The 72,089-nt window shown below is 41.0% G+C and overlaps 1 protein-coding gene and 1 pseudogene across 1 annotated transcript; both read right to left on the reverse strand.

Moving 5' to 3' along the window:
• Positions 1–13,210: 13,210 nt before the first annotated feature.
• On the reverse strand, positions 13,211–22,661 carry cahz (carbonic anhydrase). The gene is made up of 7 exons (XM_085389265.1): positions 22,374–22,661; positions 20,961–21,158; positions 18,890–19,008; positions 18,647–18,739; positions 18,491–18,553; positions 18,167–18,322; positions 13,211–14,621 (listed from the first exon to the last, which is right to left on the reverse strand). The coding sequence occupies exons 1-7, from the start codon at positions 22,405–22,407 to the stop codon at positions 14,502–14,504; spliced, it is 783 nt and encodes a 260-aa protein (XP_085245391.1). The 5' UTR covers positions 22,408–22,661; the 3' UTR covers positions 13,211–14,501.
• An 11,110-nt stretch (positions 22,662–33,771) lies between these two features.
• Positions 33,772–39,623, reverse strand: LOC146648752 (uncharacterized; annotated as a pseudogene).
• Positions 39,624–72,089: the final 32,466 nt, after the last annotated feature.

Here is a 72,089-nt window from a genome sequence, read left to right on the forward strand (position 1 = left end):
CATCAGGGGGTCCTTTTGTCCCTCTGTGGGGGGAAACTCCCACTAGGTTTATATCTGGGACTCTCCACCATTTGACCTTAGAACTGAAGAAGCTTCTCGGATGAGAGGTGAAACGTCTTCAAGCAACTTAATGCAGTCCAGATGCTTTTCTTTGCAAGCTCCTTTGACAGCAATAGGGATAATTATTAGGTTATTTACATCAGCGGTCTCCAACCTTTTTTGCGCCACTGACCGGTTTATGCCCGACAATATTTTCATGGACCGGCCTTTAACGTGTCGCGGATAAATACAACAAAATAAAACTAGTACCGGTACCGAAAAAAAGAAAATTTATTCATAACACACGTGAAAAGACCCAGGAAAACGATAAAAACGATAACAAAATAACGCTGAAAACCGATAGAAACCCTGAAAACTATACATTTCACACCTGAGCCTCAACTCTCGCGGCCCGGTACCAAACGACTCATGGACCGGTACCGGTCCGAGGCCCGGGGGTTGGGGACCGCTGATTTACATTATTATGTAAATAACAAAATAACTTCAAGCAAAAATTGGGAAACGTAAAGTCCGAAGTCTTTACATTAAGGGCCATCAGTCAAACAATATTGTTTGCTCTGGGTCTAAACAGAGCGCGTTGTGTGTGACGTCTTCTTTTGCGCATGCGGCCGCTTTGAGCGTTCACACTAGAGCGCGTTTGCTGTCACATTTTATTTGTAGTGTGAACAAGCAGACAAAAAATCAGATTTGATCAAAAAATTGGAATTGAGCATTATGACCTGCAGTGTGAACGTAGCCTTAGAGCCTCAGTAGCATCAGGTGTCCATTTCCTGACTGTAACTTTAGTATCACAATGTCTCTGTCACGATCTGGTACAGGGATTCAAACGCAGAGCGGTAAGGTATCTCCAAGGTGTAGTTTATTTACAGTGCCAGTGCAATATATGTACAGTGAAGGGATCCAAAACTCCGGGGGAATCACAGGGTAACTCGCTCACGTCTTCTTCGCTCACACTCACACACGTTCCCGCAGCAGGGAGGTCGCAGGTCCCGGGGGGGGGGGAGATCTGAGGCAGACGAGAAGGCAGGTCACCAACTAATCACAAATCACGAATATGAAGCACAAGAGCTGTGAGAACACTAACGTTAGGGGTACAATCATCCAGCGACGAGAGGATCTGTGTTCCAGCCTCAAATAGTGCTCCCGGTGATGATGGGTGAGTGTTGTCAGGTGTGTGTGTGGGCCAAGGGCAGGAGCCCACAGTGAGCTCCGCCCAGGCAGAGAGGGAGAGAACAGAAACAGCAATTGTAGCCTTGTGGGGCCGACCGGGCAGGCACGGAGACCATGACAGTCTCAGCAGACAGGATTTGTAATAAGAGGGAAACATAATTGAAGTCTGCTGATATTGTGAATATGGATGTTTAGTCTTTATCCAGTTTCAGTGGGTGGTGCTTGTGTGTACTGTAACTGTTTTCAGTAAAAGGCAGCAAGGAAGGCTGTTTATTTGATGCTGGCTAGGAGGCGGGTGAGGAGCGTTCATCTCCAAGAGCCTGGTTCCGACCAGCCTCCCTTGCTAGCAAGTAAAAACTGGTTAAAGCTGTTCGTTGTTTGTTCTTGAATGTAAAAATTGGAAATTGTGCACTGCTACCACAGAGGATTGTTGATCAGTAAAATCTAGAGCTGTAACCACTTCAAAATATTGACCTCAAGTCATACTTCATAGATCAGGAAATAGATGTACACTACCAGTGAAAGGTTTGGACACACTGTTCATTTAATATTTTTTCTTTATTTTTATTGCTTTCTACATTGTAGAAACATACTGAAGACATCAAATATATGAAGCAGGATATATGGAATTATGTAGCAAAGAGAAAAACAAAAGAAATTCCTTCACAGGCAACCTACATTCAGGTGACCACCGGTCTGCCTTGTCTGGGTTCATTTGTGGAATTTCTTGCCTTGTAAATGGGGTTGTATGGGCTCAAATTGTGGTCATAAATATTTTGTACTTGTAAATCAGGATTTGTATGCGTAAAAAGAATTTGTGTGTGCGTAAAAAAGATTTGTATGTGGACTTAGCCAAAAAATACATGTGAAACTCTGCGCTCAAGTTTCAAGTTACAAGTATGAATTTTGACCCTATTTTTCTTCCTTTCATCTGATTGGTCAATGTCATGTCAATCACAAATTTAACAGTCCAGTCAGAGAACAGATGGGTTTGGCTATTATGTCCACACACAATAGCCAAACCCATCTGCTTGCGGCACAGGGAGGAGAGGGCAGGGCGGCGGGAAGCAGCATCTAATAACCAACTCGCAAAATAAAACAAAATGAAAACAAACCAACAAACACGAAAACACCAGACATCATGATACAGACTTATAATTTGCACCGATGTTTTTTCGAAATTCTATACGCGAAAAGTGAGCGCGAGAGCCCTCGGTGCGCCTGTGTAACATAGTTAAATAGAGTCGAAGTTAAATCCCGCTAAATGGGACATTGGCACCACCTACTGTTGAAAAAGTCACCCTGCAACATTCACAAAGGGCAAGGGATTCTGGGTAATCCTCAGAATAATGGAGGATTCCTGCAAGGTAAGGAATGTGCAAATGTCGGGGGGAAGAAAAATCATATCGCAGGTTGTTAAAGTAATACAGTCTGACCCGATTATTTTTGTTGTTTATACATCCTTTGTTGCGGGTCATTTCTCCAGTCTTTATGTAGAATTGAGTGCATGTTTAGGTGAGATTTCTTTATTGGGAAGAGAGGAAACAAAATGGGAGCATAGCTAACTCTGTTGTTGCTTTCCCGTTTAGATTTTGTGCTGATTGCCCACGACATTAAAAAGAGAGCATTCTAACCATTGCCTTTTTGTTGTGAATTCAGAAGACGGAGGTCACACCTGCTCGCTGCTGAAGTCAAAGTAAACTTTATTGTCATCTCCGCTACATACGGTCCAGTATATAGAGAGACGAGACAACGAGGCTCCAGTTACAGCAGTGCAAGTAAACAAACAATATATATATATATAAGAAGAGTAAGAAAATAAATATACACTTTAGGACTCGTGGTAAAGGGATCAATAACAATTTAAAATGTATAATTTACAGTTTGATGATTTAAAGTCTCACACACAACCCGTCGAAAGGGGAGGGGCTGCTTCCAAGTAGAGCACATTTCATTCATAATGTTGTAAATTATGTATTCATGATTTGAATCCTGGGTTGTGCAAAATCCCAGAAATACACCTTAGACAAAGTGAATCTGTGAACTAAGGTGTAGGTCTGTTAGATCATGTTGTGGTGATCCTCGGGTTGGGGGATTTGTGTTCATACTGGAGTGCAAAATGAAACCCAATGGAAGATGGACAAGAAAAGTTCAAAGCCGTCAGGTGCTCAGCTTAGAAAAAATAGAAAAGAAGAGGAGCAGAAACGAGCAAAAGATGCAGGTAAGCAGATGTGTGATTGGATCATGGCAGGTCATCCTGAACCAATCAGAATCAGAATACTTTATTAATCCCTAAGGAAATTATGTGGGTTACAGTTGCTCCAAGAAGAAATGGTAAAAATAGTAACAGTAACAGACTAAACTCCAAACATTACATTATGTTACAGATTTTAATATTAATTAGTCTTTGTCAGTTGTTGATTTGTCCTGTTCTCATTGTTTGACGAATTATGATGGCTGTTTGGTAGCCGTTTGCATACAATGCATACTCTCTCTCTCTCTTCGTGTGTGTGCTTCTCTGGTGAATTTCAACAGTTTTATGTTAATGTACAATCTTTAATATGTTTTATGTCTGTGTGTGTGTGGGGGGGGGGGGCAGAGGGAGTGTTATCCTGGGGCGCCGAACAGGCTAGGACCGCCACTGCATGTTAGGGTTTGAGTCTGATAACTATGTTTTGAGAAATGTTGCTCATTCTGTACCTAGAGCCTGGAGTCCCTAGATAAAAATGGAGCCTCACCCACGCAGCCAACCCTAAACAAGATTATACACGTGCAGCATGTGGACAGAAAACCAAGACATGATGACACTATGGATTAGCAGACTGAAAGTAGGAGACCTAAGATCTTGCAATAAACATTTGAAAGATCAAAAAAGGCCCACAGAAATAGTCTTCCCTTCAGATTAGGTCATAACGCACACAGTTAATTAGTACTTATCTTAATCAATAGGCATACAAATGTGATTCTAAATACTTTGGTAATTATTTACTTAGACTTTTTAAATCACACTGCTAACCATTACTAGCTCCGAAATAACTGGTTTGTACTTGACATAATAATTTAGAAATAGTTAATCCAACATTTATAAAGTATGAAAGTGTTATTATTAACCATGTTATATATGAGCTTTTTAATGCCCCCTGTTTTAAATGTTACCCAAAAAGTCAAAATGTTTGCATTTATAAATGTTGATAAACTCGTTTCCTGGTGAGCCAACACCTTTAAATTGTATGTTTCTTAATATGTAATGGCAAAACTCGAATCGATAAAGGTGATCACTAATTGGCTCTCTGGACCAAAATGGCTGTTTAATAATAAAATTAAATAATCAAATTTGTTTTGAAAACGCAACAGATCTGCTCTAATGTAAAGTATTTCTGGAGTGGTTGATTTGCGTAATGTGGTCTAAAAAATACGACAATTTTATTCTTTAAGAAGAAAACAAAAAATACAGACCTACAGCAAATATTTACGGTGTTTCAGTTTTTCCACATTTTTTTATGTTACAGCCTGATTCCAAAATGACTTTTCATGTCACAGTTCTACATAAAATACCCCACAATGCTATGTGGAAAAAATGCTTGAAAGTTTTGCAAATCAAAACTGAGCTCAGGGGCATTATGTCAGATGTTCTCCAAGTTGACCGAAAAACCATACAGCCTCTTATTACACTTAACCAGGGTCTTCAACATCTTTAACAAGGATTTCTTTACACAAGTATCATAAACAGAATTTCATTAAAACAAAAACAAGCAAACAGAAAAAATGAAAAAATCTCATTTTAACACTTTTTATTTATTTTCAAATAGAGACTATTTACAGCAGTCCACCCTCACTACCTCTGCTCCTTGCATCACTGTTGCACCTGTCTGCATTGTGTCTTGCTTCTACTGACTTTCATCCCTCTTGTCTCTCCTGAGTTAATCTGTCAGGGTCTCCATCACCACTGGAAGAAAGAAGGGGCTCAGAGCTGATTACCAGTATACACACACCTCTTCTATGTCTTGCTGTCATTTCAGTTCAATTCAGGTTTATTTATGTAGCACAACTTCAGAACCACAGTCATCAAGGCACTGTGTACTGTAAGTACAGTATTGGAGAAATCTCTTGGAAGCACACAAGCAAGCGAGCACTTTGCAATAGTGAGAAGGAAAATCTCCCCTTTAACAAAAAGAAACTTCTGGCAGAACCAGAAGGAGATAATGGGATCTGCCACAAGTGATTGGTAGGTGAAGGGAAAAAAGAGAGCACAGAAAGACCAGACAAACACACGTTATAGGCGAGATAAGACAATCAGCTCTTTTGAAGGTGGGTGGTGCAACTGCTGCGGTGGTCCTCCTTGGGTTCTTGTGCTCTAGGGGGCCTCTGGATGTCTGGAGCCTGGATCTCCTCCATGCCTGCTTCATGTCCTGGGGGGCTATTAGACACTTACATGGAGAAACTTTATGAATACAAGTGCATCACACGAACAGGTGTATGCACAAGTGTTCACACAGGTGAATAAAACAAGTACTCAAACACACACGGAGTTAACGGACAGCTAAAGATCAGTGAGCAGTGTATGGCTTCATGCTGCTTCATGCTGAGAAAGAGCTCTACAGATGTTTGCTTTGAGAGTGTTGATGGAGAAGTATAGAGAAGGTAAGAAGGAGCCTCACTGTGATGCTGTGCATCTAGATGGAACTGCTACTGCATGAGGAAGTCATGGGTGGCAGTGAAATATACAAGGATGGTGCAGGACATGCACGGGGACAGAAGTACTCATGTAATGCACTCCCCATGTGTTTATATACCACTACAGCACAATGTACGTTTCTGCCATGTTGGATTATAACCTACAAGGATTTGGCTGGTTTCCTTCTGGATTATATCGACACAGAACAGAGATAAGTGCATCGGTGTACCTGCTTTCCTCACTCTCACTCTTCTCCAGATTAGTATTAGAAATCAGCATTAACTACGAGGAGATTAATTGGATAAGTGGCAATCGTGGCTCAAGAGTTGGCAGTTTGTCTTGTAATCGGAAGGTTGCCAGTTCGAGCCCCGGCCCGGACAGTCTCAATCGTTGTGTCCTTGGGCAAGACACTTCACCTACTGCCTACTGGTGTTGGCCAGAGGGGCCGATGGCGCGAAATGGCAGCCTTGCTTCTGTCAGTCTGCCCCAGGGCAGCTGTGCCTACAACTGTAGCTGCCTCCACCAGTGTATGAATGACTAGTGGAATTGTAAAGTGTTTCGAGGGTCTCGAAAAGTGCTATATAAATACAATCCATTATTATTATAAGAACGATTACAGTGATTACTATGTGATTATTATTATTTGATTTAGATTTTGCTTTGGTCCTGCTAATTTGGTTTAATAAAATATCCTGCATTCAAAACGTCTAAATTGTAGACATTCTGTTTTCATGCTTTGTGAAACAAAAAAGTTAAAAGCCTGTCTATTGTTATAATATCACTACAGGGGTCCTTACAGCTTACTCTAGCCTTGAAAATGAACAGATCCTTGGGGCTATTTTCCAGGCCATTAAATTTTAATGTGGCAGAAGGATTGTACTTGACCTGCAAGGACAGCCAGGCAACAGTGCCTTTAGAGGGAGCAGGATGGACATTTGAAGAACTTCAAAAAAGCAGTTAACACTGAGCGAGTCTCCTCTCTGGCTGCATCTAAGCTCTGCATAGCCTTGTGGGTGATAAGACAGGATAAACTTGGACTTTTTAAACTGAGAGCCTATTCCAAACTTTCCTGTATTGGGGGTATCTCAAGTCAAGTCAGGTCAAGTAGCTTTTATTGTTATTTCAACCATGTACAGTGGTACAGTACAGAGTGAAACGAGACAGCGTTCCTCTGAGACCCTGGTGCTGCATATGACATATCACAGACAAACACAGGACTACGTAAAGTGCAATGTTCCAACATTGCAAAAAAACAAGACAAGACAGTGCAGCAATAGACAGAACAGGACGGTACAGACACAAGACAGTGCAATGGAAATGTGCAAAATACTGTGCAAAAAGGACCTTGGTGTCTGAAGGCGTGTGTGCGTGTGCGTGTGTGTGTGTGTGTGTGTGTGTGTGTGTGTCATCCCAGTCACTGAGTGTTTAGGAGTCTGACAGCTTGGGGGAAGAAACTGTTCTGCAGTCTGGCAGTGAGGGCCCGGATGCTCTGGTACCTCTTTCCAGAAGGTAGCAGGGTGAAGAGTGTGTGTGAGGGGTGTGTGGGTCCTCCACAATCCTGGTGGCTTTGCAGATGGAGCGGGTGCTATAAGTGTCAATGATGGAGGGAAGAGAGGCTCCAATTATCTTCTCAACTGCTCTCACTATCCGTTGTAGGGTATTGCGATCCGATACGGTGCAGTTATCATACCAGACAGTGATTCAGCTGTTCAGGGCACTCTCAATAGTCCCTCTGTAGAACGTGGTGAGAATGGATGGAGGGAGATGGGCTTTTCTCAGATTTCGCAGGAAGTAGAGACACTGTTGGAACTTCTTAGTTATGGAGCTGGTGTTGAGAGACCAGGAGAGGTTCTCCGCCAGGTGGGCACCAAGGAATCTGGTGCTCTTGGAGACCTCCACAGAGGATCCATTGATGCTAAGTGGACAGTGATCTCTCTGTGCTCTCCTGAAGTCAAAAATCATCTCTTTTGTTTTGTCCACATTCAGAGACAGGTTGGTGACTCTGTTGCAACCTCCTCTCTGTATGTATCTGGTCTAATCTGGATAAATGGTAAATGATAAATGGCCTGTATTTGTATAGCGCTTTACTTAGTCCCTATGGACCCCAAAGTGCTTTACACTACATTCAGTCATCCACCCATTCACACACACATTCACACACCAGTGTTGGCAAGCTACATGTAGCCACAGCTGCCCTGGGGCACACTGACAGAAGTGAATCTAGATGAGAAAAACTTCAAAGAAAACTAATCTGCTTTGAAGGATACAAGGAATCCTCATTCTTTTATGTAACTACCCAGAGCTCATGACTATAGGGTAAGTAAGTAATATAGGAATGTAGACTGACTGGTAATGGTCAATGGTAACTTTATTTTCCCCAATGGGAAATTGATTTGCAGACACACACCAAACAACACATATACAAAAAAGCAACAAAAAAAATGTAGAACAGGCCCAAGTTTCATTAGTAGCATCAACAAAGTGCAACGTGCAGTAGTGATGGCAACAACGCTTATGGTTTAGTGTTATTAAGCATGATAATAGCAGCAGGTATAAAAGACATTCTTTGTCTCTTGGTCTTCACTGCAAGCACTTTATACCAGCAACGTGAGGGAAGCAGCTGAAAATTATTAAAGAGAGGATTGTCTGAACATAACATGAAAGAGGCTGCCTTCCTCAGCACCTGCCTGTTATAAAAGTCCACAAGCTGGACCTGAGACCTCCCTGAAATCTGACCAGCCATTTTAACCAGGTTACAAAGTCTGATCGTATTGGTCAAAGACAAATTACAATACTCTCTTAGCAAAACCAGTGCGTTACTAAAATTATGATTATCATCAATTCTCAAGTAAAATCTCTTCAGCTCATTAGCCAACTGACATTCTGAGCTAAAACCAGGGAGACTTATTACATGAGAGTGACCAGTCATGTGTTTCATGCCTGCCCAGGCAACCCGGAAGTCATAGCTTCCCCATCTCAACTTCTACCTTATGCTTGCATTTTATTTTGGCTTTTTTATTTGGGATCTGATCGCCTTCCTAATTTTCTTCACCTCAGATTCACTTTAGAGATATTCCCTTCAAAGGGCCTCCTTCAGGTGGCGCTGTCACTTGGTGTTGGTGTTGCTGTTGGTGTTTGCTCTCTCTGCGGTAGAGTATCCCTTCCTTTTCCAACTAGTGATGGGTCGTTCGCGAACGAAATGGCTCTTAGAGCCGGCTCTTTGACGTGAACGACGAGAGCCGGCTCCTTATCGCGAGCCGTGACGGCTCGTGGGTTTTTTTTTTTTTTCTCTCAGCCTCTGTCTCGCACTTTTTTCCGCTTCACTCTGCACGCGAGCCTTGTGCTTTACGCTGGGCAGAGGGGGGAGGGGCGGTAGTTACACTCAGTAGCACAGGAACAGAGCCAGAGAGAGAGAAAGAGAGCCAGGGACAACAACGTCACATTAGAAAGGTATAGTAATCATCCACAACTATTTTCGGTTGCAGATGATAAAGGATTCAGAAAGTGCGGATTCATGCGGGCCCATATGACAGAATGTGCATGTTCTTTTTGTTTTCATATTATAATTTATATTTAATTGTGTTTTGCAGTGTTTTGTGTTGTTTTCACTTTAAATTTGTAAAAGGAAACAGCTGAAAATTTAAATAGTTAAAAGTTGAAATGTGAATAGTTGATTTTTGTATTATATGATTTATTTATTACATTTTATGTGGCGTGAATAAATAAAAGTATATTTACAGTGGTCCCTAGAGACAAAGCACATACAAACTTCAAATCACGTACGAACTCTGAAGCATGTACAAACTCCAAAACACGTAAAAACTCCAAAACACGTAAAAACACGTACAAACTCCGAAGCACGTAAAAACTCAAAACACTTACAAAAGACAACAGAAGTGCTCCAGGATGCTGGGCGCAGTGTTTAGCTTTTGTTATCTTGTGGCTACACAATCCAGCAAGTACCCAACGACCGGATTTGGTGTGTGATAGTAACAGGTAGATGAACTTTTTTTTAAATTATTTGAATATATTTGAGTGCCTGTGTATAAATACACAAACAATACACACATGCTTTCAATTGTGTAATTTAAGTGATCTAGTCGCTCTGCTTTGGAAGTTCAGTTCATGCTAGAAATGTGTTTTGGAGTTTGTACGTGTTTTCAGAATCAATCAGAATCAGAATACTTTATTGATCCCTGGGGGAAATTATTTTTTGTTACAGTGCTCCATTTTAAACCAACATTAAGACAAGACAGACAATACACTAAGAATAGTACAATATATACATATATATACATACATACATAAGTCACTCATAAATAAATAGTCGGAAAAGAAACATGTGTAGTTGTAGCAGTAAACAGTGTGTTAAGTGGATGCGTTGTACAGGGAGATGGCCACAGGCAGGAAAGATTTCCTGTGTCGTTCAGTGGTGCTTTTCGGTAATCTCAGTCTCTCACTGAACGTGCTCCTGTGACTGACCAACATGTCATGGAGAGGGTGGGAGGTGTTATCCAACATTGTCTTTATCTTGGACAGCATCCGCCTCTCCGACACCACCTTGAGGGTGTCCAGCTCCATCCCCACAACATTGCTGGCCTTACGGATTAGTTTATTAAGTCTGTTGGCATCTGCGACCCTCAGCCTGCTCCCCCAGCATGCAACAGCATAGAGGATTTTGTCTCTAGGGGCCACCGCATATATTTATATATAAACATATATAAATAAAACCACTTTTTTACGTTAGTAATTCCTTTTGTGCATAATTTTATATTATTGTGAATAATAAATTAATTAAAGCAACAAAACAACCTGAAGAGCCGGTTCGGAGCCGAAAGAGCCGGCTCTTTTTAGTGAGCCGAGCCGAAAGAGCCGGCTCTCTAAAAAGAGCCGGAAATCCCATCACTATTTCCAACACACAGTGGTGTTTTTGAATAGATTATTTCCATAGCAATTTAATTAAAATTTTTTAGATAACTTCTGTTTTCATAGTATAATCTTCACGCGCTTCATCCGAAGCACACTCTCTGTGTACTCACTCCCTAATTCAGTGCCAAAGTATTCATTCACTGTGTCTTTACTGTTTCGCTAGCTTAGCTTAGCTCATAGCTGACTCGCTAGCAGCATGGCCTCCTCACCTGTCCCTCCTGCACTTTCCTGCTCATTGTGTCAGATGTTTAGTTACTCCTTTAGCAGTAATGATACTTGTAACAAATGTAGCATATTTGCAGCTCTGGAGGCCAGGATTACTGAATTGGAGACTCAGCTTCGCACCCTTGATAGGCCCGTAGCTAGCCAGGCCCCTGTAGCTGGTGCAGCCGAAGATAGCATAGGCCCCGCTAGCTGTCCCCCGGCAGACCCCAAGCAGTTGGGGAAAGAGGGCGGCTGGGTGACGGTGAGGAGGAAGCATAGTCTTAAACAGAAGCCCCCATCGGCAACCATAGTCAATTGTCTTCCAGGGGCCAGAGCAGGCGACACTGAGAGAAATTTAAAACTGCTGGCTAAGGATAAACATCAATTCATTAAAATTTTAATTCACATCAGCAGTAATGACACCCGGTTACGTCAATCGGACGTAACCTCCCTGAGCCTGGTTCTACCGGAGGTTTCTTCCTGTTAAAAGGGAGTTTTTCCTTCCCACTGTCGCCAAAGTGCTTGCTCATAGGGGGTCATATGATTGTTAGGTTTTTCTCTGTATACCTTACAATATAAAGTGACTTGAGGCGACTGTTGTTGTGATTTGGCGCTATATAAATAAAACTGAATTGAATTGAATTAAAAGCTTTCTTCCTTTCATAAATCAGCCTCATAAGAGCTGATTTATTATTAGAGAAAAAAAATGCACAACTTGAAGGAAGGAAGAATCATATCTCTACAAAAGGAGATATAGTTGCAGACAATGTCCGTCAGTTCATTCATGTTTCTGGATGACTCCACAAACACCAACCAGTCAGTACAGTCAAAGCATCCCTGTAGAGGCGTTGTTACTCCAAACCTTTATGTGGTGTTTCCTCACCATCTCGCTCCTCAGCACAAACTGGCGGGAGATGCACCGTGTTGTGGTCAGAGGATCCGAGGGCGGGGCCTGCCACAGATGTTTGCGCACCTTTTATGGAACCATAACATAGATCCAGACTTTTATTGAAGTGTGTTCACATGTTGATAGAAACTGCCCAATGTCTTCTTCAAATTACAGTGATTAAAGTCCCCCAGAATAATATTAGGGGCCTCAGGAGAGAGAGATCGGAGTGAGTACACAACGTTGGAGATGGTGTCAGCCGCAATCTTTGGGTTCGCTTTATGATGGACACAACAGTGACACTGGTCTGCGGGAATTCCCTCGGCAGGTATGGCCTCATAGACATGGAGAGAACCTCAATGTCCGGCAGACACACCTGTTCACGGACAATAAAGTTTTTACACCATTTCTGATTAATGTATAAACACACCCCTCCTCTGTAAGATTTCCGAGTAACTCCGGAAATCAGCAGCTTTGCATTTATGCTCAGCTTTTTCATCGTCACAACAGATTGGAACTGCCCCAATCCATTATTCAATCTCAAGCTCTGCTCTGATGATTGTGGTTACAAGTGGTAGAAATGAGCTCTTCTGAAGGGTGGCTGGTGTTTCTCTTAGACAAAGCGTGACAAGTTCAGTGATTTGGGACAGAATGCTACTCCTGCACATTGAAACGAGCCAGATGAAGTCATACAGGGAGCTGTTAGGATGCTTCATGGGAAATTCCAGGGAGAGATGTTCCAGGCCCTGTTGTAGACCCAGAACATGCTGGAGAGATTGGTGAGATTACGTTTCCTGGCTAGGAAAGGCTTGGTATTGTCCTGAATGAGCTGCAGGAGGTGGCCGGGGAGGGAGAAGCCTGAGCTACTCCACTCAGCCTGCTTCCTAAGCAATCCAGACCCAAATAAGGAGGACAAAATGGACGCATGGATTTTGATATCTTGACAAAATATTTGACAAAAATGATGCAATTATTGCCTGTCTTTTTCAGATATACGGAAGATTAACAAAGTCAGAAGGATTCATTGTCTATTGATTTTGAATGTGATAGAAAATTATGTGCTAATCCTTGATCCTTCACTGATAATTTACTAAAGAAGTAAAAACTAAACCTGCTAAATGATGCAAGTGAGAAGATCACTTTTATTCTTTAACAAGAGATTTTAAGATAAGTCTTCCTCTGGAAACCAAGCATATATAAAATGAACTGTAGTAAATCCAGTTAATTCCCAAAAGAAGAACAAATATTGCTGTGAAATAAGACAATAATACATATGTTTTTGAAATTGTTGCACTTTTCCATTTATTAAGTGAAAGAGTCTCACAGGCATTTACACGTGTAATGTGACTATAAGCAGTTAAACCTGTTTTACTATAGATACACCCTAAAACAATTGATATGAAAAACAAAACTTACATTGCTCTGGTCTCTCATAAATACCTGCTATTTATTTAAGCTTAGTTAAATGGAGAATAAGCTAAAGGCACTGAAAAAAAGAGTAAAAAGGAACAGTGCTCATAGCCATAAAATGATGCCACTTTCTTTCCAATTTGTCTTAAAGACAGCAGTTAAGGCACTGTGGTGACCAGTAAACAAACAAACAAACAAACCAAAAAAAGAAAGAATGGAAAAATAGCCTTCAAGACCGTGGTTAAGGCACTGTGGTGACCGGTACACAAACAAACCAAAAAAAAGGAAGAAAAGAAAATTAAATGACACAAATAAAATGTATTGTAGTGCCACTGAGAAGATAAGCCATATCCACAGGAATGCACATGGCCTTTGGTTGTACTATTGGTTAAAGCTAGATTAGACAGTCCTTAACAACAGACTTACTTCTGTTATTGTACCATAATGGGGGGGTCAAAAGTCAAATCTACTTACGTAAAAGCACTACCTGATAGGTGGTGGCTCCAACTGCTGTATAGTGTGTAAAATGATGAGTACGACTACAGAAGAATGTCATATCCAAGTTCAGTAACTTCCTGTTTTTGCTGACCGGTTTACTGACCAGTGGCAGAATTAGCCATCGGTAAGCCTTTGACAATCTGAGCAGCTGTCTGCAGCACAAATCACAACACAATCAATTCATAGAAAGCTTCAAAATGTTGATAAAGGCAAAGTTTAAGCACGAGGAAAGATTTAGAAGACTTTAAGAAGAACATTAAGCAGACTTTTGCTTCATAAACAGGAAACTGTTCATGAAAAGATCATTTGTGCTTTATATGACAAATTAAAAGCAAACCTAGTCTACAGTGTCTTTTTGATGAAATTGATAACAACAACTATATATTATTGTTTAGATATTAGATATTATTGTTTACTGACACTTACTTATAAATAATAATTCACTTTGGAAAGAGTTTGTTGTTGTTGTTTTAAAAATGCAGATACTGCAAAAAAAATCTATTTAATCTAATCTAACTAGAAGTCCTACATCATTGTTATTGGCTGTTACAATTTTCCATGTGATTTCAACAGAGCAACAATAAAGTAAGTAAAGCCTGCACACAGGGAACAGGAATGTTCACCAAAAGAAGAAGAAAAGAGTAAGAGGATCTGACAAGGAAGAAGGGCTTATTTGAAGGATGCGCGGACCAGGCGGCCCTTGAGAGGCTGTGGAGGGCGGTAGTTGTCCACCATGTAGCATGGAGCTTCTCCATCTCCGGTGAAGAGGAGGCTGCGAAACTTGGCCATCTAATGAGGAAGGAAAGTGACAAAGGGAGAGTAATAAAAGATCATGTTTCCATGGACTTCTGCAGAATTTTGGAGTTGCATTAGTACAATTTCTAGCAATCATCACCAAGCAGATTAGATTAGGAGATTACAAGTGAGAGGTGAATGTATACTCTGTAGTATCACCAAGGGCTGGTTATATTGATAACTTACAAAATTACAAAGTCAGTGTTGCAATGTAACCAGTTACTGTATCTAGTAAGCAAGTACACTACCTTTCAAAAAGTACTACATGATTGTACATTACTTTTTAAATTTTTATAGGTGAACAAAACCATTTCACCGTAATGTTCCCACACAGACATATTTAACAAACAGCTATTTCAAATTGTAATCATCATCTAAACCTTATTTAAAATGAAAGAAAGACGTTTGCAGTTGAGTATCATATAAAACAGCCTATTTTACATGTACGCTCACAGTGCACTTCTACCCAACAGTAATACATGCATAAGCAAATAATAAACCTTTTAATGAAATAATGTTTCATCCACCTCACATCCATTGAAGTGTCATTAATTACTGTTACATGCAAGTGGTTGGTATGTGGGAGAGGCCCATCCAATAAAAGTTTCCTCTTTAGCATTCCCTTATCATGTCAAATGGCTTTTTGGTCCAATTTGATGAAGGCATTGGTTTAACCAAACGGAAGCTAAAAGGACTTTTCTTCATACACTTTTCTGAGAACATTCACACCACTGTTTCACAGGATTCCCAGGACAGGATTAGTTGAACATCAGTGTGCTAGGACTACAATGTGGAATGAAAGATGTTAAACAATTAAATTACTAAGACAACATGGAATAATCTCACTGCAGTGTATGTGTGTGTGAGAGAGAGAGAAAGAAAGAAAGATAAATGCCGAAAGCAGTAAAATTGCTAAAATAACTATTTCACTGGGAGTGAAATAGTTATTTTAGCCTTTAGCTAGCTGGTGATCTTGAATTTACTTTAGCAGGCCAAAGTTTCCCTTTATCTGTCACTAAATACATGTTGCACTGTGTTTCAGTGTTGCTGCACTGATTTCTACTTTGTGGAAAATAACTATATCTATATATACACTCAACAAAAATATAAACGCAACACCTTTGTTACTGCTCCCATTCCCCATGGGATGGACGTAGAGACCTAAAATTCATTCCAGATACACAATATAACCATCCCTCCCAAACAGTGGTCACAAATCAGTCCAAATGTGTGGTAGTGGGCACATCTGCTATATTGAGATAATCCATCCCACCTCACAGGTGTGCCACATCAGGATGCTGATCTGACATCATGAGTAGTGCACAGGTGTACCTCAGACTGCCCACAACAAAAGGCCACCCTGGAATGTGCAGTTTTGTCTCACAGCAAAATGCCACAGATGCCACAAGCAATGAGGGAGCGTGCAATTGGCATGCTGACAGCAGGAATGTCAACCAGATCTGTCGCCCGTGCATTGAATGTTCATTTCTCAAATGGTAAATGGCCTGCATTTGTATAGCGCTTTTCTAGTCCCTAAGGACCCCAAAGCGCTTCACACTACATTCAGTCATTCACCCATTCACACACACATTCACACACTGGCGATGGCAAGCTACATTGTAGCCACAGCTGCCCTGGGGCGCACTGACAGAGGCGAGGCTGCCGGACACTGGCGCCACCGGGCCCTCTGACCACCACCAGTAGGCAAACATGGGGTTAGTATCTTGCCCAAGGATATTTGGCATGCAGCCAGGAGGCAGCCTGGGATCGAACCACCGACCTTCTGATTAGTGGCTGACCTGCTCTCAACCATAAGCCGTCTCCACAGGCGTTTCAGAGAATATGGCAGCACATCCAACCGGCCTCACAACCGCAGACCTCGTGTAACCACACCAGCCCAGGACCTCCACATCCAGCAGGTTCACCTCCAAGATCATCTGAGACCAGCCACCCAGACAGCTGCTGGAACAATTGGTTTGCACAACCAAACAATTTCTGCACAAACTGTCAGAAACCATCTCAGGGACGCTCAACTGCATGCCCGTCGTCCTCATCGGGGTCTTGACCTGACTCCAGCTCGTCGCCGTAACAGACTTGTGTGGGCAAATGCTCACATTCGATGGCGTCTGGCACGTTGGAGAGGTGTGCGCTTCACGGATGAATCATGGTTCACATTGTTCAGGGCAGATGGCAGCTGAGAATGTCCCAGTTCTTGCATGGTCAGCATACTCACCGGACATGTCACCCATTGAGCATGTTCGGGATGTGCTTGACCGGCGTATACGACAGCGTGTACCAGTTCCCACGAATATCCAACAACCTCGCACAGCCATTGAAGTGGAGTGGACCAACATTCCACAGGCCACAATTGACAATCTGATAGACTCCATGCGACGATGTGTTGCACTGCATGAGGCAAATGGTGGTCACACCAGATACTGACCGGTTCTGGGTCCCCAGACCCCCAATAGCGCAAAAAACTGCACATTCCAGGGTGGCCTTTTGTTGTGGGCAGTCTGAGGTACACCTGTGCACTACTCATGATGTCAGATCAGCATCCTGATGTGGCACACCTGTGAGGTGGGATGGATTATCTCAATATAGCATATGTGCCCACTACCACACATTTGGACTGATTTGTGACCACTGTTTGGGAGGGATGGTTATATTGTGTATCTGGAATGAATTTTAGGTCTCTACGTCCATCCCATGGGGAATGGGAGCAAAAACAAAAGTGTTGCGTTTATATTTTTGTTGAGTGTATGTGTGTCTTATAAATGTATGAGCACATTTAATGTTAGTGGAGAACGCTTATTGCCACCTCTGTGTGAGTTTTGTGTCACACGAGGGTTACATTCATGAGTGCAAACTGCGCCCTGGAGATACAGGCAGTCAGTGTAATCTAAGTGAAACACCAGTTACTTAAGGTTTAGACCCACCCTACTAAGTCTGATATGGCTTCTGTAACTACACTCTTGACAGTGATAATGTTTGGATCAACATTCTGGCCCCCCAAACCATGCACAACCACTAAATGAAATGTATAGTCATACAAACGTGTGTACAATTATACTGTAAAAAACAGAGTAACAGGTAAACAGCCTGTTCTCTTTAATCAACAACAATGAAATTGTGTTGATTTCATGAGTCTATGAAGCTTAATACTTTCCTTTCACTTTCCTATTTGATGTGAAAATCTTTCAGCATTCTCAGCTGACAAAATGACTAAAAAGCATGTACACATTTGTGCACATGTACTAAAGTGTATATTTTCTTTGGACTAATACACTCACACTCTGACATTCTACCTAAACCCTTATAACACTGTCGCCAAGGGCTTGCTCGTTGAGGTTATATTATTGTTGGGATTTTCTTGGTATTATTGTAGGGTTATTGTAGGGTCTTACAATATAAAGAACCTTGGGTGACTGTTGTTGTGATATAGTGCTATATAAATAAAATTGAATTGAATCAAATAGTTATAACTACACATTGCCTATGTGTGTGAAAGGGATGGGGTTGGGGGCCAAGATAAGTACTTGTGCAGGGCTGACGCTGATTGGCTCCTTAAGTACAATCCAGGTGACACTCTCCAGGAGGGGAGGAGTCGTCAAAGAGCCCTCATAGGTCCAATAATCCGGGGAACCAGGAAGAAGAGTCCTTGGATCAAAGTTAGCAAAGGTTGTCTGCTTTCCCTGTAGGCATGAGGGAAGAGAAAATGGAAGAAAGGAAATACCAAAAGAAAAACCATGATAGTGGCATCATTAGTTTCCAACGCCTTTAAACTGCTCTGCACAAACAGTACGAGCACATTTGTTTTCAGCAAACCTGTATTTTACCAATTCTGAGACAGCTGATTTTACCTTGTTCTTGATGGCATCCAAAGCATCCAGAACTTTCTGAAGGCGGGGGTTGGCAGCACCAATCTGGAACACAATGTGAAGATAACAAACTTTTATATTTAACATTTTTTGTTTTTACATTATTCATTTTGAACTTTTTAGCCTCTGACGGTTCACCTTTAGAAATACCCCCACTACAGCAAGTCCATCAGGCTTTTCAGCTGCCTCTCCAAAACTGGGGTACTTAGTGTTCCAGTGCACCAAGTGAAGCTAACAGGAAAATCAAACAAAGTTGAAATATTAAAGCACAAAGCTGAAGAAAGTAAAGTAACAACTAAATAGTTGTTTACACAACAGACCCACAAGTTGCATATTGTGTGCAACTGTTTTTAATCCTATGCAGTGTCAAGATCTTTTTACCTCACAGGGGAACTTGATGCCATTGAGAGTGTGCTCAGAGCCTCTGTTGTCACTTCCTCCCCAGTGGAAATGAAACTGCCTCAGGCGGTAGACTCCAGAAATAGGACCCCCAGTCAAGGCTAGTAATAACAGAACATCATAATCATTGGGGCCACAGTCAGGAAAGGACAGATGTTGCATGTGTTGATCTTTGTATTCAGCATTGAAAAAGCAAAAGACCCAGGATTTTCAGAGTCTGACCTGTATGAGGATAACACAGGATTTTAAGTCTTTTCTGGTTCTCAATTTTTTTGAACTTTTTGAACTGAGTAGAATGACTTAATTCTGTGTTTACTTTTACTTTTGTAATGACATGCAGTACACTGGATAAAAGGTGAACAGTAAAAGTACTAGTATAGTATAGTATAACAGGGTGGGGTACTGTAGATGTCTGTTGACCTGCAGATAATGAAATAGAGCTGATTATGATTAACTGCATGCTGACATCATCACGCTTATCTACTACAGTACATACAGCAGGGGTGGCTGCATAAACAAGACAGATAAAGCTAACTAATGCTAGGATCAACTGTAAATGTACACAATGTAGTGATGGGTCGTTCGCGAACGAAATGGCTCTTAGAGCCGGCTCTTTGACGTGAACGACGCGAGCCGGCTCCTTATCGCGAGCCGTCACGTGGGGTTTTTTTTTTTTCTTTCTCTCAGCCTCTCTCTCGCACTTTTTTTCCGCTTCACTCTGCACGCGAGCCTTGTGCTTTACGCTGGGCAGAGGGGGGAGGGGCGGTAGTTACACTCAGTAGCACAGGAACAGAGCAGGAGAGAGAGAGAGAGAGGCAGGGACAACAACATTAGAAAGGTATAGTAATCATCCACAACTATTTTCAGTTGCAGATGATAAAGGATTGAGAAAGTTTATTCATGCAGGTCCATATGACAGAGAATGTGCATGTTCTTTTAGTTTTCATATTATAATTTATATTTAATTGTGTTGTGGTTTGCAGTGTTTTGTGTTCTTTTCACTTTAAATTTGTGAAAGGAAAAAGCTGAAAATTTAAATAGTTAAAACTTGAAATGTGAATAGTTGATTTTTGTATTAGATGATTTATTTATTACATTTTATGTGGAGTGAATAAATAAAAGTATATTTACGGTGGCCCCTAGAGACAAAGCACATACAAACTTCAAATCACGTACGAACTCTGAAGCATGTACAAACTCCAAAACACGTAAAAACACGTACAAACTCCAAAACACGTAAAAACACGTACAAACTCCGAAGCACATAAAAACTCAGAAGCATATAAAAACTCAAAACACGTACAAAAGACAACAGAAGTGCTCCAGGATGCTGGGCACAGTGTTGAGCCTTTGTTATCTTGTGGCTACACAAGCCAGCAAGTACCAACGACCGGATTTGGTGTGTGGTAATAACAGGTAAATGAACTTTTTTTTAAATTATTTGAATATATATATGAGTGCCTGTGTATAAATACACAAACAATACACACATGCTTTCAATTGTGTAATTTAAGTGATCTAGTAGCTCTGCTTTGGAAGTTCAGTTCATGCTAGAAATGTGTTTTGGAGTTTGTACGTGTTTTGTCTCTAGGGGCCACCGCATATATTTATATATAAACATATATAAATAAAACCACTTGTTTTTACGTTAGTAATTCCTTTTGTGCATAATTTTATATTATTGTTAATAATAAATTAATTAAAGCAACAAAACAACCTGAAGAGCCGGTTCGGAGCCGAAAGAGCCGGCTCTTTTTAGTGAGCCGAACCGAAAGAGCCGGATCTCTAAAAAGAGCCGGAAATCCCATCACTAACACAATGACATACACTTTAGAATTTTTTAATCAAAGAGTCACATTTTCTGACCCTCTTCTACACAACTGCAATATAATGAATATTATATACTCATTACACTTTTGTCCATAAGGCTTTATAACTGTACAAAACATTAAGAAGATTGCATTGGACATCTAGACATTTATTTGATGATTTAGCCACACCTTACAAGACATAAATAACTAGATGAATATCTTTTTTGTGGCTCTGTACTTACTGGAGCTGTCTGTGTCATCCACAAAGTCCACCTGGAAGGAGTGCCCATTGTTCAGAATGCCCTTGGTGTTTGAGGGGTCGTAGCTGATTTTCAGAGCCTTCAGAGATGGGTCATAATGAGCTTCTTTAGGGATTATGTTAATGGGAGACTGCCTGTTCCCATCAGCTATGGGGAAATCTGCAGCCCATGTGTCAGGTCCTGCAAATACATGCATGTGTTAACATCACACATACGTTCCACATATGACTCTCCATGCTATACATAAGTATACTGAGAATTTTAAAATGCACCATTTCTATTGGTTTTTCTAACTGAAGTTAAATGTAAATATACGATGTTTACGACTAAGAAATGTAGAACTTATATTTAATTTCTCATTTCTGTTTATCAAGTACAAGGTCTCAAGGTTAAGGTGCTCACATCCTTTATGAGAGAGTTGAAAAATTAACACGTTTAAACGATCATACTGCTACTGACCTAAATGAGAACCTTGATGTTGAAGTTGTTTAGTTAATAAAAGCAGCAGTACCACAATACATACGATACAAATGACTTTCAAAGTATCTGAGTTCTTTCCAAGGTAAATGCTAACAGTATGAACACAGTAAGTACTGGAAATCTATTACACTTGGCACATAAATTGCTAGATAATACCTCACATGTAGGTTAGATACAGAAACTTTCATACAATTTCTAATGAAAGGTTGTAATAGTCAAGTCTATTTATAATCCATAAATTGTAGTTTTAAAAGCCATTCTATCGAAATAAGTCTCTTCCAAAATGTCCTCAGCTCTAAATCTCAACTGTACAAAATATGTATATATACATATATATATATATATATATATATATATATATATATATATACACACACACACACAACATTTTCCCATTTTATTCCTGTCTATAACATCCAGGTATTATAGGCAGTGAAAATATATTCTATAAATATATAATTAAATAAATATATTACTAAATAAAACATAACAGCCCGTTTTTATTTGAACATAAAATTACAGAAAATGTGTCCCAGAGAAACAGTTATCTTAACTAATAAAACTAACAACTAACTTATCAAAACAAACCAAATTACATATTTATTTTTATTTAAAAAACTGTAATAAAATCCATTCATTAAAATACAATTATGGTTTTAATGTTTAATCATAAAGGAATAAATAAATAAATAAGAACGCTTAGCTTCTGTAAACGATCAGGGTCTCTGTAGGTCTGCTCCTACCCCAGGCTTAGCCGCAGTGGTGTATTGTTTAAGCAATGAAATTATTATAGAAAATGGACAAATTGTTGTTTGTAATATATGCCACTGTCTACACAACTATATAGAAAACGGAGTTGAGTGGGGCAACATCCTCTCCTACAGCAAACCCGGTAGGATGCTCTAAGATCCTCACCGTTGGTCGGTTCGTATCCCCATCCATGAGACATGGCTGCTCCAACTGTAAGCTACCCTGGTACTGATTAATCCACGTCAGTCTGCCGGACGACAAAAAGGCGAAGGGTGATCTGTAATTACCACTCGCTGCGTTGCTTTATATACGCCGTGTCAGTCCTCACCCCGGTGGGTTTGGCTTGCCGCTTCTTAAGAGAGAACAGGGCAGCCATTCAGAGATGTGATGGTGGCGTCCTTTACTAGCCCAGTCCTCCTTCTCGCCTCTCCTCCCCCCTGCTTTCCTCACGATATGCGGGGTCTCACTTTTGAAACGACGTGATGGCGATTTTTCAGCCCGCTCTCTCTTCCCCTGGCAGAGAAGGATTAGTACCTGATGCGCGCTCATCCTCCACACATGTATCTCTTCTAGCACCCGGCAGCGTGCCGATGCTGTCTTTCGGTGCTTCCAGCGGATCTGATATTGTGAAGCCTCTTGCCAGCTCTTGTTGGTGTAGCTTTGTGCACGGGATGTTCATGCCTTTGCACGCTCAGAGGAGCTTAGTTGTGGAGTGGAGGCTTCAGCCCCGCAGTTAAACCGTTAAACACAAGCACACTTTCCTACCAAAATAGCCCTAGTTTTCAATATCCTAAGCGAAACAGGTCAAAACGCAAATAAATAATATAATACACTTTAAACCCTAATACTCAAAGTAGTTAAATACATTGTGTAAACGTAATTTCCCCTAAAAATCTATAACTTCAATATTTTGAGTTTCTCTTTTTTCAGTGTGAGTTAATTGAAGCAATTGAAGTTATTTTGCTGAATAAGTACCAGTTAAAAATATTTCTGGTTTAGATATCTGACAGCAAACATAAAATATTTTTTAATTTTTAACATAAAGATCGAGTTCATTTTGATTTTGACATTGGACAATACAACAGAACTGCTTTGATTGGTAACTTGAAGGGTCTTAGATTTTTATTATTCTTTATATATTATAGATAGTGCTTGCCTTGTTTTCTTGTTGCCTGTATGGTGGGTGAAACTGACCCAATTTCAAATGGCAGCACACCTGAGCAGGCAGGGCTCTGGTGTATAAAACGCCCATAAACTAGCTCTGCCCAGAACCTCTTGGGTTTCTTCTCTGCTTATTTTTCATGGACGCTGCTTAGCTGATAAAGCATTTCAGTTTTGTTTTTAGCACATGCTCTCTCAAATACCCTCTGTGAATTCAGACATCATGTGTTGATATGCTGACAGTCGTTCAAGCTAGGTGTCTTTATTTTATTTAACTGAAATATTGTAAAATATCAGGGGTGGCTGGAGCTCAGGTGGTAGAGCAGGTCGCCTACTAACCGGAAGGTTGGTGGTTCGATTCTAGTCTGCTCCAGTGTGCATGCCAAGTATCCTTGGACAAGATACTAATCCCAGGTTGCCCTTTGATGCATCCATTGGAGTGTGAAAGAATGTATGGTTGTTAGTTAGCACTAAATGGGTGTGATTAGGTGAATGAACAAATTGTGTAGAGTGCTCAGGTAGAGTAGAAAAGTGCTATAAGAACCAGTCCAATGGCCTCCAAACTCTATATGTGTTCTTGTTCTTTTTTTATCACATACTTTGAGCCTGGTTGTGACAAATGGAGACTCGTCTGCACAATTATCTTGTTCTCAAGTTTTTTTATGCTTAATTAAAAGCTTGGTGTGCTATTTTGTAAGACTTCAGTGTTACATTTGTGTACACTAAATTGGCTAGTCGTATCTTTGGGTTTGCCTTTAGAGAAAGTCCGAGTTATTAGTCACAGTTTGGTCATTTGTGGTTGACTGATATTCTGGGGACTATATCTGCTGAGTATTAGCTTCAGGAGGCCTTTGGAGAAAAGCAAACTTTGCCACATTAACTTGTTAAAACCAAATCAATGAACTTCAGAATTTTGAGTTGTTTCTTGGGTTATTTGCCTATTGACAAACATATTGAGCTGATCTATAGAAGTTTTCCATCTTGCTTTGGGGACACACCTTCTAAAATGACTTGGATTGAACATATTTTGATGCGAGTAATGCAAAACTGATCCGGCAAAGATTTTAGTCTCTGAGGAAAAGAAAAAAATTAATCTTAAAGTTCAGTATATGGTAGGAAAATAACATTGCAGTGATGTCTTCATCAAGCTGGACTTCCCCTTGTCTATTGATCAAAAAATCAAAGTTGCCACAGTGTTTTACAGATTGGAGAAAGCACAGTGACTATATGGAACTAACTATATGTGGGGTAAAGGATACTAATCCTTTACCCCACATTGGAGACTGTATTGGCCAAGCTGGTGCAGTGTGAGCAAGTTTAAATGAATCTTTCACCTCAAAATATTACACACAATAGCCTACCCTATGGTAACAACAGTTTAAAATGAATCCAATTGAATTAAAAATGAAAAACAAAAGTATAACGTGTATATACATATTCACAGTTTTTGCTTAATACTTTGTTGAAGCACCTTTGACACTAATTACTACGGTGGCCCCTAGAGACAAAGCACGTACAAACTCCAAAACACTTGCAAACTCCAAAACACATGCAAATTCCAAAACACATGCAAACTCCAAAACACTTGCAAACTCCAAAACACATGCAAACTAAAAAACACATGCAAACTCCAAAACACGTACAAACTCCAAAACACATGCAAACTAAAAAACACATGCAAACTCCAAAACATGTACAAACTCCAAAACACATGCAAACTAAAAAACACATGCAAATTCCAAAACACGTACAAACTCAAAAACACTTGCAAACTCAAAAACACATGCAAATTCCAAAACACGTACAAACTCCAAAACACGTACAAACTCCAAAACACATGCAAACTAAAAAACACATGCAAATTCCAAAACACGTACAAACTCCAAAACACGTACAAACTCCAAAACACATGCAAACTAAAAAACACATGCAAATTCCAAAACACGTACAAACTCAAAAACACTTGCAAACTCAAAAACACATGCAAATTCCAAAACACAACGGAAGTGCTCCAGGACGCTAGGGGCAGTGTTGAGCTTTTGTTACCTAGTAACTACACAAGCCAGGAAGTACCAATGACCGGATTAGGGGTTTGCAGCCTTTTTTTTTTTTTTTTTTTTTAACTTCATTTATCACATTTTAGACATACAGTCAAGTAAGGGGGTTTGCAGCCTTAAAGGCCGCATTTTAAGGCCGATTACGTCACAGCGACAAGAGAAGGCTTTCCCAATTCAAAGGCTGCTCTACATGCGGCCCTCAAATACACTCAACAAAAATATAAACGCAACACCTTTGTTACTGCTCCCATTCCCCATGGGATGGACGTAGAGACCTAAAATTCATTCCAGATACACAATATAACCATCCCTCCCAAACAGTGGTCACAAATCAGTCCAAATGTGTGGTAGTGGGCACATCTGCCATATTGAGATAATCCATCCCACCTCACAGGTGTGCCACATCAGGATGCTGATCTGACATCATGAGTAGTGCACAGGTGTAACAAAGGTGTTGCGTTTATATTTTTGTTGAGTGTACGTCCTTAATTTCCCTGAATTTTAAGGATGGGTCGGTGTAGCCTTCATGGCCCAACATATCCCAGACTTCATAGTGCGGTGGTGGTGTGGATAATTTTGCCGAAAAAAAACGGTGGAAGCGGAGCGGAGGAAGAGTAAACTTTCAGAAGTAAGTACTGAATATTATGTCACTTATTTATGCGCAAATATTTTTTAATGAAGAACATTAAACCATTATTGTTGGCCACATGTCAGGAAAGTTATGTGACATTAGCGATGTCTATACTTTCAGAATTAACTTGGTTTTAAAGCCTTTACTTTAAAAAAAATATATATAGTAGGGGTGCAACGATATTCGTATCGATATTGAACCGTTCGATACAGTGCTTTCGGTTCGGTACGCATATGTATCGAACAATACAACATTTGTAATTTATTTTATCAACTTTCCTTCTGACGATGCTGTCTGTGTTGAGCGCTCAGTGAATCTGCGTTCGACTACTCCGCCTAGGCTGCACTGTCGAGCGCAGATCCACTGAGCGCTCAACACAGACAGCATAGTCAGAAGGAAGAGCGCAGGGCAAGCTAGCAAGACAGAAGTTAAGCTCTCCTTGCAACATGGACCTCCCCCACTCTCATTCAGATCTGGCGTTTGGAATTATTTTGGTTTTCATGTGACGTATGACCCTGAAGGTAAGCGAGTCATGGACTAAAGTAAAACAGTATGTTGGATGTGCCATGCAATGCTCAATTACATGGGTGGGAACTAGTGTGTTAGCGCAGTTAGCTCGTTAATGTGTTGGCCGTCTAGCCCCATGCACGGGGCGATCGGCGGTAGCTCGTTAACGGAGATTTGCCGTGTTGTGGCGTTAAGGTCATTTCAACGAGATTAACCTGAAAGCACTAGTGGGAACACAACGAATATGACTGCACATTTACGCCGACATCATCCTAGTGCAAAGACAAAAACAACAAGCATGCTACTAACTTTAGCCGAGTCATTTAGACAGCTGTTAGCACATGATTCTCCTTATATGTTTAATATGCTGCTGAGAATATAGCCCAGAAGAAGCGGATAGTATAGCTTGTATTTTGGAAAGAGACATTTCTCTGTAATAAACTCTTTTCCAAAGATGAGTGATTCCTCAATCAGATACAGGGCTCGCAAAATCGCTAGCCCGACATCCTGGGGCTAGCGATTTTTTTCAGACGGGCTACCAAAATCTATCTCTGCCCTGCCCGTCGGCCTATCGTAGGAAGGAAAAATATATGTCAATGCTTTTTTTCAGAATCAGAATCAGAAAGGGTTTTATTGCCAAATGTTGAGCAGGTTTACAACATTAGGAAATTGCTGCGGTGCTTCAGTGCAAACATGCTGTCATAAATTGCGCTTAAATAGACATGAAAAAATAAAAGTAAGAATAAGAATTAAAAGTGCTACGTAGAAAGATATATGCATGAGATATACATGAGATATATACATGAGAATAAGAATTAAAAGTGCTACGTAGAAAGATATATACATGAGTGCAGGTGGTGATCAGTGCCAAAACATGGAATCATGCAGTGAACACAGCGTAGGGTCATGAGTTAGTGGTGGGAACAGTCATACGGTTATTGTTCATGTGTCCAACAGCAGAGGGGAAGAAACTGTTCTTATGGCGAGAGGTTCTGGTGCGAATGGACCGGAGCCTCCTGCCTGAGGGGAGCAGGTCAAACAGACTGTATCCAGGGTGAGAAGGGTCAGCTGAGATCCGAGCTGCACGCCGCAGTGTCCTGGAGGTGTACAGGTCCTGCAGAGATGGGAGTCTACAGCCAATCACCTTCTCAGCAGAGCGCACAACACGCTGCAGTCTCTGTTTGTCCCTGATAGTGGCTCCAGCGTACCACACGGTGATGGAGGAGGTGAGGATGGACTCGATGATTGCGGTGTAGAATTGCATCATCGTCCGTGTTGGCAGGTTGAATTTCTTCAGCTGCCTCAGGAAGTACATCCTCTGCTGGGCTTTCTTGATGACATAGGTGATGGTGGGCTCCCACTTCAGGTCCTGAGTGATGGTGGTACCCAGGAAGCGGAATGAGTCCACAGAGGTGATGGGGGTGTCAGTCAGGATGATGGGGGGGAGTGGGGCTGTGTGCTTCCTGAAGTCCACAATAATCTCCACTGTCTTCTGGGCATTCAGCACCAGGTTGTTGTGGCTGCACCAAGACACCAGACGTTCAACCTCCCTCCTGTAGGCAGACTCATCCCCGTCCGAGATGAGCCCAATAACGGTGGTGTCATCTGCAAACTTGATTAGCTTGACAGACTGGTGGGTGGAGGTGCAGCAGTTGGTGTACAGGGAGAAGAGCAGAGGAGAAAGAACACAGCCCTGAGGGGAGCCGGTGCTGATGGTCCGAGAGTCCGAGACATTCTTTCCCAGCCTCACATGCTGCTTCCTGTCCGTCAGGAAGTCAGTGATCCACCGGCAGATGGGATCAGGCACATTCATCTGGGAAAGCTTGCCTCGGAGATGGTCTGGAAGGATGGTGTTGAAGGCAGAGCTGAAGTCCACAAACAGGATCCTGGCGTAGGTTCCTGGGGAGTCCAGATGCATTCTTTCAGAAATGTAGCTGGGTAATTATGTCATTGGCATCGGTGAGCCACTGTCAATATGTGACATATTGAAATCGCGTTTGAATTTGCGCTTGTTTTTTGCTTTCACTTTGCAAATGTCCAGGTGCCTTCTTTTGGCGCACCGGCCGGTCACGACCGGCGGGGGAAAAGTCACTCGGGTCAGAACATGGGGTGCCACCATCATCCCACTTCTGACACCAATGTGGCGAGCTCAGACAACGAGGAGACGGAGGTATCGTTTGGTCTTGCTTCCCGTGAGCTAGCCAGGGAGCACAGCCATTTATTGACATCTGCAGAAGAACACTGCCGCTAGCTAACTGCTCAGCGCGGCAACCGCACAGCAACAACAACAACAACACACAGGGCGCCCTCTGACCCCGGAAGGACACACCGTCGCAGCGAGAGGGCGTCACTCGTCACTATGGCAACATAAACAAAACATAACTGTACAAACAGAACCCCGAACAGCCCTGACCCGCTACAATATGCTGCTGAGAATATAGCCCAGAAGAAGCGTATAGTATAGCTTTTATTTTGGAAAGAGACATTTCTCTGTAATAAACTCTCTTTTCCAAAGATGAGTGATTCCTCAATCAGATTTATTTTTTTAATTACTTTCAGCAACATTAAATTTAAAAACTGTACTTTTGAGTTAAAATATATATTTATAATTTTAATAAATGACAAATTAAAAAGGCATGAACATTTTTTTTGTATCGAAAAAAATATCGAACCGTGACACCAAAGTATCGAACCGAACCGAACCGTGAATTTTGTGTATCGTTGCACCCCTAATATATAGGCGACCTTAATCTTACAGAGATTGTGATGATTTTGTGGATAATTCAATTCAATTCAATTTTATTTATATAGCGCCAAATCACAACAAAAGTCGCCTCAAGGCGCTTCATAGATACAGAGAAAAACCCAACAATCATATGACCCCCTATGAGCAAGCACTTTGGCGACAGTGGGAAGGAAAAACTCCCTTTTAACAGGAAGAAACCTCCGGCAGAACCAGGCTCAGGGAGGGGCGGGGCCATCTGCTGCGACCGGTTGGGGTGAGAGAAGGAAGACAGGCTAAACACATGCTGTGGAATTAAAGTCAGTCATATATCCACAAACACAACAAGCTGAAAGTCAGTGATGCTGCTCGGTTTGCAGTCCTGAATATCACGGCACAAGCAGGATTCACTGCACTGTTAATGTTAGCTATGTTATATTGCTGCCTCTGTTCGGTGGTGTCGAGCCAAACGGACTTTAACGTGTGTTTGAACGAGCTGACGGTTCACTCGTTAAGCTGAAAGAAAGATGCTTTAATCACAGGAGTCACACATGTGTCCACTGTACCATCTGGGACTCTTCTTGTTTCGTAATAACACAAACACTAAATCCTCCTTCTTTTGTGCTGTTGTGTAGCAGTGTGTACACCTGAGACTGTCACCTGTCTGTCTGTCCTGCACTCTCTCTCTGTTTCTTTCTCTCTGATTGTGGAATAAAAGTATGAACGTGTGTTTATAAGTTACACTTGTGTTTGAATCCTGCAGCTTATCACACATTTGATTTCCATGTGTGACGACTGCAAGTGTCCAGAGTGAGGACAGACTGAGGGACCCACTGCTGCACATCATCTGTGAGGCTTTGCAGCCCTGATGATCCACCAGGACAAACTCAGCAGTGTGTGAGGAAGAGGAGGAGGAAGAGCCAGCAGCAGCTGACAGATGGAGAGAATAGACAGACTGTTCCCTGTTTGTGAAGGACTGCTAGGAAAGTTTAACATAACTGTCTGTCCTGAATCAGTCTTATTAGGTAATGTTCAAATAATGTGATCATCCCAGTGTTTTCAGTGTGGGAGAAAGTACTCAGGGCCTTCAAGTTACACACTATGAAAGGCAGCAACAAGGTTAATGTTCAGAAACCTAAAGTCTGTATCAGCAGCAGAATGGAGCTAAAATAAATGTTGGTTTCAGTTCTATGAAGCTTTGAGTATTTTGGATCAGTAGCACTGCTGTGTTTGTTGCATCATATTGCTGTAATTGTTTATATGCTTTATATATTCTGAGGTAAGTTGATCTATAGTGTTACGTCATATTCTATAAGGATGTTATGTGTTTGTAGACTTTCTGCCCAGTTTGACCCATTTAGCAGAAGCCAGCCTGTTTAAGGCTCTGATATCTATTCTGTAGAGCTGGGCGATAGAACGATAACGATATGTATCGCGATATAACTTTTACTCGATAGAGAAATTAAGCTATCGCGATAGACCTCGCCGCTCTTGTCCTCAAAAAAAAGAAAAAAAAAAAAAAATAAGGTCAGCCAATCCAAATTAAGTAGCGCAGAGCCGAACCAATCACAGCCGCAGCGTCACGTCGCGTGACTTGTTACGTACAGCACAAGTGCCAAGCCGCACGTGTGTTTGTTTGGGAAGCAGCCAGCGGGTAATGGAGGAAATGAGTGTGCCGACTAGAAAAATCAACCGAGCGTGACCGAAGAGAAAACAGATGATGGTTCCAACGCCGGAGAGATTGTCGAACGGAGGAGCCATAGATGTTCCGTAGTGTGAAGGTATTTCGGCTATTTCAAGTCTGACAAAAAATAGAGTAGCGTGCACTGTAAATTGTGCCGAAAGCAAGTCTGGAAATACAATAAACTGGTGCATGCGTCACACTGTGCGCCACGTTATTGTTTCGGTGAATGAATTTCTACAATACTGTTACTGTTAATTCTACTCTCTGCAGTGTTTAAATGCTTACATATACACACAGTTACTGTCCGTCCACACATACGACTCGGTTCTGCTTCTATGCCCCAGCTTTGTTTACTTTTTCCCACCGAGGCTTCTAGACTTCTGATTGGCCAACATTTCTGCACGGTTAGGAATCTAGCGCCACCTGCTGCTTTGGCATGTTCATAGCAGCGTTTTCCTTCATTTCTGCCTTTATGTGTGGACGGGATTATTTTTTAAAACGAAAACGGAAAATCTCCGTTTTCAAAAATACCCGTGTACGTGTGGACGTAGCCTCAGTCTCTGACTGGAAGCGCTAATTCGTCATTCGGCTTTTGTCAGACTAAAGTAACTGTTAAAACTGTTTGAAAAGCTAAGCTATACAACAAGGAGAGATTGAGAATTTCCTTTTAGTTCTCAGTTTATTTGATATTGACAAAAGTTAGTCAGTTTTGTCTGTTCTTCTGTAAAACAAACTAAGATTTATTTTTAGAATTAATATTTTGTTTCTAAGTGGAATTGACAATTTAGTCTGTTTCATTTGTTCTATTTTGAAACTTAAACGCTTTAGCGGCTGCCTTTTGTGTAGTTTGCAATATTTGCCTTTATTTATCTGAAAAAGTCTCATGTTCCTTAAGTACATCTACCCTGTTGAACTTAATATGGGAAATAAATATTTAAATAAAAACAAGCTGCTGATTATTTCACATTTTACTTGTGAGCAACGGCACATTTAAATCTTACAAATATAGTTATTTGGCTTATATCATGATAGATATCGTTATCGCCTGAAATGAAAAAAACATATCGTGATATGAAAAAATCTCATATCACCCAGCTCTACTATTCTGTATGACTTAAAGCAGTTATGACATGGTCTGATTTTCTCACCCAATAAAGGAATATTTCATATATCAGTCTACTCTTCATTTTATCAGAAACAGTTATCACAGCTTGTACATTTTCTTTTAATAAATATATGTAAGCAATGAGCCAAATTTAGTAATGCCAACATACTGAAGGAACAACATTTGTCTCTTATATATGATACACCTATATATGCACTGTCAAAGATACTTGTCTTTGAGTGAAGATTTAAGGTGATAAGACATGTAAATAACTGCAACTTGAATCTGTACTGAAGCTCAGTATTTAACACAGAGTTCATGTTCACTGCTGTAATAGCTAACAATGACTAATATAATAACCATAATATTGGCCATATTATATTTACATTACCAAAGTGATATGACTTTAGTCTCATAAACAACATCAGCTAATTCTTCTTTACTAACTAATCTTGAAATAACTGTTCAGTACAGAAATGAAGCCCAAAAATCATGTTTTACTGTCCTGTGGTCTCAGCCTCAGATACTTATCAAGTCACACAAAGCTCTTGTAGAAACAAACAAACAAATGAACAAAATATGTTCTCCTTCATTTCTGTCAAACAAAGTTGTATGACACGTTTCCAGCGGTTAGTATCATGGTTGCTAGGCAACCTGGGAAGCGCGACGGAGACTAGACCGTCCCATACAGACAAACTTGCCGTTTATTTTGCAAATCGAGCTCAACACTGCCCCTAGCGTCCTGGAGCACTTCCGTTGTGTTTTGGAGTTTGCAAGTGTTTTGGATTTTGCAAGTGTTTTGGAGTTTGTACGTGTTTTGGAGTTTGCATGTGTTTTTTAGTTTGCAAGTGTTTTGGAGTTTGTACGTGTTTTGGATTTTGCAAGTGTTTTGGATTTTGCAAGTGTTTTGGAGTTTGCATGTGTTTTTTAGTTTGCAAGTGTTTTGGAGTTTGTACGTGTTTTGGAGTTTGCATGTGTTTTGGAGTTTGCAAGTGTTTTGGAGTTTGTACGTGCTTTGGAGTTTGTACGTGCTTTGTCTCTAGGGGCCACCGTAAATTACAGCCTTAAGTCTTTAAGTATAATGAAACAAAGCTTGGCACTCCTATTTTTGCACAGTTTCTCACATTGATGATCTTAGCTGTAGCATGGCCTCTGACTTTATATCTATTACACGCTCTTTTAATTTTATTCAGCATGTCTCTGAACCCACTCACTCTAAAAGCCACACCTTGGCCCTTGTGTTTTCTCTTGGCTCATGGATCTCATGATCCATGAGCAGTTCATAAATCAGGATTTTGCTCAGAGGTTTTTTGATTTGCTTGAGCCAAATTTGATGAGGGGTTACAATGATGCTGATGTTGCTACACAGTGTTTTAACAATCACTGTTTGGAGTTAATAAAAAAAAAAAAAAAAGCTCATCCATGGATAAATGATGCCATACGGAAAGTTCGGTAGGAAAGTAGAACACCTTTGGCAATTCAATTCAATTGAGTTTTATTTGTACCAAATAAATAGCCGCCAATATATAAAATAGCCTCAATTTAGTTTATATTTTCTCCATTTTGGTAATGAAGCTGAGTTTGAGGTTTTTTTGCCTCCATGAGTCTGCGTTTTGGTCCTATCCTGCCTGCTTCACACAGCCATCCTCGACAGAAGATCACAAACATGATGGACCCAGCAGACATCCCAGAGGAGTTAAGTGAGGAGCTTGAGAGGCTCCCGAGAGTCGTCTCTTCGCATCATTGGGTCTATAGACTCAAAGACTGTGTCCGTTGGCTTGGCGGCTATGGACGCTATAATCTGGAGGGAACCTCCTGCAGTTTCTGCGACTCGTGAAGGCGTTGGACCTCCTTGTTCCCCTGAAACAGGGGCTCCATGCCCAGGGATTAGCTCAGGCCATAAGGACCTCCTCAGCCACGCAGTCTCCGATGCAGCAGCCACGTCAGCAGCAACCCGGTAAGCCAGCATCACATCCTCAGCGTTGGGGTCCAGAGCAGATTAAGATCGGCACCCTGAGGCTCCTCCCAGTGCGAGATTCACCAGCCTCACTTTTGCCTTCCAGCTCTCCAGTCATCATTGTGCCACAGCAGCGGGCCTGCTCTTCCTTGCCATGTTGAGATTATTATTCCCCATTGGGGAACGAATTATAGCTATGTCCAGTAGAGGTGGTTAACAATAGGAACGGGACTCCATGTAGTATGGCCAAATCTGCCGTATTTAAAGATTCTCTGGGGTCTGAGACAATTAAAAATAACATATTAATTTCTGTTAATGGGCGTAATAAGAAAATGTTAAATGTTTCTGAGCCAGTCACCGTTTCCTGTACCCTAAGATCAGCCATTTATAACACAGGGCTACAGTTGGCAGCAATAAGCAGTATTTAGTTTCTGACCAGTTATTGGAAAGATTCATGTACCTTGTTCATGAGCCAGCTTTTGAACCAACCGTCCTTTGTTTATTCTAGCTTCCCCAGTTTAGGTGTTCCACAGTCTGTTTTTCATTATTTTAGATTAGGTGTTTCAGTTCATGTTCCTGTTATCTGCCTTAATAATCAACATGCCCTCAGTCAAAGTGCAGTTTTGTCTCCTGTGGTCTGTGTTTGGGTCCTCTTAAAAGTGACAGCCAATTCGCAGCAATAGTGCCTCAAGGAGCAAATTGTTCTGTGCATATCACTCTGCAACACTGGGTAATGTTTGGATGCATAAACAAAGTATTCAGAACAGTTTGCCAGCAACAGGTTTCTAAATGAATGGACAATAAACCTAAAATAAATGTGTGGTGTTATGTATGGGCAGAACTTTGTGCCATCAGAAACTGAATTTGAATAAGTTAAATTCAAATTTGAATTGCTCAGATTGAATAAAAGCTTCTAAAGCTGAATTTGAATAGGCCTAATTTGAAATCAAATGTATTGGTTTGAAATTGATCATCACTAAATTTAAACTGAATTTTATATTTTGAAAATTAATTAATTCAATTTCAAATTGTATTCCATCATTATTTATATTTAGCTCTTGAATGCCTACAGTTTCATTTCACACCATTCAACTTCAGTTCTGACTTCAGTTTTTGGGGTTATACATCCGGGTCCATCTTGAAAGCCGCAGAGTAATCGAGTGCCGGTTAATAGTGCTATGTTGTACCTGCGCACCCAGTGTTAGTGAGCGGACCTACAGCATCTTGAAGTGCACAGATTAAGTATTCAGAAGTAGGGATGGGTATCGTTTAGGTTTTATCTGGTACCGGTGCCAAATCGGTACTTTTGAAATGGTGCCGGTGCTCAAACCGGTGCTTAAAGAATGGAGAACACAAAATTGGTCCAAAAACCTCTCATGTTCAGCTGGTTTTTGTAAAAAGATAACAATGTTAGCCTTTTCTGCAGCTATGGGGCATATATGGTATCACTCTTGGCTGGAAGCAGTGCTTAATCAATGGAAAAAACACAAACTTTATCCAAAAACCTCTCATGTTCAGCTGTTTCCCTCTTTTTCTTTGGTCATTTTAGCCTTTTTGGCCAGGGTGAAGGGAGTATCTGCCATCAAACAAGACAGCCGCATGTAACTATGATGATGTTTGCTAGTTCACCTTACATGCATTAATGTAATAACGTGGTTAGCCTACTCAACGTAAATTACACACGAACAACATTAAGCTACTCACGCAGAGAAGAATGGCTGCTGCTGCATCATCATCCTCATCATTTCTGATACACTGGCAGGGCTAGGGGCCAGGACTCTCCTCTTCCTGTTTTTGGGGATGTTGCTAACTCCGGGTCCGATAACAGGCACCACACCCGCAGTAGATGTGCTCGGTGTGAGGTCTCGCAGCAAGCTATCAAATACAGCGCATTTCTTGGCTTTTAAAAAAAAACGGTATGCGTCGCCAGGTGTTTCATCGGATTTAAGGTGTTACCTCCTTTGACAGTATCACAGTATCAGCTTAAAGCACTTGTTGCTGCTGAGTTTGCATTTTTGCTGTGAAGTACAGCCAGACTTTGACCGCTTCGCCTTGGGCATTTTTAATCTGTAGCTCTATTCTAAAAGAACGTACGTACCTGGGCCCGCCTACTATCCTCGGAAACGTAAAATGATTGGCTAGAAGTGTATCACAGCTCAGGAAAAAAAAGCACCGAAATAAAGCACCGAAATGTGCGCTGCTTTTCGGTCTGGTTACTACCGTTTATGTCAGAACCGGTGCCATCATGGCACCGGACACCGGTACCCATCCCTATTCAGAAGTCATTCGTCATGTCAAATGACCAGCAGATAAAGTCTTAGGTTGGTAAGGCAAGGCAAGTTTATTTATACAGGGAGTGCAGAATTATTAGGCAAGTTGTATTTTTGAGGAATAATGTTATTATTGAACAACAACCATGTTCTCAATGAACCCAAAAAACTCATTAATATCAAAGCTGAATGTTTTTGGAAGTAGTTTTTAGTTTGTTTTTAGTTTTAGCTATTTTAGGGGGATATCTGTGTGTGCAGGTGACTATTACTGTGCATAATTATTAGGCAACTTAACAAAAACAAATATATACCCATTTCAATTATTTATTTTTACCAGTGAAACCAATATAACATCTCCACATTCACAAATATACATTTCTGACATTCAAAAACAAAACAAAAACAAATCAGCGACCAATATAGCCACCTTTCTTTGCAAGGACACTCAAAAGCCTGCCATCCATGGATTCTGTCAGTGTTTTGATCTGTTCACCATCAACATTGCGTGCAGCAGCAACCACAGCCTCCCAGACACTGTTCAGAGAGGTGTACTGTTTTCCCTCCTTGTAAATCTCACATTTGATGATGGACCACAGGTTCTCAATGGGGTTCAGATCAGGTGAACAAGGAGGCCATGTCATTAGTTTTTCTTCTTTTAGACCCTTTCTTGCCAGCCACGCTGTGGAGTACTTGGACGCGTGTGATGGAGCATTGTCCTGCATGGAAATCATGTTTTTCTTGAAGGATGCAGACTTCTTCCTGTACCACTGCTTGAAGAAGGTGTCTTCCAGAAACTGGCAGTAGGACTGGGAGTTGAGCTTGACTCCATCCTCAACCCGAAAAGGCCCCACAAGCTCATCTTTGATGATACCAGCCCAAACCAGTACTCCACCTCCACCTTGCTGGCGTCTGAGTCGGACTGGAGCTCTCGGCCCTTTACCAATCCAGCCACGGGCCCATCCATCTGGCCCATCAAGACTCACTCTCATTTCATCAGTCCATAAAACCTTAGAAAAACCAGTCTTGAGATATTTCTTGGCCCAGTCTTGACGTTTCAGCTTGTGTGTCTTGTTCAGTGGTGGTCGTCTTTCAGCCTTTCTTACCTTGGCCATGTCTCTGAGTATTGCACACCTTGTGCTTTTGGGCACTCCAGTGATGTTGCAGCTCTGAAATATGGCCAAACTGGTGGCAAGTGGCATCTTGGCAGCTGCACGCTTGACTTTTCTGAGTTCATGGGCAGTTATTTTGCGCCTTGGTTTTTCCACACGCTTCTTGCGACCCTGTTGGCTATTTTGAATGAAACGCTTGATTGTTCGATGATCACGCTTCAGAAGCTTTGCAATTTTGAGACTGCTGCATCCCTCTGCAAGATATCTCACTATTTTTGACTTTTCTGAGCCTGTCAAGTCCTTCTTTTGACCCATTTTGCCAAAGGAAAGGACGTTGCCTAATAATTATGCACACCTGATATAGGGTGTTGATGTCATTAGACCACACCCCTTCTCATTACAGAGATGCACATCACCTAATATGCTTAATTGGTAGTAGGCTTTCGAGTCTATACAGCTTGGAGTAAGGCAACATGCATGAAGAGGATGATGTGGACAAAATACTCATTTGCCTAATAATTCTGCACTCCCTGTATAGCACAATTCAACAACAAGGTGATTCAAAGTGCTTTACAGAGACATTAAAAAACAAAAACAATAAAAAGCAAGATTTAAAATTGATTAAAAAAACAGTAGATAAAATCAGTAGTTAAAATATAAGTTTTGAAATTTAAGCTTAAAAGTGTGGATTTAGTGCTTTATTCAAATGCAGCTGAGAACAGGTGAGTCTTCAACCTGGATGTAAATAAACTGAGTGTTTCAGCTGATCTGAGGCTTTCTGGGAGTTTGTTCCAGATATAAGGAGCATAAAAGCTGAATGCAGCTTCTCCGTGTCTGGTTCTGACTCTGGGAACTGATAAAAAACCGGGTTCAGATGACCTGAGGGATCTGGAAGGTTCATACTGGGTCAGGAGGTACATTTAGTATCATTATTACATCCATACAATATTGATTGTAAATAAGGTTAGCACGTTGTTAAAGCAGGCCATACAAAAGGCGTCATACGTTTTGGCTCGATGGCGAACCTTTGGCTGCTCTGGTGGGGGGTTTATGGGGGACAAAAAGGGACTGGGCCGGGGAGTAGATCTGAGGGAGAAAGGGAGGGGGAGGAGGGTGATGACCTGTCAGGGGTTTGGGGGACTGGGGAAGGTCGTGGTCCCTGGTCCTGGTCGTTGTTGTTGTTGAGAGAGGTGGAGACAAATAGGGACCCCTCTTCTTGCCTCAGATGTCTCACCTTTCTGAAGCTCATCCCAGGTGGGGGCAGATGAGGCTCCTCCTCAAGGTTTCTGCTGGGCTTTGTCTGTTCTTGGAGTACTGTTTGTTCCTCTTTATGAGATAACTCCTCATTTATCTCAGCCTTGGCACCAAGCACAGATGGATGACGTATGGAATAAAACAAGTTGGAGGAAAACAGTTTCACCCCTGACTTGTTAAAATTAAATCCATTTGCTTTAAACAGATGCCTGCATTCCCAAAAAATATTAAAATTGTTGATAAAATGCACTGAGTGGTCAGTACATGCTGATATAAGCCATTTATTCAGTGCAAACAACCTCGTCTCCTCCTCTGACGGGCGGTACAGGTCCACTGATGAATACAGCTGCATTCAGAGAGTTTACAGTATTTAATAATCCAGTAAAGTCCCGTTTCAGAACCTCCGTCTAATAAATGTATTATCTGTATAAGAAAAAGCATCATGTAAACAAATAACCTAACAGTAACTGTTATGCTTATTGTAGCTGTTAGCTAAAAATATGATTGATTGTTTCCAGTAGAATTCCAAAATTGTCATCCTGTACCCTCTCAGAGCCCCGTATGCTTGCAGAGACCCCTACAGTAGGGAAATATGCAAAAGAATGTCCAAAACCATTGTATTTCAGGTTTATTTATGTCTTACGCAGCATCCCAACTCTTTAGCTAACTTAATAACTTTAGCTAGCTAAGTGAATAGTTGGTGACTAGTTAGTCTTATTCATTAGTGCAGCATTACTGGCCAAATCTGGCAGGACCAGGCAGACCCAGGGTTCTCGGGGCCATGTCCAGCAGGTTTGTGGGCAGGAGCGTGACACAGCCAGTCCACCTCAAGTCACTACTGCAGAAACTGGCTCTAAAATTATAACATGGCAGCTCCCACAAGCAAGAAATTTTAGGCTTCCTTTTTTGTACAATAGGAGCCAGGTGCAGCCAGGTCGTCCGTCTTTTCTACAGTCATTGGTCCTTGCTAAGAGCGAAAATTATGCATAATGCAGCTGTTTTCATCCAGGATGCAGTTTCCACTATACCACTGTGCTTTTGTCCTCTTGTGCAAAGAAGTAAAAAATAAAGCTATGTCCATATCCATGCTGTAGACTGTGCCACTATTATCCACACAAACTGAATTCAGCTAACTGTAGAGCAAGTGCGACTGGAAGCGATAAGCGGGTTCCAGACAAGCAGAGTAACAATTCCAAGGAATTTGATTATTGGGAACTGGTTCTCTACAAGAACGATTCCCATCCCTAACGATGTTAGAATTAACACGTTTTAGGAGAACCTGCCCTATTTAGCTTACCTCTTTCAGGTATATTTATTAATTGTTTTATTCTTTTGGTTTGTTTTTAGAAAAATAAATATGTTTTGTAAAATTCAGTCTATGACTCTTGTGATTTTTGTTCTATCCTTTATATGATGCAGGAAAGACACACAGATACTTTTCTGAGACAAGGCTTATGGAGCAAATACTGCAAATACCTCAGAAAGCCCCATCTGATTCTGCATAAGGACAGCAGACTCCAGAGCATGAAGTATAACTCTTTCACAAACATTAAACATCTCGAACAAATGAGTATCTGCATAGAAACCATTTACAAATCATAATCAAACATTCACATGTACACTGTTGTACACAAGCAGATGGAACAATTGAATTTAAGATGAGTTAGGAAATATAATATTGGACATTTTTATCCCATCTTACATATATAACATGACTGAACACAGACAACAGTGCTGCTGTAGGTAAATTAAACCGTTCTATTGCATGCCATAACATGTGATAAACTTGGTTAATAGTAAAAATTAATTAGATGTTGATTATGCAGTTACGCAATATTTCTTTAAAGTTTATTGACTATGAGTTTAATTCAAAACGCTTAAGGTTACTTGGCAAAGGTGTCTTTGTGTCATTAGCATTCATCACATAAGTTAGCACTGGTGGTGTTGATTTACATGTTAATATGTGTTTACTGTGCTAGTGTTACTTTTTTTCCTGTGTTTTTCCATTGCCAGTATAACCTGATGTTTTATATGGAAATGATGAAATAATTTGTGCCCACATCCATTTAAGGGCTAAAAATGAAGCCAAAACCAAGCTTGTCTGCGTTTAAGATTTCACCAACATGTGAATATCGCCAGCAGACTATAAACAATTATAGCTCACCATTAGCGGTTTTGGCAAAGAAAGACAGACAACCATTTAGTTTATCACTTAAAAGAGCAGGTGAACAACTTCATTTAAATTGGTTATATGTCTGTGTGTTTACAGTAATGAACAAGAGCTCCATTGCATTATACTCAATACATGAAAATGATATACCTCACGCATAATTTTTGTGTACCTCCAAATTTATACATAAAGACATTTCTATGATAAACTGATACAGCAAAATGAGAAATTGCTGCATATAGTTTAGTAGAAGGCTGGAAATGGAGTCTCTGCTCAAAATTACATTGAATAAAAACCTTATCAACACACTAAGATTCCTGTTTTCCTTTATCTTAACCCTCAATTCTCCAAGTCCCTTTTCCCCCGGAGTTAAGTTTGTTGCAGTAACAAAATTGCACTTCCTTTCTGTTTCAAAATAAAATACACTTGATTGTATTTACATAAATGTATGCTGTATCAGTATCAGAAAAAGACTCAAATATTTTGGACTGATTTTGAATTATTGATTGCAGTAGTCACTGTTGGTGTCACATGGTTGCCAAAGGCTAGATATGCTGTTTAGGGCATTTACACGTTAAAAAAAAAGCAGATCTGCATTAGGTATATATGAAACAGTTCGAACACATGTCTGCCTGGAGGCTCGTATATAACGACACCTCTGTCAAAGGATGACCTGAGGATAGTACAAATTCCAGAAAGACCCCAGTCTAATTTTGGTAGGTAAGCCATATTAATTCATTAAAACTTGCTGTAACCCGCCGGTCTTCCGGTGTCATTCTGGCTGCCAGTTGGTAATTTATCGTTTGCGGACGGCTGTCTTGCGCCACCCGTGCCCCCACATCCACGCTCACGCAAAAACGCACATCCAAGCGAGTCACACACATACACACACATTCCACCGGTGACTCTGTAGTCATCGCTTTGCTTCCAGATACCGACGTGCTTTTGGATTTAGCAGCCGGTGCGTCCTTTCAGCGATGGTGTAAGGAGCTGCCAGAGGTAAGATGTGCTTTAATTGATAGATTCAGGTTGGAGCGCGTGACAGGATACAACAGTTTATCAATACATCCGCTACCTGTTTTGGAATGAGTCACACCGGTAACAGAACGATACCCGGTGATACCTTTAGACGCGCTTCGTAATGTGACAGCTGTCATTAACAGCCGTATGCTTCACATTTATTTTGCCCTGAGCTGCAGCGGCGTTAATGGAAGATCCAGCGGCAGCCCTGAGAACGTGCCAGGCTCGCGCGTGGGAATGTATGCTGCTGTCGCCTTTCAAATTGTCGGCTGATTTGAGGTGGTATTGCTCTGTTCTTAAGCTGTCAAATCCTTAACATATTTTGACGAAAATCTTCGATGTGTTCAGCAGAAATCGGTTAAATGTCTCCACGCAACGCGTCATCAATATCAGTGCAAGTCAAAGTTTGTGGATGTGATCGGCGCCGAGCCGCTAGCAAAGAAAATAGTGCTGACAAGAAGCCAGTGGAGCTAAAGAGAAGGTGTGTCGAAATTTGAAGGATTTCCCCAAAGAGATTGTGAATAATAAGCTAGGGTATTGCGGGGGGGCTGTGGGCTTCAAAAGACACATAACGAATGACTGGACATGTAATGTGGCTTTCGCTCCGTGCCAGTCAGACATAACTGATGAAGGAATACCTCGATGCTGTTGGACTGGATGTGCCTGTGCAGACCGCACTGGCACAGCTGGATGGAGGTTTTTGTGGAGAAAAGCAGTCAAGGTTACGTTGGCCGAAAATGAGCTTATCTCGACATTAAATGCAAAGGTTGATGAGATGTCAGACGTGCTGTATGTTGCAGTCTCATGCGGGGATGTACGCACTGTATCTTCCGCTCCAGTGAGGAGTTGTGAGCTCAGAGGAGCTATGTCAGTTGTTGCCTGTGGCTGAGGATGAGAGGACATGCAGATCCAGCATGTTTCTAATTCAAGAAGACCAACTGGTAGGCTAATGATAACAGTGTGGGCAGTGTGAGTGTCAGCTCTGAAAGGATTATTTTATCGTGATTATTCTCCCACACAATGTGGAAATCTCAGTTATGCAGTACAGTCATTTCTTACAGAAGTGACTTAGACAAAACATCAGACACAAAATTTAGTTTACCCTCTCTCTATTTATACATTCAGCATAAGAAGAAAGCGTTGATATTCCACACAATAACACATTGTAAATGCATAATTATCTGATAGGGAGGGTGGAAGCAGCATTTGCTATTCATTGGCATTATTAACAAGAATCCTGTGACAGTGTTTGTAATTGTGTAATGATTTCAGTTCAAGGCGTTTTTGCAAAACTCAACACAGTATGAGGATGTGCTCCAGCTTTATGCCATTGTACATTAAACGTTAGGGTTTTATAGCGTCCAAGTCCATTAGAAAGGTTGATTTTGCACCAGAATAAAAAGCATTTCTTTTAAACATAGAGTAGCTGCAGTGGTTAGCAGTGTTGCCTCACAGGAAGATGGTTCCTGGTTCAAATCTCCTGGGGGGGTTGCTTTTCAGGTATTCCAGCTTCCTCCCACAGTTAAAAGATGTGTGTGCTTGGACAATATTTTCTTTATCAACTTCATTAGTTTAATCACATCTTGAGCCTTTAAAAATAATAATATACAAAGTGAAGACTGCTCTTTTTTAAGTTAAAACACATGTAAATGCATATTTATTGGCTGTCCCCGATCTTGTTCTCTTGACCGGTTGTCAACATATTGAAGCTAAAGAAACTGAACTTTAACACTAAAAGATGCCCTCTGCTACCCTTCGTGATTAACTATTACTCTGAGAGCCAGATGTCACCAGCACCAAGACAAATACAAGCAAGTCCTGTTACTAAGCAGCCATGTTGAAATACATCTTTGCTCATATTTGGAAGCAACATCTGAATTAACTTTTATTTCAGTGGTCAAGGAGACATAAAAACTGCATATACAGAACATCCAGCAAAATATGATCGATCCTTTCGTTTTAGAATTCTAATCTCAATTCAGATTTCTTTGAGTGACATGCCACTCTGATAACATCTCTGCTGCTACCCAGGACCTGCTCCTCTAGCAGTGGCTTGGATACACTTGGCCCTGTAACAGACATAACGGTCCACAGCATTCAATGGACACACATGCAGAAGTTGCAGTAAGCTGCAGGACCTGCAGAGAGATATTTTATTTCAAGTAAACATGAAAATAATCAGGCAGACATTACGAACACATTTACATATAAATACATATTAGCCACCTAGCTTAATCATTTCTGGCATAGAAGGACCCTGAAATGTACGTCATACCTTCCTTGCACAATAGTAACTTCTTAGCTTTAAATAAATGATCTCCCCTGTTGGTACTGCAACTTCTGTGTGTGAGTACATTTCACGCTTTGGAGAGGCAAAGTGTGAAATGGACACAGTGGACTGGCGCGTCTGACATGACATGCTTTGCTGTGATATTGTGTTGAAACTGTACCAATGTTGAATAACGTGGAATGTCATGCAGGCCATCTACTAATCAGAAGTTTAGTGTTTGGATCCCAGTCTGCATGCCGACATGCAAACCCCCCCCACATAGTAAGGAGGTCTGGCCCGGATGTGGTATCAAGCCGGCACTGCTGGCTGACTTCTGACATGATAAGACGTATGCCATCCAGATATGGGCTAGGCCTGGCATAGATGGCACTGTTTATGTGATGGCATGCCACATCTGGCTTGATTGTGCTTTGGTTTATGTGGCCCAGGCTCATAGAAAACAGGTCTGGCCCGGATCCAGCATCAAGCTGGCACTTCTGATTGGCTGGTGTCATGGCAGGGTGTATGTCAACCAGATGTGGGCCAGGTCTGGCAATGATATTTATGTTCCTATTTTCCTATTTTAGGTAGAAGACCAAAATGCCATGTTGCAATACTATACTGCTATGGTAGCCAACGTTTCTAATGCAGGTTTGACAGGTTTGTGAGTGTACACTTTATCCAAAACCTAGTGAGGGTTTACTCATGTGTACCACTGGTTGGCTGTAGCTCAGGAGGTAGAGCAGGTCACCCACTGATCGAAAGGTTAGTGGTTTGATCCCTGGGTCCTCTAGTCTGCGTGAATGTGTGTGAATGTAGTTAGGAAGCACTCAGTTTAGAGAAAGTGTGTGAATGTGGCATGTTGAATAGAGCACTTGGAGTAATCTGGGAGACTAGAAAAGCGCTATATAAGAGTCAGTCAATTCACTGTCTGAACAGAGTTTTTTCACGTTACTTTTGCACTGTTTTGCATGTTCTGGCGCATGTTGTTATTACATGGCTTGATTAAGGTACACATTAGACTGACATCTGATGCCAGAGCTGAAACTGTTCTGGGCCAGCACAGGGCCAGCAGTGTGTCTGCAACTGGCCCGTGGGTGCACAAAACTTACATAGGCCCACATACCGCAAAGAATGACGGCCCTTTGGTGGCCCACATTTGGTTTGCCAGATGTGGCCCACACATGGACCAGCACAGGACCACCAGTGTGCCTGCAACTGGCCTTGTGCTGGCCCATGTGTGGGCCACATCTGGCAAACCAAATGTGGGCCACCAAAGGGCCGTCATTCTTTGCGATATGTGGGCCATGTGTAAGCACATTGTGTGGGCCAGATCCAGGCCATACCAATTTTGCTATGTGGGCCAGGTTTATCTCTGACGTGTCTGCTAGAGTATGAATTTGTATGAATGTGTTTAAATTGGTGAATGAGGCATACGAAGCATGTGTGCTCAGGTAGAGTAGAAAAGTGCTTTACAAGAACCAGTCCATTTACCATTTAATTTGATATTAAAGATATTTCTCTATATAAAATGGCAAGATAACTTGAGCAACCTATCATGTAGATTTACTGTCAAAATCTAACATACTTCACACAAATTCACATTTAAGCTTTACATTTCCAGTTTATCGGCAGGTCTTGCTTTAAAAATAACCTCTCATCTTCCTCTCCTGTCTTCTCTTACTCATTTTTTTCTCCATCTCTAAGAGTGAAGTTATCACACATGGCAAAACCCCCCTCAAAAAACAGAAAACCAAAAAACAAATGACTCAAATGATTCTTTTAAGTGCCATGATCACAGTTGAAATCTGCATGCATGACTGCATGACAGTCATGCAAGCCAACGGGGCCTTGTGCTGACTTAAGTGCCTCCATGATCGAAACTCAGGCTACATCTATGGGGTGGCTGTAACTCAGGAGGTAGAGCAGGTCATCTACTGATTGGAAGGTTGGGTGGTTCCCAGTATTCAAGTAGCCAAGTGTCCTTGGGCAAGATACTAACTCCATTGGAGTATGAATGTGTGTGAATATTAGCTTAAGAGAACAAAGTGCTTGGGTGAATGCAGCATGTATAGAGTGCTCCAGGAGAGTAGAAAAGCGCTATAAGAATCAGTCCATTGGCAGCTAGAGCTCGAACAATAAAGGAATTCTAAGACTGTTATCTATGCACAATATTTTGTGATTAAAAATTATATAAATTGGTCTAAATCTTTTCAGACAAATGGAAAACAAGCAAAGTGTGTTTTCAGGTAGTATGATTTAAACATTGTTTACTGTTAAAGGTCAAGGAATACCTGTTGCCAACAGGGCTGTTGAAGAATGCCTTCTGGTGCACATCATTAATCTCAAAACATCACACAGAAACAAAATTGTGTGATGAGTAGTTTGAAAGAAAAACCCCATATTCATTTGTGTTTTGGAGATGAACTAAAACTTTTGTTTTTGGACAGGGATGGTGACAGAAAATCTTTTTCCAGTTCCCGCTAACCTAACTCACTCAGCTGTGTTTGTGGATGCAGTCAACAAATCACAGTGACACATTACATTGCAGTGTCCTTAAGCTCTTACTGCTGCGTATTAAGAGCTTAAAAATAGCTAAAATTAACAGTCTTTCTTGTGTTGATCACCTGCGAGCATTGTGCATTGACCAGTCACACAAATGCAAGACAAGTTGCTGTGGGGAGAAATCAAATACATACTGCTGTCATAAACTATAATATGCTAGCTGAGATTGACGCTGTATTCTCTTAATCTATCCTTGCTCTGGACACATGATCTGTTTTGTAAAGAATGATTTACAGTGTGGATTCTTACTAATGCAGGTTTGATTTGGGTCTGGTGAACTCAAAGCTCACGGTCAGAATCTGTCACACAGGGTAAAGTGGAAGAAGCACAGCCTTGAAATTCTTTTTCTTATATAGTCATCATCCTTTTTTCCCCTCTTGCACTCTCTGCGCCTCTCTCTTTCCCACTAATGCACAAATGGACGTAAATGTCAGAATCATTTGGTCTAACCATGTTTTTGGTCATCATTTCAAAGTCCTAGCCTGTTCCCATGTTATTTGGTATGTCTCTCATATTTATCCTTGCAGTCAATGCAGCACTCATTTGACACAATGTGTTAGAGGCAGTAAAGTGTGTAGTAATGCAGAACTTTTTCTGAGCATTATCAAGCTTCTCTGTTTTTTCCAAGTACTTCCTGTGACTCACGTTCAGATTCATTTCTCTTTTCTGTGACTGTTAAAGAAACCTCAGATGAAGTTTGGATGTTCAGTGGCCAGTTTAATAAGTAAAAGAAAAGAAATGTGATACAACACTGTAGCAAAGCTGACAAAGAGTTAGAGATCATTTGAGACTGCTCAAAGAAGTTTCACACTCAAAAATGACCCCATGTTATTTGACTGTTATTTAAAGCCTATAGTGTATATAGTTCTGTGTTACATCTTTAGTCTTAGTTCAGTTCATTACCACAAAATCTTCTCTTCATTTTGGAATTCAATTCAATTCAATTCAATTCAATTTTATTTATATAGCGCCAAATCACAACAAAAGTCGCCTCAAGGCGCTTCATAGATACAGAGAAAAACCCAACAATCATTTGACCCCCTATGAGCAAGCACTTTGGCGACAGTGGGAAGGAAAAACTCCCTTTTAACAGGAAGAAACCTCCGGCAGAACCAGGCTCAGGGAGGGGCGGGGCCATCTGCTGCGACCGGTTGGGGTGAGAGAAGGAAGACAGGATAAAGACATGCTGTGGAAGAGAGACAGAGGTTAATAACAGATATGATTCAATGCAGAGATGTCTGTTAACACATAGTAAGTGAGAAAGGTGACTGGAAAGGAAAAACTCAATGCATCATGGGAATCCCCCGGCAGCCTACGTCTATTGCAGCATAACTAAGGGAGGATTCAGGGTCACCTGGTCCAGCCCTAACTATATGCTTTAGCAAAAAGGAAAGTTTGAAGCCTAATCTTGAAAGTAGAGATAGTGTCTGTCTCCCGAATCCAAACTGGAAGCTGGTTCCACAGAAGAGGGGCCTGAAAACTGAAGGCTCTCCCTCCCATTCTACTTTTAAATACTCTAGGAACAACAAGTAGGCCTGCAGAGCGAGAGCGAAGTGCTCTAATGGGGTGATATGGTACTACAAGGTCATTAAGATAAGATGGGGCCTGATTATTTAAGACTTTGTATGTGAGGAGCAGGATTTTGAATTCTGGATTTAACAGGAAGCCAATGAAGGGAAGACAAAACAGGAGAAATCTGCTCTCTCTTTCTAGTCCCTGTCAGTACTCTTGCTGCAGCATTTTGGATTAGCTGAAGGCTTTTCAGGGAGTTTTTTGGACATCCTGATAATAATGAATTACAGTAGTCCAGCCTGGAAGTAATAAATGCATGAACTAGTTTTTCAGCGTCACTCTGAGACAGGATATTTCTAACTTTAGAGATGTTGCGCAAATGGAAGAAAGCAGTCTTACATATTTGTTTAATATGTGCGTTGAAGGACATGTCCTGGTCAAAAATGACTCCAAGGTTCCTCACAGTGTTACTGGAGGCCAAGGTAATGCCATCCAGAGTAAGAATCTGGTTAGATACCATATTTCTAAGATTTTCAGGGCCGAGTACAATAACCTCAGTTTGATCTGAATTAAGAAGCAGAAAGTTAGCGGCCATCCAGGTCTTTATGTCTTTAAGACATTCCTGCAGTTTAACTCATTGGTGTGTGTTATCTGGCTTCATGGACAGATAGAGCTGGGTGTCATCTGCATAGCAGTGAAAATGTATGCTATGTCTTCTAATGATGCTGCCTAAGGGAAGCATGTATGATGTAATCAGAATTGGTCCTAGCACTGAACCCTGTGGAACTCCATAATTAACCTCAGTGTGTGAAGAGGACTCTCCATTTACATGCACAAACTGGAGTCTATTAGATAGATATGATACAAACCACTGCAGTGCAGTACCTGTAATACCTACAGCATGTTCTAATCGCTCTAATAGGATATTATGGTCAACAGTATCGAACGCTGCACTGAGGTCTAGCAGGACAAGCACAGAGATGAGTCCACTGTCAGAGGCCATAAGAAGATCATTTGTAACCTTCACTAAAGCTGTTTCTGTGCTGTGATGAGCTCTGAAACCTGACTGAAACTCTTCAAATAAACCATTCCTCTGCAGATGATCTCTTAGCTGTTTGACAACTACTCTTTCAAGGATGTTTGATATAAAGGAAGGTTGGAGATTGGCCTATAATTAGCTAAGACTGCTGGGTCTAGAGATGCTTTTTGAGTAAAGGTTTAACTACAGCCAGCTTGAAGGCCTGTGGTACATAGCCGATCATTAGAGATAGGTTGATCATATTTAAGATCGAAGCATTAATTAATGGCAGGACTTCTTTGAGCAGTTTTGTAGGAATGGGGTCTAAAAGACACGTTGATGGTTTGGAGGAAGTAATTATTGAAGTTAACTCAGAAAGATCAATTAGAGAAAAAGAGTCTAACTTAACATCAATGGTACTAAGAGTAGCTGTAGATAATATTACATCTGTGGGATGATTATTGGTAATTTATTCTCTAATGATAAAAATTTTATTTGTGAAGAAGTTCATGAAGTCATTACTAGTTAATGTTAAAGGGATGGTTGGCTCAAAAGAGCTCTGACTTTTTGTCAGCCTGGCTACAGTGCTGAAGAGAAACCTGGGGTTGTTCTTATTTTCTTCAATCAGTGAATTTAGGGCCAATAGAACTCGTTTCCATTAAAGTATATCACACCTCGTCCTCTAGGGTCAAAATTGGCCCCATGTGGTTTAATTGTTATTTAGAGAATAGAAAGGTGATACTTCACCCAATTCTGTTACACTTCCAATTACAGCTTGTTCAGACACATTAACACAATTTCTTTATGCCATCTGAAATTTGCCAATAAGACCTCATTCACATGACCTTTTTTGAGTAAAAATAAATAAAATCATCAAGTATTCTTATTATAGTTAACAATCAGAGTGACTTGTTTTGATAGATCATCACAGACTGATATAAGTAGATGTTGAGATAGGATGCTGGTTTTAAACCACTTCAATTTTTTTTAACGGCTGCACATTATCACACCTGTTGTCCTCCTGGGTTAAAAATGACCCCGTCTGGTTTCGCTTTGTATAAGGCATAAAGTATTATCACCCACCTCTGTGTTTCAATTTTTTGTTCAACTTTATTCCAGCTTGTTACCTGACTTATGAGATGTATGCATTGCATTTTTGGCACATTTTTGATGTTTTGAGATCACTCTGGCGAGGGCAGAATTTGCACCCTCTGCTTTTGGGTGATGAGCCAGGAGGGGCAGCTAGGCAAGGAAGGACTGGTTCTCCATAACCAGTCTGGCTGCTGCTGGTGTGCGGGGAATAGCCTGTCAAGTCAAACTTTATTATAACAAATCACAGTGCAAATACAGTAGTTCAAATTCTGAGATCACTATAGAAGGAAGAGCAAAAGAAATGTAGCTTAATTGCTAACCTCCGTCGCTTGATGTGAGGTATCACCAGTTGTTGCCCAAGCTCCTCCATGAACAGTCTCCTTTGTATACCTGAATGTTATACAGAGGATTGTTGCAAATTATGCAACAATCCTCAGAACGGTGAAGAGCCAGTCCATTGTTCTGCGACCGGAACAAAAAAAATTTTTTTTCTCCTGTACATCCCAAAAGGTTGATTCTGTTCATCTGATCAATGGCCATGAGTAGGGATGGGTATTGATAAGATTTTAACGATTCGATTCCTTATCGATTCTCTTATCGATTCTTTTTTTTTTAAAAAGGAGAACACTAAAGTCGATTAGCTTAGAACTGTGTTTTATATCTTCTCTTTGAACAAGATAGAAATTTAGGAGTAACATGGCCTTACAAACCCAACAGTGAGATCTTAAGAGATCCAGCCTACGGCTCTTCAATGGGGTGTCACAGGGTCCCCAGGAAAAAAAAATGTATATGTAAAATAATAAAATAAATATTCTCCTGTAGCAATAACAAAGTTTAACATAAATTATTCTGTAGCAATTACACAAGAATATCCAGTAATGTCCTGCCTACAATTAAACACATTCACTTACCAAAGTGAAATCGGGGGCATCTGCTGTGGCAAATGGGTGCAAGCCTTTGACCACAAACTTAGACACTGCTGGGTGACGTTCGTCTATCCTGGCCTGAAAGGAGACGCTACCGGTAGACTGCAGCGAGAACTGGCAGCATCTGAGCCAGACTCTGTCTCTCTCATCATGGTTATCTAAATGCACAGTAATAGCAGGTTTTGTAATAAGGTAAATCGCGCTAACATAATATGCAATGCTAATTGATTAGTTACCTGCAGTATTAACGGGAGAGGACGTGGAAACGCTACCGCTGCTGCTGGGTTGAGCTTCGCTAGTCCGGAGCGGATCAAAAACACGACATTCGTTGAAAGCAATCGCGTGTTTTTTGAGCAAATGCTTTTGCATATTCGTAGTGTTTCCTCCCTCTGATGAAATCTCTACTTTGCAAGTATTGCAAGTTGCCCTGTTGTCATCCTTTCTCATAAAGTGTAACCAAACTTTTGAGCGTTTGTGCCGCTCAGGCGCCGTGTTTCCTACTGGGTAAAAGACGCTACTCAACGTGATGACGTCATTCGGGGCGACTGGAATCAATAAGGGAATGGTTTTTAAAAGTGGCAAACGATTCCAAGGAATTGAAACAGTGGGAACCGGTTCTCAACAAGAACCGGTTTTCGATACCCATCCCTATCCATGAGTACCATTTACAGAGAGTTGGGGAATGGCTGCAATCACAGCATTGTAAGATGGCGAAAGATGTACCCTTAGGCCCCCTCCTCGATTCAGAGATGGTCTTTCCCTTTTCACGTAAATGGCCTCCTTGACTCCACCCTCAAACCAGCGTTCCTCCCTGTCTATCATTGAAAGAGTGTCCACTGGCCTGTAGGTGTGAATAGACTGTAGAGTCCTGGCCTGACGAGGTGGCTCTTCTGTGTTATGCCATCCTCTTCGCCAGAGGTTGTTTGGTTTCCACGATGTATAAATCATGGCAGTCCTCCTGGCACGTAACAGCGTACAGTATATTACTCTGTTTGTGTCGGGGGACCCGATCCTTGGGTGGACCAGTTTTTTGGCGCAGCGTGTTTTGGGGTTTGAAAGCCACAGAGATGCGATGTTTAGAAAAAATGTGTCTCAACTGTTCGGATACTCCTGACATATACGGGATCACTACAGGTTTTCGCTTAGGTGGCGGTTGTCCTTCTCTCCTGGATCGGCTGGACCTTTCTTTAGGCGCCTTCCCAGCTTTGACAAAAGTCCAGCTGGGATAACCACATTTACTCAGGGCCTTCTTGGTGTTCTTCTGCCTCCCTGGCCGCTGTGTCTGTGGGGATGGTGTTCGCTCTGTGTTGTAGCGTCCTAATGACACCCAGTTTATGCTCCAGTGGATGATGAGAGTCAAACCTTAAATACTGATCCGTATGCGTAGGTTTACGGTACACGTCAGCTTTTTGCATATTTGCACAGCCCATTGTTCATTCAGTGGTGCTAGTTTCAGTCATTGTGCAAATGCCCTGTTTATAAGGTTGCAAACCTGCAGTCAGCTGAGACTGAAGAAGTCACTGGATGAGTGACGAAAGGTTCCTCCCAGTGATGAACAGAATCAACCTGGGTTTTACTCACCTGGATGATCGAACATGCATCAAGACTTCCTCCTTTACAGTTTCCACGTACAATGGTTAAAATGGCTTTATTGTAACCATCGAGTATAGGTTGCCATGGAAATATTAAGCTATCTGCATGTAATTCACTGTGAGTTTTTTTTTTTTCTCACACGGTGCGAATTCATAATAAATCCTCCCCCGCACCCGAAAAACTTTCTACCCGGCACACTGCGGCGAGCATGCTTGTTTAAATGCGACCAAATATGGCAACAGCCTGAAATTCCTGCTGTGAAATTATTCCACCAGATGAAAAGTCATCCATTGCAAAATGAAGAATGTTTTAAACTCTGCATGTCGGTGTCTCCCCACACACTAAAGAAAACGTTAAATAAACCAGCTGTGATACCTGTGACTGTTCTTGGTCAGTCGTATTTTTTGTCACTGTCTAGGCTTTTGTTTCTGCAATTTGAGTTCATCACATTTTTTATTTTATAATTTTATAAACAAGAAAATGTTGAATAGTTGATTTGAATGAGTATACCAGTGCTATTTTAGCCACTATATGTTTGAAAATAACATTTGTTTTTGGACATGATTTAACATCTGAAGCACCACTGGGCTTTCTGAGCTTCCTGCTGCAAAATGAATAAAGTATTCCTCTGCAATTACAAACTCTGTGTAAACAATATTGGTATCAAAATAAAGCTAACACTTTCATCAGAGTATAAATATTACAGCAGATGTTAAGTGACTGAGGCTGGAACATAGAAATGCTTTAACATTTTTTTCTTTGCCTAATTTAATTTCGGATTTTATTGCATATACCCACTTTGAAAATATGCATCAGAAGACAATAAACTCCAGAAAACCAGGAATGAACATGGATATTATTTGTGCAAAGACTGATGCTGCTGAAATGAAACAGTGAAAAATGAGGTTTTAAAAACAGAGCTTTAAAATGTTCTGCCAATGAACAGTGATAATAAAAACCGAGAGGGGCCGACAGTGATCACTGACTTTTCTTTTTAGGGGCTTATTCAGATTAAGTAGAACAAGATACAAAGCATTAAAACATGTTAAAAACACAACAGCATTAATAAACGCAGAGTAGGTTGGAGCCACAAGCAGGGTTCATATGTCATCACTTAACAACTAGATTGTGTCCAGTAAAGGAGCTACAGCGGCTATTGGCGAGAGAAACAGAGAAAAATAGCATGTGCAAGTTTCCATGTTATTGTTTTTCGAATTTGAAATATATTTGTAGTCTTCTTTTGCAGCTGGAATTTTGGTCGGGTATGACGAAACTTGCAGTCTTGTAATCGGTGCGATCTCTGCTTTTAGACAATGTGGCGTTTGCTTGGTTAAATGAAGCTGAGTGAGTTCATGGCTTGGTTGTTTGTGTTTAGGCATATTTTGTGAAATTATGCAACTGCTCTTTTAATTGTTTGTTGTTTTCACTGTGTTTGGTTGGTTGTTTTGTAGAAAAGGTTTATATGAGCTTTTAGTGGAGATTCAGAGGTTTCTGTGGATAACACGCATGCCAAAAGACTTGACTTCACGGAGTCGATCCGTGAAGTCAAGCTCAATCAAAAGTTCAATCTAAACTACAGCTCACCCCCTGATATGTCGGGGAATACATACATTACCAGTAAAAAGTTTTAGAACACCTTCATTTTTCCAATTATGTATTGCAGTTCAAGTCGTTCAAGTCCAATGAATAGCTTGAAATGGTACAAAGGTAAGGTGTGAACTGCCAGAGGTTAAAAAAGAAAAGTAAGGTTACCCAAAACTGAAAGATAATGTAGATTTCAGAATAACTATACCAGAAAGCCTTTGGCCACAAAAAGGAAGGAAAGGCAAGTACAAGGTGTAAAAGTTTCTGATCCGGGAACCTGTGCAAAGATCGTTAACAGCTGCAGCTGATAGTTGCTGACAGCAAATCAACACACGGGTAGCGAGAGCTGTCGGCCTCACATCGCTGTGGCTGCTGTAGAGGTCTCCTGAGTCACGTGACTCCACTACAGCCTGAGCTTCTCATTGTGCCTTTCTGCCATCACAGACATCCTATGATGGAGACTGCAGGCTGATAGAGACCAATTTGTGCCTTGTGACATGGGCTTTACTTTCAAAAACACCTGTCAGTCTGGGCTTAACTCCACGACTCCACAGGACCCTGGGTCTCCTAACGTGCCCCCCGACAAATAGTCTTTTTATTGGGCTATTTAAAATTGATGAAAATCCTTGTGAAATATGACGTCGATAAGTTAATTTTACAATATTTCCCCAAAAGAGTCCATTTAAGTACTTGTCATATAGACTATAATTTAAGCCAGTTCAGTGAAAAAAGGGCCTCACACTACAGCAGCGTTCTCAAATAGTGGGGCGGTGCGATGTCAGGCGGGGTGCGCGTAACCCGGTGGAACATGCTTTTTTGCCATACTAGAATAAAGTGTAATTGCACATCCACCACAGTAGGTGGCAGTGTTTTTTGCACCAAGAATAGAAGAATAGTAAACAAACCATCAAGCAAAAAGGAAAGATATTTAACAGTGAAGAAAAGAAAGGCAGAGATAATGAGACAAATGAGAAAAGGAACTATGACGAAGCATATGTAGAGCTTGGCTTCACTGTGACTACAGTGCGAGACGAGGAAAGACCGCGGTGTCAAAAAATGTTTAAAGTTTGAATAAGGATTTAGGTTTTTTCTTTGTTATTTCAGGCAAATTGATGCAAATTGGAGCATATCTCAGTTGGGGCAGGGATAGCTCAGTAGTTAAAGTTGTTGCCCCATGATCACAAAGTCAGGGGTTCGAATCCACTGAACGGCTACCCGTAAGTACCCCTGAGCAAGATACCATCCCCACATACTGCACCCCGGGCGCTGCACTGGTGGCTGCCCACTGCTTCACTGGGTGAATGGGTTAAATGCAGAGGAATACCCATATGGAAAAGAAATAGTAAAAACTTATAAAAGACTTGCATAAGATGTGGCTTACTTCATATAGTGAATCATATAAGGCTTATATGATTTACTCATGAAAGTGGCCACTTTCATATATTGTTTTAGTAAGTATCCAAAACGTACAAGTTTCACACAAGACAGATACAAACTTTATAAGATTTATATATCTTTTCCATATGAGTAATTTCCCTACGGGGACTAACACATATACATTATTAAATGTAGTAGCAGTTTAGAGAGTTGCAGTACTACATGCACTTCAAATCTTTACTGTTACAGACTAAAAAACAATGTTAATAAAGTTATTCTTTGTTTTAAGCTGATCCAAATTTCTTTCTCTCTCTTTTTTTTATGTTTATAAGGATACAATGTTATACGGAGATGTAGTTATAATAACAATTTTATAAACAAATGATACTATTTGTAGTCACGGGGGAGAGTGGTGGGCGTTTTCCTCTTCCTAAGAGGGGGCATAACAGAAAATAATTGAGAAGCACTGCACTACAGTGAGCTGGAAGGCAGAATTTGTCCTGGGTCACTGTGTCGCATTACTGGTGCCTAGGCATGGAACTAAGCACTTTCAGCCACCAATTAGTCTGTGTTGCATTATTTGACAGAAACCTATACATACATACATCTTTGGAGAAGGTTAAAAAAAGCACAAGTGTTGTACAATAGTAAAACAGAAACAGTTAAACAGTTGCATTTAAAATCTAAAAAGTTGTAGAGTCACCCTTTTGAACTAAAATAATTAGTACATGTACAAACTAGTACATTTTTGTCAAGGTTAGGCAAGAAGGACCCAAACGGAGGACTCACAGGTGCTGTGGAAATTCAAAACAGGAGCATAAAACACACAAGGGAACAAACATGGGTATTACAAACAGACAACCTGACAAAGTCTGAAGAGAGATAAAGGTTACATATATAAACAAATACAAATAGTTAGCAAATAAAACAGGAAGTAACAAATCACAGAAACATTTAACACAGAGAGGACATACATGAATGTATGACAAGGGGAACACGGAATGAAACACAAGGAGGGGAACATGGGAACAGAAAAGGGAGATGAAATATAAGGACACAACTAAGGCTACGGTCCACATGTACACACAGCTGTTTCTGTGGCTTTGGGCCTTCCGTCCACTTGTAAATGAGAATTTTAAAAAGATGATTTTCGAAAACTGTGTTTTTGTGTTTATGTGTGGACGAGGAAAACCGAGATTTCAAAGCCTTTTTTGACATCATGCTGTGCGCCACCTTATTGTTTACATGAGATGAATTTCTACAATGGCAGATAGAAACAAAATACTGTTACTGTCAATCTACTGTCTGCACTTTTTCATGTTTTCTTGTGTTTTATATTCCAGTGTGATATTGAGGAATAATTCCACTGTCTGTCCATATTAGGACTCATTTCTGCTTCCATGCACCATCTTTGTTTACCTTTTCCCTCCCAGGCTTCTAGATTTCTGATTGGTCAACATTCCTACACAGTATGGATTATATCGCCACCTGTTGCTTTGGCATGTTCTTAATAGCGTTTCACTTTGTTTTTTGCGTTTACATGTGAATGTTTTTTTTTTTTTTAAACAAAAACGGAAAATTTCAGAAAAATACCCGTGCACACGTGGACGTAGTCTAAGACACACCGAGGGCGAGGGAGTGATATGCACAGAAACGTAAACACGGACGAACAGACATGGAGACAAAGACAAAGGCACAAAAGGGACCTAATAGACAAGAGAACATGAACCAGAATTTACCAATAAAATCAGTTACAGTAAAAGGGCTAAATTCAATAATAAATTATAGAAACTAAATCATTACTGCTCAAGGAACCAGAAAAACGCAGTTAACTCAAGGAGCTGGGTCCAATGACAAGTTCTATTTAAGAAACCGAACCATTGAATTTTGTTTCTGGTGTCCTTGTTTAAAAGTGTTTGTTTGTAGGTTTCTCCTTTTCTTGTAAAACTGAAAAACAACAAACATATTTGGGCAAAAGTGATTCATGGTGTCAGAGAGAATTCCTGTGGGTAGTTTAGAGCGCTTGGTTTTGGTGTGCTGCCTAGACGACACATGTCATGTGAACACAATGAGTGGCTTGACACTTAAAATGTGATGTAACATGTTCTATCTGAATGGCTTGTTACTCATCCTCTGTTATTTCTACTCAATGTGCAATGTTCATTGTCCTCAGTAGATTTAATAATAATGTTTCTTTTTGTTCTTCCAATGTGTCACGTTTGGCTGATTTTATGCATGGCTGCCATCTATTGTGGAAATTTGGAATACTGAAAATGCATTTTCAGAGTTTAACAGTTAATGAGCCACAGACCTAAATTTACTTTCAGTGAGTTATTCACTGGGATTTTATTTAAAATAAATTCCTGTTGTTGCTGGTTTCTGCTTCCACATTCAGCAAAAACCAAAACCATTTTGTTCTGCTGTTTAAGAAATAATAAAGGTTCACCTATACCAGCGGTGTCCAAGTCCAGGCCTCAAGGGCCGGTGTCCTGCAGGTTTAACCACTTAAGCCCCACGCCCTGGGTACCGGGGGCAAAAAGACGTAGCATCGTTACTGTGATCCTATTGGCTCAAACGATTAAAATGAGGTGTCAATCATGCAAATTGACCAAAAGAAACCAAAGTTACGGCCCCTCAGAGTTTAAAGGGCCAGAGGCCAATTAAACACATGGCAGAAAAGGGCCATTGCCATGTAAATATGTGGTTAATTCTTCAATTCTCTTTGAGGCCTGGAATTGGACAACCCGACCTATACAGTTGCTTATTCTTGAGCACTCGGACTAATATGTTGGGTAATGTTCTTTAGTGTTTCCAATCTGTACATCGGTCATTTGTTGACTTTATGCACCTTTAAGGAGGAAAGAAAATTACATGCATTGACACCATGGGGAAAAAGAACACATGCTTAATCATATTTTCTTCTTTTGGCTGCTCCCTTTAAGGATCACCAAAGTGGATCATCTTCCATCTTCCTCCATATCACCTTATCTCTAGCATCCTTTGACTACATACATTCCTCAGAGGAAGCTGCCTGCTTAAGCATAAACATATATCTTCTTTTGTTTTTTTGTTTCTACATCAGTACATCAAATCTGCTTGTTTACTGACCAGCTCGTACTACATGATCAGGAGATGACCAACCAAAATTGGCACGCAGGTACATTTTGTGGTTTCTTATCTTCATTGGGTATTATGACATTCAAAAAGAAACCATTTGTAGTGTCTTATAAAAGGAATACTTCATTTTAATTTTAGTGCAGGACATGTATGAGGACAGAGAGACAGTGGTGAGATGTGTGGTAGGAGTGGGGATGGATTTTCCCTGCTCTGAGCCCCTTGTTGTTTGCAGTGCTGATGGACAGGCTGACAGGTGATGTCAGGCTGGAGTCTCTGTAGACTACGATGTTCGCATATGACACTGTGATCTATTGTGAGAGTAGGGAGGAGCTGAAGGAGAGTCTGGAGAGGCGGAGGCATGCTCTGGAGGGAACAGGAATGTAAGAAGCAAGTGTATGAATGAGAGGGAGACAGGTGTGACAGTGCTGGGAGTGAGGGTGGACGAGTTTAAACACCTCAGGTCAGCCACCCAAAACAACAAACAGTGGACAAGCAAGGTGAAGAAGAGAGTGCATGGAAGGGTGGAGGTGTTGAAGATGAGTTATTTGGGGTTATTGTGACAGAAGGATAGCAGCAAAAGTGAAAGGGGGGACTTATAAGATTATAGTGAGACCATCTATAATGTATGGTTTGAAGATGGTGGCACTGACAAAAAAGACAGGAGGCAGCTGAAGCTGTTGATTGGGAGGGAGCTGAATAAACAGGATTAGAGTACATCAGAGGGACAGGTTAGGTTTGACAAAATGTTAGAGAGGCACGGCTGAGATGGTTTGAACATGTGCAGGGAGGGAGAGTGGAGGATGAAGCTCGAGCTGCCAGGGAGGAGGGTAGGAGGAAGACCTCAGAGAGGATGGATGAAGTGAAGGAGGACACATGCCGAGGGTTAGTGTGACAGAAGAGGGTGCTAGGGTTAGGGTGAGATGGACACAGATGATGTAGTATAACTACAATGACTACTTGGCCATCGATTTTCCAGCTGTCTGTGCCTATGTCTGCAACGGAGTATAATCCAGGCTTAACAATAGGATTTGTAGAGCTTAACGTTTTGCTCTAGTTTCAGCTGAATGAGTGCATACAGCTTTTTAAATAAAGCTGAGTTGAGTTAAAAGTAGTAAAAAGTTGCAACAGCGATAATAATGGTCACAATGATATTCATAAAAATTACAGAAGAATAGATAGTTTCCAGCATTGTTCTTTGTGGGTTTTTCTCATTTTTCAAGCCATTCTCCTACTATCCTATTTTATTCAGTAATCTTTACTGCGTAATTGGCTGTGGTGGCTGCTGCAGGACAAACAGGTCTGGGTGCTCTTTATTTGTAGTGAGTTTAGTCTGTCTGCTGTTGACCTCTGCTGGTATCCACATCTGTTTACTGGAGAAGGCTGTTAAAAATTTGGGATATCTCAGGCCCTCCAAGGTATGGAGGCCTATCTCCACCCACCACCACTCCCCTGCCGGTGGCAGACGCCCTCAGACATCGGTGCGTTGGTGGTTCTTTGTGTCCGGGGATGGGCGTCCAGGTACACACCGGCTCACTCCTGGTGGCTGCTTATCGGGGCCTGGAGCCTGGGGCTCGCTCGGGCCACTTCGGGGGTGGGGTGCCCTCAGCCTCTCGGCCTGGGGCTCGGTCACTCAGGCACAGCTGGCTACCGGCGGAGCTCACAGGCACGTCACTGCAACCCCCCCTGGCTTCTGCTCCGCGGCTGCTGAGTGAGCCCTCATCTGGGACTCTCCTCAGCTCTTTCCGGGATAGTGTCACGGCTGCCCCTCTGTTGGTCTTCCTTGGTCTACTTTGCTCTTGGGGCCTCTGGATGTCTGGAGTTTTGATCTCCTCCATACCTGCTTCATGCCCTGGAGGACGGGGCTGTGGCCCCCCCACACCCTCTAGCAGATCATTACATGAAGGAACCTTTTAAATACAAGCGCGTCCATGCTCACAGGTGTACACACGGGTGCTCAAACACACAAACTACACCCTTTTTGGCTCCTACCTCAAAGCACACTGTGCGCTGTCGATCCTACACAATAATGTTTAATATTTAGTATTTACAGTTATTCCCATAGATCATCGTAATGATGTTGTTTATTATATTACTCTCTTTTTCTTTGCTTGTCTTCTCTTTTTTCTTTCTCAACAGGTGATCCAGGTGATTGATAGATGTATTTTTTGTCTGTTTGTTTTGTTGGTTTTTGCCCTTTATCACCGTCCCTCTTCCCCGCTCTTTTTCTTTCCCTCTTTCTTTCTCCCTTTTCTTTCCCCCAGTCAAGTCTATCCCGTGTTCAGCAAATGAAAATAAAATAAATAATAAAAGCAAAGGTGAATCAAATAGACAATTACGGCGAGGCTGGGATGGTCCATTTGGTAAAGTAAATCTGTTGGGCATCTTTCTTTGCCCTTAGACAACAATTCTGATGGCTAAAGATCCAAACGGGACAGGCAAAAAAACCCAAAAAACATTGTGGAGCTGTATTTTGTCTTGCATTTTTTGTCAGTTATATCATTATCGCAAATGTTCATATATCGTATTCCTATATATCGTGATAAATATTTTTGCCCATATCGCCCTGCTCTATTGTGGATGGATTATCTCAGTTGTTCTCCTGACTGAAGTTTGGTCCGTTTACAGCATCCTGCAATGCGATTGCATTTCTCCCTAACCATCAGGAACCCTCACGTTAACTTTTATCGAGTGAAAAAAAGTTAGCGTTCATCCTCCAGCTTCACTGTGTTTATGTTATGCTAAAAAAGTCACTACTGTTTAGTTTTCTGTCTTCATTTATGTTGGAAGTGATAGCAGAGCTGTACGTTTTAATTTGTTTCAGAAATCTCTCAGACAGAACATGGTATATCATGTGTAGGTGGAAACTAGCGAGCTAACTTCCTGCTAACTTCTAACTCCGTTAAATTGAATAAATTTTGTTTTCATGGATGTCTGGACGCTGATCATTTTATTAAAGATGAAAGAATTTAGACAGTTTTTAACTCTCAGTGATGCCACAGTGTTCGTGTTAGTGTTTATATCAGTCTGTGTTTGTTCATCTCCTGTGTCTCACCAGTCAGCCTCCTTTTCAAGTCCTTGCCTGTCTCCTGTTTCCTGTTTTATTTTGATAGTCCCTGGCTGTGTCCAAATTCAGGGGCAGCATGTTTCGGAGGCTGCATTTGTAGGCAATTACATCACAGCGACGCAACAAAGGCTGTCCAAATATCTGCTCTTTTATCAAGACATCACATATTTGCAAAAGAGTTCTGATGTTTTCGGAGTTGCCTGTTGCCCTACTAGGTCGATAGCTGACCGGGAGGTCGAGGCTCACTAGAACTGTTTAACTGAGTTTTCAGTGATGAGTGTGTTATCAGTTGAAGTCAGCAACACCCCACCCCCATTATAAACAGTGTGTCTAGGGCACTAATTTCTCATCCACAGTTACCTGAGAATTTAACAGAATCTCACTGAGGTAAACTTTTCCATGGCCTCACATAAATCATCCCATGAGGTTTTGCTAGAGCTACTGCCTGGGCAACATTCCACTTGGCCTGCCAGCACTCATCAGCTGCTTCTGAAGACCCACAGGTTAACCATCTCTCATAGGACTCCTTCTTCAGCTTTGGCTCGTTTTACCTCCAGTGTCCACTCTCTAGTATTTGGATTATCACCAAACAGGCACCAACCACCCTGTAGCCGCAGCTCCTTGCAGCAGCCTTGGCAATTGAGATGCAGAACATAGTCCATTTGGACTCACTGTACCCAGCCTACTTTGGAATGTCGTTGAAGTTTTGCCAGTGATGGGAGTTGAAAATCTCATGGACCCGGGCTTCTCCACAGCATTCCCAACACACCCTCACAATACATTTAGGTGTGCCAGGTCTGTCTGGCATCCTCCCCTATCATCTGATACATCTCACCACTATGTGGTGATCAGTTGACAGCTTAGTTCCTGTCTTCACCTGAGTGTTCAGAAGATACATCCAGAACTCACCATATATCCGATGATACGATTACAAAATCAATCATCAACCTGCAACCTAGGTTGTCCTTGTGCCACATGCACTTTTGGACATCCTTATGTTCGAGTCTGTCGTTCGTTGTGGGAAAACTGCTATTTGCCCAGAAGTCCAATAACAGAACACCAGATAAGGCAGGACGTTCCTCCCAAGTATGCCCCCTTCACAAAAAACAATAAGGACCCCAACCCCAAGGCGCATGGAAACAACCCTCTCGTCCACTGGCCTAAACCTCAAAACACAGCCATGTGCAGCCTGAAACTGAGGAGATATAAAAATACCCAACAGGGCCCGCAATCTCTCACCAAGGACAACTCCAAACTGAAACAAAGTACAGCCCCTCTCCAAGACACTGGTTCAAGAACCCAAGCTGTGCATTGAGGTGAGCCCGGCTATCTCTAGCTGGTATTTCTCAACCTCACAAATTAGTTCAGACTCCTTTCCCACCAGAGAGGTGACGTTCCATGTCCCAACAGCCAGCCTTGATAACTGGGGATCAGTCTGCCAGGGCCTCCACACTAGACTGCTACCTGACACACAATGGACCTGACCCCTTTAGTGCCTCCTGCGAGTTGTGGGCCTGCAGACATTTTTTCCCTAAAAGTAGTGGCTTTGAGATGTCTGTGAGAGTAGTTTGCACAGGGTGGCAAACTGGTAGTGTTGGTAGTGTTCTGTAAAGTCTTAGTCGAATGCAATTACTTAATTAACTAATGTGTGCGTGTGTGTGTGTATTGTATGTGTAGTGTAAACAATGAGCTAATCCTACTTCAAATCCTATAATGGGAAGGTGACTGCTAGAGCAATTTTACTCATGTTGTGCAGACCTTTTTATCTTTACCTGGTTACTTAGTGGAACATCTCTTACTTGTACCATATCTAAGTCAATAAACGTTTGAGATGAAAGCTTGTATTGAAAGTTTGCGTAAGGGTTAGCGCTAGGCAAGTAGAGTTACTGTGTAGAAAATGAATGCAAGTCAGTGTTATGTTCTTTGAAATCATAGATACGCTCATGTTGTGAGAGACAGAGGATTCCCTACTAGTCAGATAATATCTGTGCTGCACAAAGACCATGTAGTAGAGAGGAATATTCCATCTGAAGAGCAGTCTATAACAGGCGCTCACATTGTGTGTGCACAGTAATCTCATTGAATATTTACAAACACTTCCACCACCTTCATGAACTAATGGAAATAGCATACATGTTCCTCTAACCGATATACATGTATGTGAATAAACAAGAAAATTATTTTTACGAAAGTGAAGTATCACACTATTTGTGTGGAAATGAGCTCCACTGCACCAGAGAGAAGTGACTGTCCCACAGGGAGGGCTGAGCCAGCAGGAGACAGAAGATGGAGTGAGGTTCAAGTTTTTCCTCAGGGATACATTCTGAGGGCTTTGTGTGTGGGTATGTGTGTGCGCAGCATTCAGTTAAAACAGCTTTAGTAGTTCCTGATTATTTTGAAGTGCAGTAGCTCACTTCTCTAAAACAATGAATCCCATACTGGGTGGGATGATTAGTGACCAAAATGATCAGGGTTATCTCTGAAAATGTCAAGTGTTCATGCACCAATTCAAATAATTTTTATTGCATGAAAGAAAATTGACATCTAAATTGTACTCACACAGATATGTATGATAGGGTTTTGCATTCTGTTTAATAACTAGTGTGTATGATACTAGGTTTTGTACGTAAAACAACACACACGTTTATCAGTGTTGCAGTAACTTACAGTATATTCAATGGCATCATGCACAATTTCATGAATAAGTTTTTAGAATACATAATAAGGAGTCTTCCATGTAGTCTACGGTTTTTCTCTGGCTGAACACTTAAAACCAAATCAACAACAGCTATTTCTTTTAATGACTCACGTATTTTGATTGGATGGCAAGCAGTATTTACAATACATTGACACCATGAGATCCCTACATGATGTACTGAGGAAAAAATAAATAAAGTAGTGGGTGATGGTTGGAAAGTGATGTTCTTTCTTTATATTCTGCAGACAGGGTGACCATGTTTGATCAAGACTCCCTCAGTACTCTTATATAATCCACACTTCAGACTTTGTCCTCTGACAGGGAGGCTGAAAATAAAACTCCAGTGTGCAACAGTAATGGAGTAAACTATCAGAACTAAAATGGCCAAACAAAACCAGGAAAAGGTTATGCTAATTTCTTAGTTGATGAGAAGTTGTTGGGAACATTTATTGGGCCTCCTTTCCAAGCGCTGCATTAAAAAAAAACAATCTGTGCATAAATTATGCATACAAACAATCTGGGATTTATCAATATTTGCTTACTCAAACCTAATGATGAAGGCCTGGCTTTTTTAGAAAATGTACTCAGTGCTCCTACCTCTACTAATGTTGTTGATGTTATTATTATTTTTTATTTCTTTTTGGTCACTATTTAGTTTTCCAAAAGCCTGAAAGTCGAATATACACAGAATTGCAGTTAAATACATGACAATAATATTTCATTACCTGTCATCACTTACAATCTAATTTCTTGGCACTATCCCACAGATAATGGAAAAGCTGGATGCTTTTAATAACTGCTGTGAGATTTGTGAGATCATGTGCTCCCTGTGTACCTGTGTTCTTATGACCCTATGGGTTTTCCTCTTCCAATGTCATTAGCACTTTCTCCATGTATGTAGGTACTTAGAAAAATGAGGGCATAACTGTATGCAGATTGCAGATAGGAATCTGAGATGGTGCACGGCTTTGCTAAACTAGAAAGACCATCATGAGAAAATTTTGTCACTGCTCAGTGACAAAAATACTTATGAGCCCCTGAAAAGAGACCCAGGAAGTGGTTTTCTGTGTGTTATTGTAGGTTCTTTACCTTACAGTACAGTGTTTTGAGGCAACTTTTGTTGTAATTTGGTGCTATAGAAAGAAAATTAAATTGAGTTGGGCTCTGCCTCTTAGTTCCAGTGAAAGGAATTCTCAATGCTTCAGCATACCAGCATATTTTGGACAATTACATGCTCCCAACTTTGTGGGAACAGTTTGGGGATGCCCCCTTCCTGTTTCAACAAGACTGACCCATGCACAAAACAAGGTCCATGGAGTGAACAACTTGACTGGCCTGCACAGAATCATGACCTCAACATGATAGGACACCTTTGGGGTCAATTAGAGCCATGTCTCCTTGTCCAACACAAGTACATTTCTGGAAGAATGTTAAAAGATTTTCGTAAACACCAGTTTTTGGCAAGTTACTTTGAAAAATTAATTAATTATAGTTACTAGTTACTTCTTCAAAAAAGTAACTGAGTTAGTAACTGAGTTACAAGATTCTAAAAGTAATTAATTACTTTAAAAATAACTATTGCGTTACTTTTAAAAAATGTTTAACCATGTGGTCCAGGGTATAATTGGCCTTTTGATGTTTCCTCTACATTTTACCTTTAAAAACGATTTACTTTGCCTTGTTTGGTATCATCCTTTTCAGCACAACCTCACGTGTCTGAATTTACAGTTATGTTTTCATTTTGACATACTGTATTAACACAATTGATTTAAAATCAGACAAAAACCATACAATCCGAGTACATAAAGTTACATTTTTTATTGTAACAACCACAAACATGTTAACAAAATAGAGCAGGGCGATATGGCCAAAAATATTTATCATGATATATATTTGAAAATTTGCAACATTAAACTGCAGTGTGCCAAATAAAAAAGCCAAATACGTATTTTTCGGTCCATAAGGTGCTCGGGATTATAAGGCACATTAAACAAAACAAAGCAGTCAGATAAATCAAACTTTATTCAACTCATACGTCTTGCTTCCTCCATTTCTGTATCATTGATTCATTAATGCTGTATTCTATTACAGCTGCTCTATTCCCATGTTGTTGCAGTATATTAATGACTAACCTCATATTGTGGATGGATTATCTCAGATTCTCCAGACTGAAGTTTGGTCTGTTTACAACATCCTGCCATGTGATTGTATTTCTCCCTAACCATCAGGAACCCTCACGTTAACTTTTATCGAGTGGAAAAGTGTTAGCGTTCACCCTGCAGCTTCACTGTTTATGTTATGCTAACATAGCTGTGTTGCTAGCAATCTCGTAGCACATCATTATATGCCAGCTAGCCCAACTTCAGTAACCCTACAAATGTCACTGCTGTTTAGTTTTCTGTCTTCATTTACCTTGGAAGTGCTAGCGGAGCTGTACGTTTGAATTTTTTCAGAAATTTCTCAGTCAGAACATGCTATGTTATGCTTAGGTAGCTAGCGAAACTAGCGAGCTAACTTCTGCTAACTTCCTGCTAACTTCTAACTCCGTTAAATGCAACAAATTCTGTTTTCATGGATGCCTGGATGTTAAACTTAATTGTTACACCTGGTAAAGCAGCAATGCTGATCATTTTTATTAAAGGTGAAAGAATTTAGACAGTTTTTAACTCTCAATGTGCCGCAGTGTTTGTTTGACTTTGGGACTTGAAATGGATGGAGTTTTGGACCCAGATTACTCCCAGATATACGAGCACCTTAGTCCGACAAATATGGTAATAACGACGGCCCGCTTGCATGTTCTACAAAAAAATGTCTTTTGGTGGGTATTTGACGGACAAACACCAAACCAGTTCCACATCACTGAAGTTGCACCATTTTTACAAACCAATTCTGGTTCATCCGTTTCACTCATCGATGCGCTTTCCCCCTTCTCATTCTTCGTTGCCGCCATACTTTTTCGGCCATGTGCGTATGAAAACAAAGGCACTGCGCATGCGTGTTTTACCCATATTCTATCGTGATATATAATTTTCTTATTGTTGCCTAACATTATCCTGGTATTACCGTGAACGGTATAATATGGCCCAGCCCTACAACAAAGTTATTTGCAGCCATTTACCTTTTACTCTTTTTTTATAACCATTTCAAACTGTTTACTTAACATTCAGGTGTTTTGCGTTTAATAAGATGTCACACAAGGGCGTAGATTTGGCATGGACGGAGGGGACATGTCCCCACCAATATCCAGCGATTATTGAATTGTCCCCACCAATAATTTGATCTCTTCAAGTAAAGAAAAACAACCCGATAGAAAGAAAAAAACGATCTGTCAGCGTCTCATTCAGCGAGCGGTGCAGAAAGAGTTAAATTTGTTCTCTACTGGAGTCCAATGTCATGTGACAAATATGACCAATGTGATTGGCTGTGCCTTTCAGGGAGCTCTGTTTAGTTTCAGCAGCGGCAAACCTGCGCTGAGAGGAGGATGGCAGTGCAAAGGAAGAACCTGGATATAAGAAAGTATTTTTCAAAGAAACCTGTAAGTCACTTAAAGTCAAGTGTGTCCGTCACAATAACGTTACAGGCTATGCTAGGACATACATGCCAACACTCCCGATTTTCCCGGGGAATCCCGAATTTCAGCGCCCCTCCCGAAAATCTCCCGTGGCGACCATTCTCCCCAATTTTTCCCGATTTTCCACCCGGACAACAAAACTGAAAACCATATCCCAGACTGGCCCAGCCAATTCCAGTTTCCAACGATGGCTACCATTACTGCAGCTACTTAGTTTTAATATTACTCTTATTACTCTTTCTGGGTTGCAAAATAAACTTTTAACACATTTTCAGGCGAGAATGTAGCTGTGTAAACGTCAAATAACTTAAACATGTTATTGTTTGGCCTTTTTCTGTATTTTATTTGTTGGTGAGTAAATCGTTTTGGCTGAGATTAAAGTTATTCGATTAAATTAGATTAAATAAAACTTTATTAATCCCTCGGGAGGATTCCTCTGGGGTTCTCACACAGCTGAATAAACTGCTGTGTGAAAACAGCACTTTATTCGACCATCTACGCCAGCGTCCGGTTATATTTTAGACAGCAAGGAGCAGACGGCAGGTGACGTAATTCTGAAGGCTAGACTAGTCCGATTTCACCGTTTTTTCACAGTCATTTCCGGTCTACCCGGCTTTTGGAGTACCGGCCCACTTAGACCACAAAGGGCGGATCCTCAGGTGGACGCAGCTTCTGAATTTGGACACCCGCGGCCTGTTTCCGGTCGGACAATAATAACGGTGACATTTAACTTATTTTATCCGATAAATAAACACTGATTCAAGTTTTTTGTATATATATGTACATGTCATTTCAGCTAACGAGAGGAGCAGGCATGTGTTTGTTGTGTGGGGCATGTAGTCCATGTCTGTTGCTGTAGTTCATGTTTAGAATACAACATCCCAGCTCACTGATCTGATAGAGGGCAGTAGTGCCTAAAATGTTGCATAATGTTGCTGAGAGATCTTTTACTTTGTGGTAATCTTAGATGAGTAGTTTTATGGACAAAAACCACCAGGTCATTCAGTGTTGCCTTAGTGCTAATGTGTCAGAGATGTTGGTGTAACTGAAGTAATGATGTTAAGTCCTTAAAGTCATATTCTTTTATTGTCATGACTGTATTTGAAGCTATTTTTATTTTTGTATGATACCTGATTTATATGGAATATGGCTGAAGTCTAAAATACTTAGTCAGTCATTGGTTTAATAGTAATTTAACATTATATAATTCACATATAAAACTATGAATTGTAATTTTAAATGGTTTAAAAGCAGGTAGAATAGCATATGTAGGCAAGTATAGTTCTACTTTTATCAAGAAGCAAAAACAAAAAGGAAAAAATAAGAAACGGGACCGGGTTCGATGGTTGAATCATCCATCCCCACCAGTGCCACAACCAAATCTACACCCTTGATGTCACACAAATTATTTGTCCCACTCCAAAAAAACATTTTCTGTCCACTATAAAGGAGAACATCACAGCCTGATACCTGCAGGTCTGACAGCAGGTGTATCACTGCTCCTGTTTTCATTCAGCATTTTTTTGACACACAACACAAAACTATCCACAACACTACACACTAACTACACAAGACACCACATTAACTACACACTCTAAACATGCTAAACATCTCAAAACTCGATGTCGCTGTCTTTTTCTGCAGTCTTTCTCTCTCTCTCTCTCGCTCTCTCGCCGTCACTCCTAAAACTTCCCCCTTTCCCTAAACAACCAAATGTCATGTTGCGATATCATTTTTTCATTGGTCAACATGGTACATTTTTCCACCAACACAAAAGGCCTGTTTTTTGTTTTGTTTTTTGGTCATAAGCAGAGAGTGCTTGCTAGCGCTGTACTTAGACAGTAAATGTGACAAAACTATTCAGGAAAAAACACTGCGTATATATTGTTTATCATGACTCTGGTTTTACGTGGCCTATCAGCACAATTTAAAAGCTGGTATATCTCACCAGTTGCTTTGTTTTTTTTTGTTGCTTTGTCATCTTGAAGTGGTCATGTGATTGGCGTACCACGACTACTTTAGTGTTCCTCAGTCAAACAGCAGCACTCATGCAATGTTTTGCCCCCGAGCTCCAGGTGTTGTGCCAAAAACAGTGTTGCCAACTCCTCAGTAAGGAAAATCGCTACTGGATGTCCTAAAAGTTGCTAGAAGTCGCTAAATGAAGTCATCACCTAATTTGCATAATTGGTAATGCTTATGTTATTGTAACCGACGCTGTAGGAGAGAGAAATAACATCGTGGAAGAGACACAAAGTGAGTAAAAAACACCCTAAATGCATTTAGAATATATTTATAACTACAAATTAAATTTCTTCTAGCAATTATGTTTTTTTAATGTCACAATTCCAACCCCTCGCCTTTATTCGGGCTTGCGATCAACAAAATTGACCCAAAATAGGCACTCTGGCATAGTGGCATAGTATGTGTGTGCGTGCTTTTAAGTAGTTTTAAGCCTTGTCATCCACAAAAAGTAACAGTAAAAGAAAAACTGACTGCATTACAGTCAGTGCAGGAGCAACGGCTTCGCTCATGCGCGATTTATTTGCAGTTTGGATGCATAGGTGGAAACATCTCCTGTTCTGACAGCAGCTGGAGGCGACTGCTACGTGAGGACTATCCGCAGCCTGTGAGCGCTTTGCACGGGTGAGGTGCCCACGGCAGAACCCGCTGCTTGTTGAAAGTGAAAGCAATACATGCTTTCACGTCAAAAAGCTGTCATAAGTCTTCAATAAATGGTAAATGGCCTGCATTTGTATAGCGCTTTACTTAGTCCCTAAGGACCCCAAAGCGCTTTTCACTACATTCAGTCATTCACCCATTCACACACAATAACACCAACAAAAGTCACCAGATTTGTCGCTAGTCACTTTTTTCTAAAAAGTGACTTTTTAGAAAAAAGTCACTTTTTAGAAAAAAAGTCGCTAAGGGGATCTGAAAACTCACTAAATATAGTGACTTTGTTGCTAAGTTGGCAACACTGGCCAAAAAGTGATCGTCTGCCAGAAACTGATATAAGATGCGGTAAGCTGAACACAGCTTCAATCGTCTGTTTGTTGAAAAATAGTAACGCGACCACATTTTCTTGTCAGTAACGTTGTAATGATAGAAATAGTAATTAGTTAGATTACTCGTAACTGAAAAAAGTAATGCCGTTACTTGTAACGCTGTTATTCCCATCACTGGTAAACACACACCTCAACCTTCACAGAAGAGTTAAAGCTGTCAGAGCTGCAAACAGTGGTTGACATCATATTAAACCCTGTGGACTAAGAATGGGATGTCACTCAAGTTCACATGCCTGTGATGGCAGATATTGAACACTATGTTGAAAATATAGAGTACATTATGACTGTAATATAGCAACTGCAAAAATAAATCCACACTCAAAATATCCCTGGGATTCAAGAAATGTGCACACAGGAATATTTTGTTAACAAAGGTTGCATATGTTACTGAATCAGGCTCTCAGGCCCCTATTTGCAATCTACATACAGTTATGCCCCAATTTTTCTATGTAAGTAACTACATACATGCAAACAGAGAAAATGCTGATGATTGTTGGAACATGTTGGAGGGAAGCCCATAGGGCTATAAGAATAACACTGGTAGACAAGGAGCATATGGTCTCACTAATCTCACAGCAGTTTGGGATTGGAAATGTAGATCCCAATCACTTTCACTTTGTTATAATACCACTAACAGCTGATATGTAATAATTTAACGACTGGACTGGACAGGACCTATCACTGTACTATGCTGGAAATTACTGAGCTCCTGAGAGCAACCCATTACTTCACAAATGTTTGTAGAAACTGTCTACATGCCTAGGTGCTTGATTTTATACACCT

Source organism: Rhamphochromis longiceps, linkage group LG18 (genome assembly GCF_057381845.1).
Source record: "Rhamphochromis longiceps isolate RC_006_pf linkage group LG18, R_longiceps_female_GT1.1, whole genome shotgun sequence".
Lineage (NCBI taxonomy): Eukaryota > Metazoa > Chordata > Actinopteri > Cichliformes > Cichlidae > Rhamphochromis > Rhamphochromis longiceps.

Excerpts from the sequence above, each read along its gene's own strand:
- cahz (XM_085389265.1), bottom strand. The coding sequence starts at position 22,407 with ATGTCTCATGGATGGGGATACGAACCGACCAACG. Across the intron at positions 18,323-18,490 it reads TGGATGCCATCAAGAACAAG|GGAAAGCAGACAACCTTTGC; the intron begins GTAAAATCAGCT and ends TCATGCCTACAG. Across the intron at positions 14,622-18,166 it reads TCAGCGTCAGCCCTGCACAA|ATGGCCAAGTTTCGCAGCCT; the intron begins GTACTTATCTTG and ends CTTCCTCATTAG.